Below are 72,089 nucleotides of genomic sequence, written 5' to 3' on the forward strand. Positions count from 1 at the left end.
GTGAAAGAAGCAGTGGAGTCAGATAAAGACACTGAAGATCTCTCTAAGAGAGAAGCTCTTTATTATTTCCCTAAGAAGAAAGCCAAATATTTGCCCAGCCATCCAGATTTGAAGAATCTGATGGAGGCTGCTTGGAAAAAACCTGATAGAAACCCCAACCCTGGGGTTAGATTTAAGTCTGTGTACAGATTGGATCCTGCTTTATCCGCTGAATGGGAGTCTCTCCCTAAAGTGAATATGTCTCTGGCTAAGTTAGCACTTAACTCCATCTTTCCAGCTGAGGAGGCGACCCTCCTGAAAGATCCTATTGATAGGAAGATGGACGCCTTCATAAGGCGGGCTTATACCCATTCTGCAAATATATGTAAAACCTCTCTGGCTTCTGTTCCAGTGGCGAGGGCATTGAGGATCTGGCTAAGCCAGCTTACCAATGATGTCAGGGATGGTGCATCAAGGAAGGATATTGTAGAGGATATTTCTCTTCTCAAATCAGCGGCAGAGTTTCTTTGCGACTCTCATGTGGATACAATCAAGCTAACATCAGCCAGCCTGGCCTCCATAAATTCTATAAGGCGTGCGCTCTGGATAAAGCTCTGGCCAGGGGATGTCCCCGCTAAAACCCATTTTTGTAATCTACCATTTCAGCCGTCAAGTCTGTTTGGTCCACAGCTGGAAGAGATCCTGAAGGTCATCAATGATGACAAGGGCACTTCTTTTCCCAAGCCTAAGAAAAGAACAGCTTTTAAGTCCTTTCGTTCTAGGCAAAGATCTCCACAAGTCAGAAGACAGTTTAGAAGAGATGACAAAAGGGGTTTCAGGAATCGGTTTGTCCAGAATAAAAAACCTCATTCGGAGCCCTCCAAGAAGTCTGAATTATGACGCCAGGCCTGTCAAAGTCGGAGCAAGGCTTTCCCAGTTTTCCCACATATGGGTCAAAACTTCTTCAGACGCATGGGTCAATTCTCTTGTGAAAAGAGGTTATTCTCTGGAGCTAACCAGCTTTCCTCCAGACAGGTTCTTCATCAACCAACCTGGCGATCCGATTGTTCCTCATCTTCTTCAAGAATTCATACAAAAGGGTGCCTTGGAGCCTGTCCCCTATCCCCAGAGAGGTTCAGGCGTGTATTCCAGAGTATTTCCTGTCCCAAAGCAAGGAGGATCTTGGAGGCTGGTGATAGATCTTACTTACCTCAACCAGTTTATTCTGAAGAAGAGATTCAGGATGGAATCAATCAGGACAACCATACCCTTAATCTCCAGGAACTGCTTCATGACGACAGTGGATCTGAAAGATGCGTATCTGCATATTCCAGTACTTCAGAGTCACAGGAAGTTTCTCCGGGTCGCTATACTACAGGACAAAACAGTACTGCATTACCAGTTCACGTGTCTACCCTTCGGTCTGAGTTCAGCGCCCAGAGTTTTTACGAAGGTCGCAGTGGTGTTATCGGCAGCCCTCAGGTTACAAGGCATCCAGGTGATACCCTATCTAGACGACTGGCTTCTGATAGCTCAAACGGAGCACTTGATGTACCACGATCTAGCAGTAGTCCTGAAGACTCTGGAGGTTCATGGGTTTGTGGTCAACAAAAAGAAGTCGTCTCTGGTTCCTGCAACCTCTCAGAAATTTCTAGGTTTTATAATAAACTCTTCCAACATGACGCTCTCTTTGTCATCAGCCAGAATTACCGCTCTGAAGAAAGCGATCAAGCATCTGATTCTGCACCCCAGGACAACAATCAGGAAAGCCATGGCAGTCCTAGGTCGAATAACCTCGGCTATAGAAGCAGTCCCATGGGCAAAAACCCATATGAGGGGTCTCCAGGCGTCCATTCTCTCCCAATGGTCAAGGAGTCTGCGGTCCTTGGACAAACCAATGACGGTCTCAGTCCAAGCTATCAAGGACTTAATCTGGTGGTTCCGAAACCCACTATTAGGCAGATCCATCCAATTCCTTCAGCCAGTGATCCTTACGTCAGACGCATCCAATTGGGGCTGGGGCGCCCTTCTGGAAGGCCAGTGGGTTCAAAAGAGGTGGACACGGTCCGAGTCCAAATTGCCTTCGAACCTCAAAGAAATGAGAGCTGTACGTCTGGCACTTCTTCACTTCTCCAGTCTCCTACTCGGGCAAGAAGTTTTGGTCCGATCAGACAACCTGGCAGTTGTCTTCTATATCAACAAGCAGGGGGGCACGAAGAGCCGGTCCCTTGCCAGAGAGTGTTCCCTCCTGATGACCTGGGCCGAGCAGACGGTTCACAACATCTCAGCGATTCATATCAGGGGAGTTTTGAATGTGCAGGCGGATTGGCTGAGCCGCAATCCAGTCAGACCTTCGGAGTGGTCTCTGAACAAACAAGTGTTCCAACAAATTGTCCAGAAAATGGGTCTTCCTCAGATAGACCTGATGGCGTCGAGGTCAAACTCTCAGCTTCCCCAGTTTTGCTCCCTGTACAAGCAGGAAAACCCAGTAGTGGTGGATGCACTCTCATTCGACTGGACAGACCAATTTCTTTACATATTCCCACCGTTCCCTCTCATTCCGAGAGTGTTACAGAAGATCAGGAGAGAGAAAACGACAATTATAGCCGTGATTCCGTTTTGGCCGAGAAGGGCCTGGTTCCCTCTTCTCCTGTCATTGTCAAAAGGGGAATTCTGGTTTCTCCCTCCCCGGAAGGACTTGCTACTCCAGAACGGGTTCCTTCACCCCAACCCAGCACCTCTCCATCTGGTGGCCTGGAAGCTGAAAGGGGGAATCTAAGAAGGTCGGGGTTTTCAGATGAGGTTATTGACACATTGGCGGCCTCTAGGAAACCGAAGACGTTAAAAGTCTACCAACGTGTCTGGGGAATCTATAAGCAATGGTGCTTATCAAGAAGAGCTTCTTCTACTCATGTTCCTTCCCTCCTTCAATTTCTGCAGGATGGCTTAAAGAAGGGCCTGAAGTTTAATACACTGAAAGTCCATTTTACCGCCATTAATTCTTCCTTAGGCGGAATCTTCTCTGAGAACCTGTTGGTCAGGAGATTCTTCAGGGGTCTGAAGAAGTTAAAGCCTACAGTTATGTCACCTCTACCGTCATGGGATCTTTCCATTGTTTTAAAACATTTATGTCAAGAACCATTCGAACCAATCTCAGATATCCCTCTGCATCTTCTCTCCTGGAAGACTGTTTTCCTGGTGGCCATTTGTTCTGCAAGGAGGATTAGTGAAATCCAAGCCTTCTCCTGTAAGGAACCGTATCTGAGAGTCATGGAAGACTGCATAATTCTTCGTACAATGCCGGGTTTTCTGCCGAAAATACCTTCTCAATCGGCTTTAAATCAAGAGATCTTCCTTCCTGTCCTGGGTACAGATGCCCCGGAAGAAGAGCAAGGGAAGCTTCAAGCCCTGGATGTGAAAAGATCAGTTCTCGCTTATCTCCAGAGGGCAGAAGCTTTTAGGGAATCTGAAGCCCTGTTCTTACAGTTCAGAGGTCCTAATAAAGGAAAACGGGCTAGTAAGTCTACCCTAGCCAGATGGATTAAAGATACAATTTCCAGGTGTTATGATCTAGAAGGCCTTCCATCTCCTCTTAATTTGAAAGCACATTCAACGAGGTCAACGGCTGCTTCATGGGCGGAAATATCCCATATATCCTTGGATCAAATATGCAAGGCGGCAGTATGGTCGGGTCCTTCAACCTTCGTCAGGCACTATAGGCTCAATGTGGGCCCCGGGGTAGGCTCGGCCTTCGGCAAGAGTGTAATTTGTTCGGCTGCCTCGAAGTAACCCGCCCCTTATGTTCTACTGCTTTTCAAGTCCCATTCAGTGCTGCCGTAGGACGACCAGGAATATCGAAATTTGCTCACCGAAATTTTGGTTTCCTGTAGTCCGTAGGCAGCACAAAGATCCCCCCCAATAAAAAATACTTATTGCTGCATAAAAAAACACGTGTGTTCATTGGCTCAGGGGTATTTTATAGGGAGTCAGCCTGCCAATCTCTATTGCTAATCAATTGTTATCTTCTGTCCAATAGGAGGACGTGAGACTTAACCCATTCAGTGCTGCCTACGGACTACAGGAAACCAAAATTTCGGTGAGCAAATTTCGATAATCTCATGTATATTATATGTATAGTGTCTCCCTTTATGTTAGAAGTCTAGTATCTCCCTATATATTATATGTATAGTATCTCCCTCTATACTATATGTATACTATCTCCTGTAAATTATATGGATATTGTCTCCTTGTATATTATGTGTATAGTATCTCCCTGGAAATTATATGTGTACTATCTCCTGTATATAATATGTATAGTGTCTCCCTGAATAATATATGTATCTCCTGTATATTATATGTATAGTGTCTCCCTGAATAATATATGTATCTCCTGTATATTATATGTATCTCCTGTATATTATATGTATAGTGTCTCCCTGAATAATATATGTATCTCCTGTATATTATATGTATCTCCTGTATATTATATGTATCTCCTGTATATTATATGTATAGTGTCTCCCTGTATATTATATGTATGGTGTCTCCCTGTATAATATATGTAACTCCTGTATATTATATGTATAGTGTCTCCCTGGATATTATATGTATCTTCTGTGTTATATATGTATCTCCTGTATATTATATGTATAGTGTCCCCCTGTATTTTATATGTTTACTATCTCCTGTATATTATGTGTATAGCATCTCCCTGGATATTATATGTACAGTATCTCTCTGTATACTATATGTAAAGTATCTCCCTGTATATTATATGTATATTTTCTCCCTGTATATTATGTGTACAGATTCTCCCTTTATATTATGTGTATAGTATCTCCCTGTATACTGTATGTATAGTGTCTCCTTGTATATTATATGTATAGTGTCTCCCTGTATATTATATGTATAGTGTCTCCTTGTATATTATATGTATAGTGTCTCCCTGTATAATATATGTATAGTGTCTCCCCGCATAATATATGTATAGTGTCTCCCTGTATATTATATGTATAGTGTCTCCCTGTATAATATATGTATCTCCTGTATATTATATGCATAGTGTCTCCCTGTATAATATATGTATCTCCTGTATACTATGTGTATAGTGCCTCCCTGGATATTATATGTATCTCATGTATATTATATGTACAATATCTCCCTGCATACTATATGTGTACTATCTCCTGTACAGTATATGTATAGTGTCTCCCTGGATATTATATGTATCTCATGTATATTATATGTACAGTATCTCCCTGCATACTATATGTGTACTATCTCCTGTACAGTATATGTATAGTGTCTCCCTGGATATTATATGTATCTCATGTATATTATATGTACAATATCTCCCTGCATACTATATGTGTACTATCTCCTGTACAGTATATGTATAGTGTCTCCCTGGATATTATATGTATCTCATGTATATTATATGTACAGTATCTCCCTGCATACTATATGTGTACTATCTCTTGTACAGTATATGTATAGTGTCTCCCTGGATATTATATATGTGTATATATGTTATATATGTGGATATTATATAGTCCTGGATGCTACTTGTTGTTGCCGCAGTGGCGCCCCCTGTGGTCTCTATGTGTGGGTGTCATGTCGGACCCCTGGTTGCACTTGTAGGGGTGGAGGTGTCTTCCAGCATGGGAAGGTTTTGGAGTGAGCTCCATCTTGTGATCCCTAATGAGGCCGTGACGTGCGGCCGCTCCATCTCATTAAGGAAATGGCTCTTCAATGCTGATTATTTTATTTGCGGCCATAATTATAATTCCTGTGACTCCATCACGGATTAATGGCGCCCACATGGAGGGCAGCGGCGGCGGCGGCGATAATGAGAGCAGGAGATGCGGGCACAGGCAGAGCCGGGGAGGCGCCAGCTGCACGGGGACAAGATGGCGGAGGAGGAGCCGCAGCATTCCCGGGCTCTCACCTCACACAGCGCTCCTCACATACACACAGCCCAAACCCGCAGCCCGGAACCGCACCGAGACATAGAGATAGCAGCCATACAGCCATAGCTACACAGGAGGCATCTATCTGACATCTATTACACATAGTACAAATACAACTCATACTATTATTATTATTATTATTACTACATTTTTTTATTGAGTGTTTTTATATTCAATATTTTCATCCCAAACAACAACCGGCATCATTATTGTGACTGTATTGAGCATATTTACCCAAATAATAATCATAAATATTCCTATTGTTAATAATACTAATACAGTGCTAGCAGTTATATGGTAATATGCTATTAATAAGATGATTTATTTATGATTTAGATTATAAATCAATTGCATCTTATGCTTTAAATGGTAACCCGTAACTAGATTTGGGGCAACAACACCATCAGTATTTCCTCACCCTGCTGAGGTGAAGGGCAGATGCAAATGACACTGAAAAGCGCCTTATTGCTAATTGCGATATCTTTTAATGGGTGATGTACATGTGTGTGATGTTAATAGGCCGGGCACCCATTCCATTAAAGGAAATCTAGCACTAAAGTTAAGCTAAATTAAAGGAAAACTACCACTCCGGATAACAAGAAACAAACTACTCACCTGCGCTCCTCTTTATTCCGATCCTGGCTCTGGTCTACTTTACATGCCGGGATCGCCTAGAAAAAAGGCTTATAATTAGCAGCAGGGAGCCCGAGGACAAGATGTCCGGCTCTCCGAGCTGCTAATTGTTCACGCCTCCTGCATGACATCACCTGGGAGAGGGAGTTGCAGGGGCGTGCATAATTAGCAGCTCGGAGAGCCAGACATCTTGTCCCCATACTGCTAATAATAAGCCTTTTTTCTAGGCTATCCCAAAGACCATAGCTGGGATCGGAATAAAGAGGAGCGCAGGTGAGTAGTTTGTTTCTTGTTATCCGGAGTGGTAGTTTTCCTTTAATTTAGCTGAACTTTAGTGCTAGATTTCCTTTAATGGAATGGCTGCCCGGCCGATTAAAGAAGACCAGAGCCGGGATGAAGAGGTGTCCAGGTAAGTATCTGTAGTTATTGTTATGTTATTCGGAGTGAACTTTTCCTTTAAGCTACACATACTCACCTATACTCCTCTTCACCTCGATCCCCGCACTGGTCTTCTCTAATCTTGACACACCGGTATCGCCTGAAAAAAAAAACAGCCCGGAGCGTGGGGCTGTTAATTATTCACACTTCTCGCATGACTTCACCTCCCTCTAGCCTGCTGGGACAAGGAGGCGCATTGAAGAGGGAGGTAGGAAGAGAGGTAGGCCTGAATACTTAATAGTCCATATCACCGAGACATTGCGTCCTGGGGCTGTGGGCTGTGATAATTTTTTGTGACTTTTTCCCTTGCCCAGCAAAGTTCGCCATGACTTTTTTTTTCAGGGTTGCACCTAATATATCCAGATTTGGATGTATATAAAAAAAAGTTTTTCCACATTTGCAGTAACAGGTCTCCATTTTTGCACAAAGGAAAAAAAACTCCAATCCGGAGCAGACGAAGAAATAAAATAATTTGTGTAGCTCACGGGACTTTTATGTGACTATTTAAAAAGAAGTTGCTAAAAAATCATCAAACTCAAATGCCAAATACACTCACCGGCCACTTTATTAGGTACACCATGCTAGTAACGGGTTGGCCCCCCTTTTGCCTTTAGAACTGCCTCAATTCTTCGTGGCATAGATACAACAAGGTGCTGGAAGCTCCTCAGAGATTTTGGTCCATATTGACATGATGGCATCACACAGTTGCCGCAGATTTGTCGGCTGCACATCCATGATGCGAATCTCCCGTTCCACCACATCCCAAAGATGCTCTATTGGATTGAGATCTGGTGACTGTGGAGGCCATTTGAGTACAGTGACCTCATTGTCATGTTCAAGAAACCAGTCTGAGATGATTAAAGCTTTATGACATGGTGCATTATCCTGCTGAAAGTAGCCATCAGATGTTGGGTACATTGTGGTCATAAAGGGATGGACATGGTCAGCAACAATACTCAGGTAGGCTGTGGCGTTGTAACGATGCTCAATTGGTACCAAGGGGCCCAAAGAGTGCCAAGAAAATATTCCCCACACCATGACACCACCACCACCAGCCTGAACCGTTGATACAAGGCAGGATGGATCCATGCTTTCATGTTGTTGACGCCAAATTCTGACCCTACCATCCGAATGTCGCAGCAGAAATCGAGAATCATCAGACCAGGCAACGTTTTTCCAATCTTCTACTGTCCAATTTCCATGAGTTTGTGCAAATTGTAGCCTCAGTTTCCTGTTCTTAGCTGAAAGGAGTGGCACCCGGTGTCGTCTTCTGCTGCTATAGCCCATCTGCCTCAAAGTTCGACGTACTGTGCGTTCAGAGATGCTCTTCTGCCTAATTAGAAATTAAGTGTTAACGAGCAGTTGGACAGGTGTACCTAATAAAGTGGCCGGTGAGTGTATATCACCCTCTAAGATATGTCAATCAAGTCCAAAACCTGGAAAACAAAAAATATGTACAAATGTCCTGACTAAAGCTGAATGACCCTCATAGACTAGTTCATAAGGATCCGTGATAAGGAACCAGGCAAATTGGTCACTTTTCAAGGCTGAGATTTGAGCATGTTCTTCCGCAAGAAGCCTTAGATAAGTTTAGGACTTCTTTACAGCAGCTATAGGTACATGTTTGTTGGGCTGTAGAAGCTAATGTCAATGGAGGGGATGTATCAGACAATCCAAACCCCAAAACCTGACGGGTCTGTCAGGAAGCTGTTTGTCAATAATAACTGCCCCCCATCATGTGCCTGGCCCACTAATAAAGGGACACACTCTTATGATCCCTCGGCATGAACACAGAATTTGTCCATTGACAGACACCAGCGATCTATTCGTTGATAGCTATCCATGTGCTATCCATTGGTTTCCAGAGCCATATCCGTGATACGACAGCCTGAGTCACAAATTGTGGAGCTGATTCTTTTCCTGCCTGTGCTTATGGCTCGGGGGGTCTTTACTACTGCTGATGGAAAACAGTGGATGACAGGTCCATTGTTTCCAGCCTGATCGTGATAGTACAGGTAGGCTTAGGCCCCTTACACACTATTGAGTGTGATTCTACGAACTCACAGCACTAGCAGCGTGTGCTGGCTGCAGCATCTAACCCGAACACTGACAAACAGAAATGAACTGCCATGCTGAGTTCAGTTCCAGTTGCTGAGAATTCTGGCCAGACGTTCCAGCCATCACAACCGCTAGTGCATCAGAAAAAAATTCTACAAGACTACTTTCCTAGTGTTAATATCCTGTGGAATAGCAGACCTCAGGAGCTGGTCACAGCAGAAACAGGGAAAGGCTTTAATTTGGGCACAGATGGCTTCTTACAGTAAAGTGACATGAACTCTTTAAATATATATATATATATTCATCCAGTCCCATCACCATTTGGGATCAGGAGAGCAATTTAGCAATTTTTCATTTTGTGTGCTGTGTGGTGGATCTTTTATTACTTTATCTCTCTGACTTGACTTATTTTTTTTCTTCTCTAGAAAAATCCATTTATTCCTTATGGAATAATAATTCTGTATTTAGGGTCAGACTGGCCCACCGGACAATGCTTGGTTGGACTCATAGATGTCCATTGGAATACAACCTAACTTTCAAGCTTATAGGGACTTTTTTTCTTATGGATTAAAGCCCCCCTCCCAAATTGTATCTGTTTGCCACAAAACTGACGCTGGCAGGAAACCTGATATGTTTTCTTTAGAGGGGTTGTGTGGGATCATATTTACCGAGTGCACTGCCATTCAGTACAGTATCTGCACTCGCAGGCACACAATTACATAATAAGAAGCTATGATATCCAGGTGATTTCTAGAATTCTGCTATAGCCTGCACCAGGCTCCTGGCACAAGTTATAGCAAATACATCAGGCCTGGGCTTCCCTAACCCGGCTCAATCCATGCCCCCAAATAAGTCAGGCCTGGGCTTCCCTGACCCGGCTCACTCCATGACCCCTTTCTCACCAATGGGCTTGAGGGTGGCTTAGGAGTGAGCTGTGCATAGGGCACATGATGTGACTGGTATGTGAAGCTGATGAGTGAAAGTGTGCCAGGTATCGGACCCCAATCACTCTGAAATTGTTCAGCTGTCCTAAGAAACAGTGATCATTTTGTAAAACACTTGGTATATCCCAGACTGGTAAATTGATTAGCCTTGTGCCATAGATCAGTTAAAGGGATAGATCAGTTATCAGTGCCTCCCCTGTCCATTGGTTGTGCTTGGTATTGCACATTGAAGTGAACAGGATTGAGCTGCAAAACACAACTGTGTGCATCTGTGATACGTATAATACAAAGAAAGCAGCCATCTGATCCTGGACGCCTTCTGGGTTACCAGCTCGTAGATTTGATGGCTTTGCAGGTTCCTTGCCGGAGCTGGGTGACATACACTGGCCCAGGGCTTCTCTGTCAGGATGGCTGCCTCTCTGGTGGAAAGGGGAAGGCTGATTTCTGAAATTGCTTACAGAATTACATTTGTTTTTCAAGTGATTGTATTAAAAGTCACTCCTCATCTCCAGAACGCGTGAAAAGATCTACTTTCCACTCAGATGCACCACATTAACTTGTTGGAGGAGAATTTGTTTGTTTGTCTATTGTATTTATTTGCTGGCTAAGATTGATGCAGTCTTATTAGTGCTATGTGTGGCTCTGGAGAGTGATAAGGTTGAGATGTTCCCTCTTTATTCCAATTACCAGACTTGTCACCAAACTGAATAACTGATATATGATTATGTATCTTGTGTAAATAGAACTCACAAAAGCGACCAACTTCAGAGGCTGCGGGGAGGAAGCGCTGGCGCTGTAATTACTGACAGGAGGCTGCCTGCCGAGAGATCACCATACAGGCCGCCATACTGGGCCTCCTCCATCTACATCACAGGCTCCGCTAATTATTAGACTGTATAGGACCTACTGTAGGTACACAAGGAAAATCGAATTAAGATGCCAAATACAAAAACAATGCAAAATGTATCTCAATCATATGACACTCCCTGAAATATTAAAAATAGCCAAATTCTTTTCAGGGGTGGGGCTTTCTGGATCCTGTAAAATCCTCTTAGAGCTGGGACAAGAGCTAGCACACACTGCGAGTGATGCGAGTTGGACTCATCACACTCACTAGTGTGTAAGAAACAAATTCTACAAGACTACTGTACTAGAGTCGAGATCCTGTGGAATAGCCGATCTCAGGAGCTGGTCACAGCAGGAACAGTGGAAGGCTTTCATTTGGGCTCAGATGTCTTCTTACAGAAAATAACACTGGGTCAGGAGAGAAATGTATCTACCTTGACTTTTCTTCTCTAGCAAAATCTGAAATTGTGAAATAATAATGCTGTATTTAGGTTCAGACTGGCCCACCAAGGAAACCTTGATTGGACTCAGGCTCTAAGGCTGTAACGCCCATATATGTCCATTATAATACAACCTAATCTTGAAGCTCATAGGGCCTTATTTTCTTATGGATTAAAGGCCCCCCAAATAGTTCAACTCGAAAAAGTTATTCTGTAGGTACATAAGGAAAATCGTATTAAGATGCCAAATACAAAACCAATGCAAAATGTATCTCATTAATATGAGATTCCCTAAAATATATTGCCAAATTTTAGATTTTCCCCCACACATGGCCTTTCTTTTCAGGGGTGGAAAACCTTCTTAGAGATGGAGCAAGGATATGCTGCAGTTCCTGATTCCTGCATTGGAAAGAATAGCCAGGTCATGGGATTTGCATGAGCCAGTCAGTTACCTCCACGAATGAGGGGACATCACTTTCACATCACAAGTGACAACCCATGGCAGACGCTGAATGGACAATGCTGGTCCCATGACTCCAAAATACTAGAGTATGAATAGATGCTAGATGAATTCAGAAATAAATGAATTCCAAAATAAATATATAAAGTGCTTCAATCCAAGGACCCAGCCTGAGAAGGTGCAGAGGGTGCACCTGGGCTCAGGAACCTTGGGGAAGACATCAGGTGTTGACACAGTAACCAATTTGCATTGGGCCCGGCCAATAAACTTCAAGTTATGTCTTTGCCCAGACAATACCACTAAATTAATCAAAATCCAAGTGTAAACCCAAAAATAAATTTTTCATGACTAGTCCTAACTTATTTCAACCAGACCATAAAATAAATTCGGTGCTCAGACCTGGAAACTACTTTTACTTATCTTTCTTACTCCTGAGTTTGGGTAACTCTTACTCTGGACAAGCAGCACTGGGTTCTGATGCCATTCACCATGAGGAGACTTTCCAACTTTGGAATGAGGCACATCTGGATATGCTAGAATTACTGTAGCAACACTTGTCTGTGTAGTTTGACCCAAAGAATACTACACAGATCCCAGTTACTATAATAACTTTTTTGACACCCATGGTGCGAAGGCCATAAGTTGAAAGGGTGGTATTGTAAAAAAGAAGGGGTTAAACCAAATCTGTCCTAAAATACTATGCAATAGTATGTACTAGTATGACCTAAAGTACTATGTATTAGTATGTACTAGTATGACCTAAAGTACTATGTATTAGTATGTACTAGTATGACCTAAAGTACTATGTATTAGTATGTACTAGTATGACCTAAAGTACTATGTATTAGTATGTACTAGTATGACCTAAAGCAGTGATGGCTAACCTATGGCACTGGTGCCAGAGGTGGCACTCGGAGTCCTTTCTGTGGGCACTCAGGCCATCACCAGAGATGACTCCAGGTAACTTCTTGCAGTCCCAGACAGCCCAGGACTTGCTGTGCACAGAGCTATTTTAAAGTGACAGCTGTACCTGGGACTATTTTCTACTTTATTTGTGTCCTCAGGTGCCGGTATCAATGAAAACTGTGACAGAGAAGGGAGTATACATCACAAATTACATTTCTGTGTTGGCACTTTGCGATAAATAAGCGGGTCTTTGTTGTAGTTTGGGCACTCGGTCTCCAAAAGGTTTGCCATCACTGACCTAAAGTACTATGTATTAGTATGTACTAGTATGACCTAAAGTACTATGCATTAGTATGTACTAGTATGACATAAAGTACTATGTATTAGTATGTACTAGTATGACCTAAAGTACTATGTATTAGTATGTACTAGTACTACTTTAGGCAGATTCCATTCAACTTACTCAATGATACATCCAGTTTCTATGTCTCCATGATGGCATTGAGTTGTAACCATATACCATGAGTTCTTCTTCATAGTTACGACACGGAATATAAAGACACACAGATACGTAAATGTGGAAAATACTACAGAAACACAGGAAAACGTTGGAAAAAGTGAATTCATTAAAAAAAGTTATTTTGCAAACCTTATTGCTGGACTCTCACTTCATCACTCCCTGAACTAGAGACCCAAATAGCGCATTGGAGTGGTTGATGAGCGGACAATTTTTTAATTGTCCTTTGTGGATGTTTTTTTTTATTACCCATTGTTTACATAAATTTAGCAATACAATATTTCTGTAAATGAATTAGTTTGGGTATTATTATTTATAAGTCATTTGTAGGTATAGTAACTCAGCAAAGCGGACCTGTCACCAGGAATGTGATATTTAGCTGGTGACAAGTTCCAATAGCCTATGCTATGCTGATATTAAAAATGCCTTTGTCAGCATTCTGAACCATATCAGTACTTTATAAAACTTTATTTCACATTACCTGGCTCACTGTCATTGGGGTGTGGTAAGTAATGGGGGGAAGGGGGGACTGTGTGTCTGTGTGCCTGTATCTCAGTCTCCTCTCCTCCACACTCATCCAGCTCCCTCACCACTTCCTGCTATGTGCATTGAGCAGACAGGGGTGGAAAGGGAATGGTGAGGAGGAGAGCAAGAATGCATCAGGAGACTGCGACACAGGCTCACAGACTGTAGTTAACCAACACATGCTGCTGGCATGGAGCCAGGTAATGTGAGTTGTGTTTTATAAAGTACTGAAATCATTCAGAATGCTGACAAAACCATTCTTAAAATCAGCATAGCATAGGCTATTGGTAACCTTCACCAGCTAAAGATGACATTTATAGTGGCAGGTGTATTTAAAGTAAAGTTGAGCTCTTTTTCTACTGTATCTACTAGTGTATATATCTATAAATTTATACTGATTTATGTACATTCGTTTGTTTGGGTAATGGAGAAATCCACCATAAATCCTACAATAAAGGGATAAGTTTTGACTCCAGTATGGAAAACTGGATGTTTGGAAACAGGCACTTATATATACTGTGGAATATAGAACACATACATATACCATAGATATACAGTATAGTATTCTTAGTAGAATGGTATGTAGCTTTGGTCCTGCTAAATGATTGAATGATCATACCCTTTGTTTTGGCTGGAATGGCAGAAATATGTTATAGCAGTAGTCGGGTCAGAAATCTCCTGTATATTCATAGGGTCTACTGTGATCACTATACTAGTGTGACACCAGTGTACAGCAGTATTGCTCTTCTCTATACATGACATCTACAAATGCTGCTGTCTTGTCCTAAGGTTATCTGAACAGTCCCTTTTTATACAGTACACATATTCCTTCTTTTCCACAAGCAAATCGCTCACACACAAGCTCCTGAGTGTCATTTACAACGAATTAAAATTGATTATTGTCATCAAGCTAGAAATAGGAAAATGTTAGATCTTTAATTATAACAGGGGGGCTGGAGGGTCTGCTTAAAATGAACAATCCAGCACTAGAGACCAGCAATGGGAATAATCACAGCCTGCCTGCATGCAGGAGGAGGATCTCTGCTCTCTTACCCCATTGTTTGAGGTTGGAATAGTATTTCTTATAAAGTGGGATTCGAAACATTCACATAAAAGATGATTTATGCACATACATAAACAATTACACATACCTACCCACATATAAACATATATATATATTTACATATATACACATACTGAACATACATATACACACACACATAAATATACAGATATTTACACACGTATAATAATACATACATACATGTGTATATATATATATATATATATATATATATATATATATATATATATATATACACACACGTAGATACTACACACCTAGATGCACATAAAGTATATACATATATTTTTATATAGTTGTGAGAAGACAGAGATAAATCATTGACAGATGAAAGATAATTCAAATATATTTATGACTAATAGAGAGATGGTGTATAAATGGAAAATTGATACAAATTATAGAAATAGATAGATCCATGGTTACATATAGCCACACAAATATATACATACATATGTAAAGTATGTAGAATTATATAGTTATATTATAAATAATTTGATAGATACATACGTACATACATACAGAGGTACATATGTAATAGATAGATAGATAGATAGATAGATAGATAGATAGATGCATATGTAGGTATTAGATAGATAGTTAGATGCATCGTTATGTATTAGATAAATAGGTTACATATAGGTCACATATACCTAAATTCAAAGCATACGGATATAACTTAGATAAAAGTACAGATACACTTTTAAAGTAGGTTGATTTTATAAAAGTGAAATTGATTTTTGGATAGATAGTCAGACAGACAGATATATGATATATTCTTAAAGATATATTTCTATATATCTATTATGGTATGGATCAAACATGGGTTAAAACGAGGGAGCTGAATATACCTTCTTCTATAAATACACCTATAACTTTTGGTATTGGTTAATAAACAAAACTATACACAGGCAATTATTTTATATGCAATTATGAAAATTATGATAGATATGTGTGTAAGTTACTGTATGTGTATTTTATATAAAAATATATAAAGAGAAAGATAGATATTATGATATACATAATATAGATGCATCTATTGATGTTGGGCAGCAGGCAGTCATGGGTTAACAAGAGGCAGCCTATACCCTCTTGTTGTGCAGTCACTGTCAGCAGACCCTCAGCCCTGTACATGGTCAGATCCGGGGTTGGGGATGAATTTATATCTATTTTAGAACATTTTTTGTACTTAGTTAAAATGGAACAAAAATAGAAAGGAAAAGGGCAAGAAGAAAGCGCTGGTTTCCTGGAGCCGGGCCCTGGCAGATCCTCTTGTACAAAATTCAATCTCTATTTTTATGAGTGGTAAACTGTCTAAATAAATTGTATTAGGGGCCGACCAATATATTCCCTGGTAGTTCCCATTGTTCCAGTTCTACATGTGTGTTACAATCTAAAACCTATTTATGGAGCAAAAATCACTGCATCCGTCATAGAAAATCCTGTTAAGTTTACTTTAAAGTGATTTTTCAAGACACTTCTTACATTCTGATCAGTGGTGATAACACTTGAAACTTGCTATACAACACACAAAGCTACTATCATATAGATAGATAGATAGATAGATAGATAGATAGATAGATAGATAGATAGATAGATAGATAATATATTGAAATATGACAATGAAGATGCAAAAAAGATAACCCAATGAGTTTATGATAAATAGAATTAAATGAGATGATGCATAATAGATAGATAAAATGATACAGCGTCAAATAGTAAGAACATATATTGAAATTTATGAAAAGGACCTGTAAACATGGGAAACTATAGGAAGTGATGGTGATAATAATAATAAAGATGGATACTGTAGATGGAATGATGGAAATATGACAGATAAAGGAACTTCCATGGAGGTGCAGATGATTGCAAATTATGCAGCTTGAATTGAGATGGCAAGTCTATAAATAAATAAATATATATAATATATAATAAATATATATACATCTTTTTATCCACGGTATAATCATTCTATCTATTTACAGTATAATCGATCTGTAAATGTATCTACCTCTCCATTTTTCTATCCACAGTATTATCTATCTATCTATCTATCTGTCTATCTATCTACAGTATCATCTATCTCTCCCATATCTATAATATATCTATCTCTACAGTATATCTATCCATATATGTATATATATATATATATATATATATATATATATATATATATATATATATGTATGACATATGTATATATCTACAATATCATCTATCTCTCCCATATCTACAGTCTTATCTATCCACTTTAATTGAGATGACAATATATTATCTACATATCCATCTTTCTATCTACAGTACCAATTATCTATAAATCTATCTATCTCTCCATTTTGTATCTACAGTATATAAATATTTATCTAAAGTATTTACAGTATTATCTATTTATCTACAGTATTATCTATTTATCTGCAGTATTATCTGTCTATCCATCCATCCATCCATCTATTATCTATCTCTTATTATCGTTATATCTACATGATCATCTATCTCCCTCATATCTATAGTTTTATATATCCATGTAAAGTAGTCCTGGCCTGTGCCCTGTGTATGAGGGGTTGTCTCCCCTCTGGCCAGGCCCCCCACCTCTCCTCTCTCTGTGCTGCTACTGGTGAGGGGAGGGGGCGCTTTTCCCCCTGAAAAGAAATGATTTAGTTTGTTTATAGTAGCAGAAAAATCAAGAGCAATAGAAAAGTGATAAAATGAAGCGCTCTATCAATCACTGGACGGAGGGTAACACAGATTGATCCTCCTCTAATAACACCTTATTGTTATTACTGCTGTCATGTGGCCACATGTAACTATTACTGCACGATTTATGGCCGGAGCCTGCATACATTCACATTATCCGGGGCTACTACTCTATTACTACTACCAGGACTAGCCCCTACACCAGTATTATCATTTCTGCTATTATAGTATTATATATTATTATTTTATGATATATTATTATTACTACCAATGTAGCAATATTTATTATTAGCAATTATTGTTGTTAGTATCAGTAATACATTATTATTATGATTTTATTATATTTATTTTTTATAATAGTTGTAGGATTTTATTATATTCTTAATATTTTATTGTTATTAGTATATTTTATATTATTATTATTATTACAGATCCAATAACATCTATCACATTATTTTATTAGCTGTATTTTTTTTCTATTGCAATAGCAATAGTGTTATCAGTGCTCTGATTATTAGCCATAGTAATATTTCCCTATTATAATTTCTTAGAGTAACATTAGTTTACTGAGAAAGACAATAATTATTTTAACCATGTCTAGTCATCCATAGTAGACTTCATTAGCTTCATGCAAATATAGATGTTTAATAAAGATCGACTTAGAAAGTAGATAGAAACTGTTACAATAAAAAAAATAAAGAGAAAAATAAAAATAAAAAGGGGGGAACTAAGGAAGGATGAAGATACCAGGATAATAACCAGGGGACAATCGAACGTGGAGCGGGATGATAGAAGGGCTATGGAGATGGTAGAGAGCTGTCTAGGGTGCTGAAGCTTTAACATGAAAGATGCTTCCACAAAGATCTCCTGTTCTAATCTATTCATAATCTTATCTATTCATCTATCTATCTATCTATCTATCTATCTATCTATCTATCTATCTATCTGTTCTCTCTCTCCAGTCATATTGACAACCATGCTCTGATATGTCCTATCTATAAGCAATTATCCCTTGTCTTAAAACTACCTTTACTTGCAGTTCTATATCCGACTGCATACGACACATATATACAGTATATATCAATTCTATCTTTGTATCTTTCTCATCTCCAGTAACATTCAGACACTTGCTCTGATATGTCCTGTCCATAAGCAATTATCCATCGCCTTAAAACTACCTTTACTTGCAGTTCTGTGTCCGACTACAGACCACATATCTTCCTACCACCAGTTATCCCAAATCACTAGCAGTCGTGTTACAGTCAGACCAAAACTACCTACACACATCTTTTCACACCACAACACCCTGTCCCTTCTGTCTGTCTCCTGACCTCTCCCCTGATCCCCCTTTCTCTCATTTTGGTTACTTCCCCCCTACCCTCTGCTGACCCTTAGTTCCTCTATAGGTGCCAGGGGGTGATCCATAGCCCAGTCTCTGCAAAATGTAACCATGTGGAGAAGCCCTAAGGAGCTGAATAGGGGAAGAAAGTGGCCAGATCTGCTCTGTCGCCTCCTTTGTTCATCTCTTGTCCAAAAAGACAAGGGGAAGAGCCCCCCGCATCTGCTACTGCCATCCCAGTGTCAGATCATGGAGTAACCATAAACTCTGTGGGCTTCTTCTCTTTATACTTCTGGGCTAAATGAATCTTCTTAATTGCATCAATGTTGGATTAGAAATCAATGTTAATCAGGGGGAGGCTGGGAAGACAGTGCCTAGAGGGTGCACAGGGCTCAGTGCTGTGCAAATAAGAGGAAGAGACAAGAAAAATCAACAGAGATGACATGGAAAGGGCTTTGTGCTCCTGCCTCAAACACAATTGAAACGGATTGTTTGCAGGAGCATCAGAACTGGTACAGAATTTTGCACTTAATTTCCTCACTTATCATTTACAATAAGAAGCTCTGGCTTTGACAGCCAAGTCTAAACAGTAGTAAATTAGTACAAATTTAGACTGATTTTACTCTAATAATCGTAATAAAAGCTTATAGATTTGGCACTAATTACATAAATGCCTAATGATCTTGAAAATGACTCTGGTTAGAAATATATTGCTAATCTAAACTTTGTTGTTGGCTGGGATTGAAGAATCAGAGCATTAGGGATGCTTGGCTTCCCCTGCTCACAGCCCTGCACATTGCTCCTGCACTTTTCACACATTCAGATGCAAAGAAAGAACATTTAACTCTATTTACTGCATGAAATTGACTTTGTCTATGGAGGATGTTCATGCACAATCTGCAGCAATGTACAATGATTCACATCTTTCTCTACTATACCCCAGCACACTCCATGAGGAGGGTCTGCAGCCCAATGCTCATGGCATCAAGTGTGGAAGAGATGGATTTGTTTATCTAAATCAGAATCATCATAGATAATATCTGCTAACACAGAAGGATGGAAGGACATCAGACAGGGGGTATAGGGAGGGCTGTGTGAAGGTTACACAAAATATACAAACCGAAAATCTAGTTAATGTGAGGAGGATGATGATGATGATGGCCCATGTACATTGCACAATGACGCTTCAGTAGATATGTTTATGACATAGTATTTACTAAATACAACAAAATTGTATCTAGAAAGTATAGACCTAGCTCTAAAAATAATGTGAAGTAAATTCAGTTACCATGTACAAAAATATATCTATTTATTAATATATATTCTATATTATCTATGTATTAATCTATTTCCTATCAGATATTTATTAATTTTAAGTCCATCTATCCATTGTCATCAAGTGGTTGCCCATGATCTATTTGATCTATTTTCTCTATATTCCCATATTTTCAGTTTTATCCATCCATTTTCAACCTATTAATCACACATTTATATAACTATTTATCTTATGCTTATATTTTAGTATCTATCTATCTATCTATCTATCTATCTCATATCTATCTATCTATCTATCTATCTATCTATCTATCTATCTATCTATCTATCTCCTATATCTATCCTAAATCTAATATATCTCCCTATAGCTATCAATCTCATATCTATCTATCTATCTATCTATCTATCTATCTATCTATCTGTCTATCTATCCATCTCATCCCATGTAGATCTATCGAATCCAAACGTCTGTATCAATAATGATCGCGCATCCGACATTTAGTTGCTGTCTAAAGCATTGGGTGAAATGATCCGCTAAATTTTTATCTATCTGACTTCATTTAACCCTTAAAGTCCAATCACTGTGAACAATAACTCGCCAGCTTTTTTTTTTAATTAATATTAATGGAATTTAGTCCCAAATAAATCCTGGTAGTGATAATTGCAAATGATAGAGTAAATAAACAGAAATGCGATAAATGGGGAGAAAAAAACACAGCTTCTAATAGATCTGGACCTTTTATCATTTATAATAATATCTTTTTTTTTCTTTTTTTTAGGTCGGATTCACTTTGATGTGGAGCAGATTTAGTCTATTATATGCCTGGTCCAGTGAGTGTTGGCATGGGTGCCAGGGTGTTGCAGGGGTCTGGCAGCTGGGGGTCTCCATTGAGGTGCACAGAGAGGGGGGGGGGGGGGGAGGCTGTGCACTTGCTCTGAGTCGGTGACATTTGCAGATCGCTCAGTGATTGGTCGCTGGTGGCAGCCCTCACCCAGGCACTAAGCGCCTCCCCGCCTCTGTAAAGGACATTATAATGCAGGGGACCCCCCTTTTTAAGCACAAACCGAATTTTCTTTCATTTAGCTTATCTATATCTATCTATCTATTTTTATTTGGCGATCGTTAAGCAGCCGGCAGGATTTGGGGGGGACAAGCTTTCGCCCTGGAGCGGTGCGCGATGCTGTCTCACGCCGACCTCCTGGACGCCCGACTCGGTGAGTGTGTGCCCCCGACTCCCCTCCCAAAGATAAGGCGTCAATTTGTGCCTTAATGCTCCCTAAATGGGCTAATTCCTTCCAAAGTAATTGTGTAGTATTAAAGTGTAATTTGATTTAACTGCAGTCTTATAATACAGGGATGTGGCATCCAACTCTATTTACACTCAAACATCTTTTTTACTTGCTTCTCCTTCTTATCTTCTTGGATTTCTAGAGAAAGTCACAGCTAAGGATTTGCTTCAATGTAAGGGCTGCTGTAGGGGGAGAAACTTAGTTGATGGAGTTTTTTCTCTAGCCTTTTAGTGTAGATCAGTATGTGATCAGTATTTGACAAAGCCAAAATCTGGAAATTTGAAAAGATCGGAATCTCTTCTGTGTTTTTAAGCCTTATTTAGAAGCACTGACACAAAATACTGAACAAATACTGAAAGTGGTCTAAAGAGTCTTGTCCTGCAACTTTCACATTAGTTGCAGATAGCAGACTTGCCTGTGCTGCAGATGTGTCTATAATTATGTAGTTCAGTTCTAGATTGTAATATATTGACTATGTAGGAGAAGGTAGATGGCAATGCCACTGTCCAGATTATAAAACCTGATGCCAATGGGGTAACAGTGGTGAAAAGGTTGCAACTTACAAGTCCATAATAATATATTTCTATAGGATAACTTGCATTGATATACCTGATGTTCTTTTATTGTATATTGGGGTAAATAGTAATATATTAGAATTCATAATATTATGTTTCTATGAATTAAACCATTATGGAGTTGACCATGGGGGATATATGTATACAGAGAGAGAGAGAGAGAGAGTATTGCCCTATATTGAAATCTGTGATGAGTTCTGTTACAGCATGTGATGCCTGGCAGTTATATGTAGTATAATAATGATTCCCCAGCATAACCCTGGTTGTATACTGTCCAGGTTATAATACCTGATATTTTTGCATTGGGTAGTGTGGTAAATAATAATATATTTCTATTGAATTATTTGCATTCATATACTTCGTGTTGTTGCATTGGATGATGGGGTTCATATTGCTAACAAGTTACAAGTCCATGGTAACATATTTCTATAAAATAACTTCCATTGATACATTCTGGAGTTATTAGGTATAAATATATATAAAGAGAGATGAGTTGAGAGATAATGAGTTATGTTACAGAATGTGATGCTTGGCACAGTTGTATGGACACTAGAACATGGGTGCAATGACTGTTGGTATAATAGTGATGCCCAGTATAGATCTGGTTGGGTAGATAGATAAAGTCTATTAAGTTATGATACAGTATGCAATGCCCGGTACAGTTGTATGGACACCAGTAAATGGGTGCACTAAATGGTAGTATGATAGTGATGCCCCACGGTAGCCCTGGTTGGGGGTAGTTAGGAAGATAGGTAGATGGATAGATATACAGTAGTGATTTATATTACAGTCTATGATGAGTGATGTTATAGCCTGGCACAGTTGTGTGGACTACTGTAAATGGGTGAACTAAATAGTAGTATAATAGTGATGCCCCAGGATTGTCCTGGATGAGGGTAGGTAGATAGATAGATAGATATAGAGTAGTGTCTTATGTTACAGTGTATGATGAGTGATGTTATAGCATGGTGTACCCCCTGCTTACATGCCCTCTCCTCCTGTACAGGAATGAAGGATGCCGCAGAGCTTCTGGGGCATCGGGAGGCGGTGAAGTGCCGCCTGGGAGTGGGTGCCTCCGAGCAGGTGCACCCGGGAGACATGGGTGGCAATGGTGACCAGGTGGAGGGCACCACCCTGCTGCCCGGGGACGACATCACCACCGTGGGATCCAACCAGTCCTCACTGGCGGTCAGCTCCAAAGACCCCGACAAACAACAGCAGCAGCAGAACCCCAACCAGTCGGGTCAGCAGCAGGGACAGAACCAGGGACAGCAGAAGCAGAAGCGGCACCGAACCCGATTCACCCCGGCACAGCTCAATGAGCTGGAGAGGAGCTTCGCCAAGACCCACTACCCAGATATCTTCATGAGGGAAGAGCTGGCTCTGAGGATCGGCCTGACTGAGTCCAGAGTCCAGGTAAGAACCCATTTACATGTCAGATGTATGACCATAGAAATTACATAGATATCATGTAAAACTAGATTGCACATAAAAACAAGTAAAATGCATTAACCGCGTCCTTGGTCGGGACGTGGTTATTTTTTTGCTGTACCATCCCCATATCAATGTCCTCTCCTAAATCCATACTGTAAATGAACCTAGCAGAGCCAATAGGTTCTTCATCTGCTTAAATATAGCAGAGCCAAATTTAAGTATAGTATATATGTATATTATATACTATAAACGAAATAAATAGTTACATTTACATCTGTATCATCTAAAACATATGTAATGAATTAAATCCTAATTTTAATGCTGAACTCTAAAATAATGTATCTCCTACAATAATAGATAAATGTAAACTTAACCTAATACTACCACTACTAGTACTATGAAAATATAACCAATTCTTGCCGAAAATCATCACACAATCAACACAAAATAGTCAATCCTCGTTTTATTACAACAAAATCGACCATAACTTACATACCCGCTTATTTTATTCTCTTCTTTCCAAATATTTGTTGCTACAAAGTATCAGCTCATGAAGAATATTCCATTTAATAAGAGAGCCCATTACACCTAAAATTCATTGGCCATTATAGGAGACATAGATTGTAATAAGACGAGATGACACCCAGCCCTATTAACACTGCACAATATCTGCTATTAGAATCTAATGCTTTAATTTGCATGAATTTGCATAGAATGCTGATTGCCGGGAATCTTTCTGTGCTGCACAGTCTCTTCCTGGGGACAGATTGTCTTGTAGTGAATAAGACATTGAGTATGATCAGCCCAATTTCTTCCATGTCCTATAAATGGAGGAGGAAAATAAAAGTTGTAATAATAAGAAAATGATGCAGTGTTATTAGCAGCAGATAATATAGAGAGGGGACATTAAAAATAATAATCCAGAGATTTATCCTGCAGCAGCAATGCTGTGCCAGCTATAAAAGCCATTCACTTTATGGCTCACCATTATTAGGAACCAATCCCACTATTATTTATAACCCGGGATGGCTTATTAAGCAGCAATGGGAAAATCATGCAAATGATGTGATCAGATGCAATATAATAAGCAGAATCATTAGTCTCTCCAAAGATTCATTCACTTTCAATATTATATTTACATAAAAAACAAATCAATGGGGAAAAGAATATTAGAAGTTCTCTATAAATCCTGTGTGATAAGACTTAGTGGGGTCAGGAGTGTAAAGGGGCTTGTATAAGTATACACACCCCGACATGTAGAAGACTGGGTTTGAAAGCTTATATTATGCAGGTGGATCACATACAAAATTTACAATATATAATATTAACATAGTTATATATATTACACTAGGCCTTGTATAAGTATACACACCTTAACATATACAAGACTGTGTCTGGGAATTGACATTATGCAGCTGGGTCATATACAATAATTACAATATGTAATAATAATATAATAATATATATTACAGTAGGGCCTTGTATAAGTATACATCCCCTGATATATAGAAGACTGTGTCTGGGAGTTTATATTATTCACGTATATCATATTAAATAAGTACAATATGAAATATAACATATCTTACAGCAGGGCATTCTCTAAATACTTACATACCTTTATCTATCTATTTATTCTTATTATATCTATCACATTATAAATATTTTAATAGTCCACCGTTTTATTATCAACGTATCTATCTTTATCACCTTGTACTTGTTATCTACCAATCTTACAGCTTTCCATTTCTTCATCAAGTACATTACAGAACAATTGTAAAATTGAACCCTGAGTAAATACACACATCCCCCTCCTGTATTTACAAACTGGGTATTTATAAGATATATAGACATACCTAGTTATTGATAGATAGAAAGATACATCCATCCATATATGTATTAAATTTAGCTATATTTAGCTGTTATTTTATATGCGATTAAAACATAGATATTGATATTTGTCCTTTATGGAAATTGACACACACAAATACCTGTACACAGAGAAATATGTGTGTGTGTACTCACACTAGGCCCGATTTTACAAAGTTTATGTAAAGTAATATATAGATGTATAGAAAAAAGATAACTACCTGGATAATAGTTACCTAAATATAGCTTATAGATACAAGATACATAATAAGAAAATAAATAAATATATTATAAACGCGGAATACAGATTTTGGAATGAGATATCTTTATATAAATAATAGAAGGTAAATTGATAAATATAGATAGGTACATATATAGACAGATAAATTATTGGTAGAAAATATATATACAAATAAATAGCAGAAGAAAGATTTCAGATACATACTATATAAATAATAGATATACAGTAGATAGATAAATATAAATACAAATGCAAAAAAGGATACAGTTTTGAAATAGATCTTATATTGATAAAAGAGAAAGATATGATATAGATGGATAAATTATAGGAGACAGATATATAGATGATATGAGATATATAGAAATAATATAGGAGATAGAAACATATAAATATGATCTATCTATCTATATTTATATAGTATACAGTACATAGATGTGAGGTAATATATAGAATCTCTCTCTCTCTCTCTCTCTCTCTCTATATATATATATCAAGATAGATGTATACCTAGATTAATGTATAAATATATAGATATATACAGTACAGATATGTATACATGTATAGATAGATATGACATGGATAGAAATAGATAGGTATGTAGATATATACATAGGTGCATATATGGAAAGATACATAGATACGATATATATAGTATATATATATATGATACATAGCTAGATAGATGTATATATATATATACACACATAGATGTATACATGTATATATAGATATGAGATGAATGGACAGCTAGATATTGGGTTTTCCATTAATCCAGTGCTATGGATTTTCCCGGTGCCTGCAGCCTCCATCCCTGTCCCATGTAATGCTGCTGTCAGCTGCCACATCTTAATAGGGCCCGGCCTGGGCTTCTATGTGACTTTCTAATGGAATGGAGAAATTGCATGTTCCCCTCTCCCTGCACTATTATCGTGTAATGAATTGGGCCCTGGGTTCACGGATGGCTGATCGAAATGAACCTGAGATCCCGGCAGCTTTAATACAACTCTCCAGATTTCCTACCAAATCCTCACATTAATCATCTCCAAGAGTAAGATTGCAATGAGGTCTTCATAAAGGTTGTGTCTAGGAGTATAATGCAGCCCCCCTGCCCCTTCCCCTATCTCCCTTGTGCTATCACCATTCCATTTACAGTGCAACAATTAAACGGGCAATATATTGTGAAATACCTGTACAGTATGTCTATATTATAGCAGTGTGATCCCGCTCCCTCCCCAATCACTCTCTACAAGTCCCTCCACTACCAGGTAATGAGAGGGTCTCTGTTACAGATAAGGAGCCCAATCTTTCTCTATCCCCTTCCATAAACACTGGGATGTCTTTCCCCCCTGTATTTCTCATCCTTCTCCCCATTTCCAGCACTTCACATAACACTCAGGCTGCAGCCATTTGCACTGATGGTTAATGCCTGTGCTATCAGCCCTGATGGATGTGCTGCTCAGCTCTACTAAACCATGACACATAAAATGATATTTTGTGTCTGCAATTCTACTAATCCTCCCAACATAATGGAGCTCTCTATTCTCTATTATTCATGGAATGTTTACATCCCTAATAGCTGCTGCATTCCTCTAATGCTTCCCAATAACTCCTTGTGTCTTGTCTTCACTCATTAAATACAAAACAATAGCAACACAAAGAAGAAAATTGGACTGGATATTGGGTTGCAAGCAGATGCTATAACATAGGCAAGTGCAATGGTTGTAAGATATTCAGCATCATGTGATGTTCAGGCTGGGGAATAGCTGTGTTTCTAGATATAGATTAGGATGGATCAAATAATCTTCATCATCTTTTAACTTTAAAATTATGTAGTTATATTGTTCTGAAATCTCATAAAAATTACCAATATATAATATCAGTTAATTATTAATAGTTTCACAATAGCATACAAATAATAACATAACTATAATTGAACAGTAAACAATGACTACTTATTATAGGAATGAAGAACTTCACAGTAATGCAATATTATATAATATTATATATAATTATCCAACGAATACACTTCATAATAATCATAATTTCTTTATATAGTCTATTCATCAAACGATACAATAATTGTATACAATACATTAAGTCATATGATGTATTGTAATATATATAATTCATAATGTAATTGGCAACATATCACTATCAGGAAACATATTGCTGACTATTATACATGTAAACATTTATAACTTATATCCATATCACCTTTGCTACTTACTGTATATGATAAACTAGATATTAGAAATAATACAGAAAATCATTTCTGTTTAAACCACAAAAATTTTTTTTATAAATAAAATCATTATTTTGTATATATAAAAAACACAATTTAAAACACTGAAAAAGAAAAACATAAGCGTCTTAACGGAACTATATATAAGCAAATTATTGGGAAAATAGAAACATCAAAACCGAGACCATTATGTATACCTGTATTTTATTTTAATCTATTTTTTTTGTTATTGTTATTACTATTTGTATCAATTGTGTTTTTTGGTATTTGATGGTCTTATCACCGAGTAAATGTGGGGCGACTACATTGCAATCAATCAAGTCGGGAGTTAATATTTATTGTCTTTAATTTTTTATAGCATTTTAGATTATTATAAAAAAGAAATAAATGACACAGTCCCCTATTGAATTGATAAATAACAATGATCAAATAAACAAAATGATGATCTTAAAATAAGTAAACAGGAAGAGAAGTTCTGCAAGAGAAAAATGTGCCGAATATGTAGATGTACAGAGCAGAATATTCATTCCATGCTTGATGTATCATTATTATCACTGCTATTATGCTTCATTATATTATTATTTTAATTAATTATATATCAATATTATTATGTAGAATTATAAGCAAGATTTCATCTTCTTCTTATTAATATTATTAATTTATTATTTATTGTAGCGATAGACCATTTTATTCATTATTCATATGAATAAAAAGCACAAATTGCAGCATATAAAATCAATGTTTCATACAAAATCATAAAACAAATTTACAGTTATGCATTAAACAGATACATATACATTAATATATAGATATTCCTAAGGAATTAATACAAATAATTGTAATATTAATATCATATCAGACCCCAATGTCCAGACCAAAAGTATTCATGAGCCCAAAGAGAGAAAAAAAAAACTCTTTATGTGCCCCTTCAATATATTCCTGACCCCCAGGTGCCCAGTGCCAACCTCCTACCGCCCTGCTGGACTGCTTGGTGCTTATACAGGGTGAGGAGAGGGAAATTGTGTTGGGACACAGGTTATATCTAGAAAGATGAAGACAAAGCACGGGATAGATACAAACAAAATATAACATACCATAGACCCTACACCACAAGCAGCATACATATAATACATTATTATATCACACAGAAGGGAATAATTGTGCACAATAGTCATGTGATTACCATTACACAATAGATAGATAGATTCATATATTATAGATTGAAATATAAGAGTGATGATACAAATACAGATGGATAGAATGATGATAGTTGGATAGATAGGTAGATAAATGGATAAAACAATCAATAAATAAATACATAGCTAGAACAAAGAGTAACATAGATATACATAATACAGTAAATAGATAGATAGAAAGAGATGATAGATAGAACATAGAGAGATTATATATATATATATATATATATATATATATATATATATATATATATATATATATATGAATGATAGAATATCCATCTATCTATCTATCTATCTATCTATCTATCTATCTATCTTTATTATACATTTTATTATGTTTTTACAGTGAACATATTTTATATATAATAATTAAAATGCATAAATGAAATAATTAAAAAGCATCATAGCTATAGCATCATCAATATACACACATATAGATATATTTTTGGAAATATATACAGACATATTAGCTAAATATCTCAGCATGTCTCTGGTTTGCTTTCTTGCATCCCTGCACACTGTGTAGTATAGGGTTCAGCACCAGGCACTGTCCACCCACCTGCCTCTGCTGAGGGTCATACAGTCAGCACTGCCTAGCAATAGTTCTGGTACTGGTTCTTGTACTGGGCTGAATGGACTGGATCCCCACTATTATATTTGATTGTATTATTTTATTTTAATTTTTATTATTTATGTCACCTCATGTTGAAACACTGACCAACCATGCCAACTTACCACACTCCCTCTGCCCTATCTCCCTATATTTACTATATATGGAGCATTGTATATATGCATCATCTTATTAATGCTATTATTATTTCTGATACCACATTTTATCATTGTATTATATCTATAAGATTTCTCAATGTCTATTATATACTGGATAATTTATTCTGAAGAGATTGTATTATAGGTATTATGTGGGCACCAGGTCTTGAAGCAGCTGCAGATACTCTTCTGTGACATGTGATAATAATAGGGCTCTGCCTCTTGTATCTTCTAGGTCTGGTTCCAGAACAGACGCGCCAAGTGGAAGAAGCGCAAGAAGACCACCAATGTGTTCCGTGCCCCTGGCACACTGCTGCCCACCCCAGGATTGCCCCAGTTCCCATCAGCTGCAGCGGCAGCAGCGGCAGCCATGGGCGACAGCCTGTGCTCATTTCATGCCAATGATACCCGCTGGGCGACGGCCGGTATGGGGGTCTCTCAGCTCCCACTGCCCCCATCTCTTGGAAGGCAACAAGCAATGGCACAGTCTCTGTCTCAGTGCAGCCTGTCAGCAGGCCCCCCACCCGGCTCCATGGGGTTGTCCAACATGGGCTCCAATGGCACAGGGCTGCAGTCACACCTCTACCAGTCAGCCTTCCCTGGCATGGTGCCCACCTCACTTCAGGGTCCCAACAACGTGACAGGATCCCCCCAACTCTGCAGTTCCCCGGACAGCAGTGATGTGTGGAGGGGAACCAGCATTGCCTCCCTGCGCCGCAAAGCACTTGAGCACACAGTCTCCATGAGCTTTACTTAATACCCCATGCCACCATCCTGCCCTCTGCCCATCCATCCCTCCATCCATAGCAGTGGCTCAGTGACCACCACCCCAGATAGGTGTTAGGTTGATCAGGGTTCCTCCGTACTTATACACAGTTGGGAGCTTACCAAAAAAAAAAAAAACCCAAACCCTTTATATAATTTATTTATTGGTAATTTAAAATGAGCCCTCCAGGACCTGATGGCACTTTGTAGACCAAGCAGAAGCTGACATACGTAGGTGGTGGTCCTAGTCTCCATGGCGAATCATTGCTGCTTATACTGGGTTAACATAAGTCAGGATTAGAGATGAGTAAATCATTCAAATTTAAATTATTTGAAGCTTTGCCGAACTTTTCCAAAAAAATTTTTCGGGTCCAAATCGATTTGGTCTGAAACAACTGTCCGAGAAATCATAACCACTCTACGTCCTCAGAAACAAAGCTCCTTTCTTATTTCATTCATTTTTTTACAATGTTTTTCAGTAGGGTTAACCCTTATCCCAACACTAACCCTACTGAAACCCAAAATAAAAGAAAAATGTATAAAAGGAATTAAATAGAATCTTTTAATTAAAAAAATAGAGGACTAGAAGGGGTAATTTACCAATTTCCAGGACCATTGGAGTAACATTGGTTCATCCGAAGAGAATCAGAAAAAAATTGGAGTTGATTCGGTGCCGTAAGACCGGCAGATTATTACCGAATCTATGAAGCAACGAATCGATTTACTCATCACTAGTCAGGATGGATCTAGGGGTAGCTTTTTTTTTCTCGGTGAAATGGTTTAACCCTTTAACCCCTCTCTATCCATGTATTTTCATACCCCCCCTCTCCACTGGAATGGGCTTACAGAAGAAATCCACTGAAAGCACAATGGTCCTTTCTACCTTTACCTGGATTTCTTTTGTGAGAAGGTCATTGACACCTACTTCTCTCATAGAAGAAAACGAGCCCGTTTTGTAAAATAAAAAAAAAACTTTTTATTTCCTACAGATAATAAAAAAAAATTCGCTCTTATTTCCTTTTTCTAGAGGCAAAAAGCACTTTTCTGACGATTAGCTGGCAGATTGCCTTTTTAGTCCTTTAAAGCATTGCTGGTGTCACTGGTGCCTGCAGACTCAGCAGGTGAGTGAGTGGCATCCTCCTGGCACATGTAATTTCTCAAACCCTGGACTTTGTACAGAAAACTAATCAGCTTTTCTGCATGTGCTGGTCAAATACACTGACAGAGAGTGGAGGCGATTTCTAATGAATGAACAAAGAAGATGGGAGATAGGATGTTTTGTGTAGATAAAGCATTCTTGTTCTATACTGGTCACATTGTGATATGTTTTAACTTATTGTCTGTGCTAATTTATTGATTTTTTTTTTCAGTTATTTTTTTTTTTCTTAAATGTTCAAGCGAAGATGAAACCTATGATTTGACATTTTTCTTGACAAGTTTATATCAATTTAATGTAAATGACAAAATAAAATCATTTTCAGTATGTGAGCTGGACAATGTGTCATTATGTCACCCTAGGTGTAATTGCTCTGAATGTGACTGTGTGTGGAGACAGAATGATGAGATAAATACATAAGGCGAGAGATGGGGGGGATTGAGACTGCCATGGGCCCTGGGCTGTATGAATATTATAGCCCCTACAAGTCCGGAATCACTTCCTACATATGGTGCTAGAATCAGCTTCTTGGGGAATGGAGGATGAGTCCCTTCTACCCGCTTTCAATCTGTGATTTCAGGACCTTAGGAGGACCTTCAAAGATTCTGGAATGGCTCTTGTGTACATGTGTATTGAGAACAGGAACATGGGGGAAGGTCCGGCTTAATATAAGACAGGGCAATGGTTTTTTGACCTTTTTCGCACAAAAATTTGTAACTTCTTAAAAAAGAAATCTCAGACAACACAACAGGTAAACATGTTAGGTAAACAGCACAAGCATAACAAAGGAAATAAAATGCCGTTACAAGCAAAAATGTAGCACACGTTGATTGAACGCAATTAGGGAATTTTATTCAGGCTCCTATATTCTAGTGACATCTCGGTTTCTAGTTGGCCTTTGTCATACTATAGAGCCAGGAGGGTGCAAGTGGCGGATAGCTGGTAAGGCACTTCTGTACTTCAGGAGCGTTGATGTCACTTACCGCTGTTAAAAAAAAAAAGTAAAAAACTAAAGTTTACCGTATCAATTAAAAATCCCATTGACATCAATGTTAATTTTCTGTTATCCGTTATGTTCCGTTTAGGCAGGCATCCATTATCCATGTATTTTTTGGATGGAAAAAATCACAGAGGCTGCAGTAATTTTTCCTCCGTTTGAAAAAAAATAGATAATGGACCCAGGACAAACTGACCATAACGGATGACATTTATACATTGATATCAATGGGATATTTTAAAAAATGTTTTTTTTTAAATGGAGGTAAGGAACGGAGATTTGAACTTAGCCTTAGACTAAGAAACAAAAACAAGGAACTAAAAACATCTCTCACTTTCAATAAAGTACAGTGAATATATAATATTTCACTTGGGTTTTTAACTATTTTTTCCAAAAATATGTAGCTCAAAATGCTCACCTGTTATTACATATGTTGTGTTATGCATATTCCCTATATTTTCCCTTAGGTTAAAAAAAAATACAAAATGTAAAAGGTAAAATATGTATACATATATTTTTAGGGTTTTATATTTGTTGACATTCCAATGGGCAGCTGCAATAGTTTTCCCGATTTGAGGTCATGGATCACTGGATTGCATCATCCAAATTGTCACCCATTGTGTCCTACTCAGGTAAAAGACTGGACCCGCACTGCTAATTTACATGAACTCAGCTCTATGAATAGGAATTGGACTTTCCAATGTTATTATACTTATTGCATGTTGCATATAGGTCCTCTAGTAAAAAAAAAACCCAGAACATAATAATTTGCAAAGCTGATATTATAAACATCTTGTACAGGCAGTCCCCGGGTTACATACAAGATAGGGTCTGTAGGTTTGTTCTTAAGTTGAATTTGTATGTAAGTTGGAACTGTATATTTTATTATTGTAATCCCAGACAGAACTTTTTTGGTCTCTGTGACAATCGGATTTAAAAAAATGTTGGATTGTCATAAGAACCAGGAGTAACACTAAAGCTTCATTACAGAGACCTGTGATATCTGTTATAGCTGATTATTGTAGCCTAGGACTAAAGTACAATACATTACCAATATCCAGAGGTCCGTTTGTAACTAGGGGTCGTATGTAAGTCGAGTGTTCTTAAGTAGGGGACCGCCTGTATTATTCATATAAATATGTGAACTTTATTAACATGTATTCCATGTCATAGAAAAGAAAATAATATGGAGATCACCAAAATATTGAAAAATTATTTCATTTTAGACAAATAAAAATAAATGTGGAAAATATATAGATACAGAACATTATTATAGACAAATTGATTTTTGCAGAAATGACTGAAATGAAATGTAAAGATAATACTACATTGTATAGGTCACAATTCTTTTCTATTTAGATAAGACTTTAAAATGATAAAATAATTGTTTTTACTTTATTTATAGACAATTTCTTAAAAACAAATAGTAACACAGTAGTATAGTATTAGTATATAATCTATAGTACTACAAGGCTGTAGCAGAACCTTGTTCAGTCCCACATGTTGCTATGAAAATGAAGCTGAAATGAGAATTTTTTAAATATGTCCTGTAACATTAAATAATAAGGTCATCTGGATACCAGGGTTAGTGACGCACACAGAACCATATACATGTCTGGAGGTAGAGGTTAAGGGTCAACCATGCATCCAAAAGTCAATAGGCTGACTAGCTAAAATTATTCTTAACTCCTTAAACTTCCATCAAAATCCATCATGATTAACCAGAGACACGTACTTATAGATCCAGGCACCGGGACTGTGGGAATCTTCTTATATTTTATGTAGGTTCACAGGCTGGTACACTGTCTCCTCCTTAGTCCTGCTCTCCCTCCACTTCCTCCTCCACTTGCCTGATGTAATCTCACTGCTGTACAGGAAGTTTTAGCACACACAGGGAAGGGTGAAGCTACAGCATGGAAGGGCTCTGTTAACATCCCCAGAGCCCTTCAGGTCTATTAGCATAATTTTAAAAGTTGATTTCAGAAGGAAGGGGGCCATGGATAACAAATATAGGAAGATTACCACAGATACTGTGCCTGGATCTATGAGTAAGTGTCCCTGGTTTATCATGATGGATTTTGATGGTAGATTTTCTTTAATTATTTATTCTTTTAATATTTTTTTATCTATGGCATTCAGGTACATGACAAACACTAGAAACATCAAAATTCTAACTTTTATAAATTAAGAGGCTGGAGTCTTTTGATCCAGCATGGCCCGAGGGATCACCAGCGCCAGATAAATCTGCCCCTTGGTGTTTACGTATCTGTCACACACAATAGAAAGAATAGGCTATAGCATGAAACACGAATATGCAGGGGCACCATCCTTTGTTGAAAGGTACCTACAATATTGTCTTCTTGACTACCCTAACACATATTTAAGGACTGTGGACTATGAAGGAAGCTCTTAATTAAGTCAGGCCTGCTGGACCCCTCAGGCCCCATTGCCACCGCTATAGCTGCTACAGTTGTAGCTATGACCATGGGTATGACCAATTGGATAGCACCTACATGCCACCAAAAAGAAAGAATTTTAGTATTTAATAATGTGGTCAGTCAACCAACTAGTTTGATTGGAAAGATCTTTGCATTGGCAAACCCCATTATACTACTAGTCCCCTCATGTAGGGTATGTAATGTCCTTTCCAGAATTGTGAAATCTTGCTTGTTTACCTATTAAAAATAATCACCATTTTAATGTGGTGTAATGAGACGGGGCATTATGAATGTGGGCATAATGAAGGGGGACATAATAAGAGAGGGCATTAGGTATTGGGTAGAAGCTTCCCCCGGCTCCCCTCGTTTAGCTCCCCAAAACCTGTCCCACCACACAGCCCTACATCCTACCCACTTCCTCAAGTCACTATCTGCCTGCTTGCCTGTAATGTGTGCCCACGTTCACATTGATTGCACTGGTGCCGCACAGTGAGCACATAATATAGGCACAGCTGCAGTATACCTGAGGAAGAAGCCGGGGACAAGGAGGCAGAATCCAAATTTACAGGCACATTGTGCATGTGCCGCCATTACCAGGGTCGGATTTAGACTGTCATGCACCCTGCACTGTATGAATATTAAAGCCCATACATGTCCAGAATTAATTTCCTGTATATGGTACTAAAATCAAGCTTCCATAAGGCTTCTTGGGGAATGGAGGATGTGACCCTTCTGCCAGCTTTCAATCTGTTGATTCAGGACCTTAGGAGGACCTTCAAAGGTTCTGGAATGGCTCTTTGAAGGAACAGGAACAAATATACAGGGATTTCATGGGTGAAAGCCCTTCTGAATATAAAATTCGGTTGTTAGCATGGGTGGTCATGGTCCCCCTAGAAAGCTTGGGTCCTGGGCTACCACCCACACCACCAATATTACAATCCCCCACTCCCATTAAGAATGGGCGGGTAGTCACGTGGGGAAGAGGGCAGGGTGAAGGGGCAGTTCCGCGGTGCGGGTTTAGGGAGTTAAATGGCAAAGAGGAGGCAGGGGAGCTTGACTGGATCTGAGGGCTCTCTGACTGACTGGATTGAAACGGGGAGGAATACAAATTTTATTGTACTGTGGAATTGTACAGAAACCTCAATAGAACCATCGGAGTGTCTGCTCATCTGTCTATAAGGTATTGGGGCACATTTACTTACCCGGCCGCTGAAGTTCACAGTGCATTGTCCGACGATCATGCACTGTGCCGCGATTCACTAAGATTGTGCGCCCGATATCCTGCATGTGTCGCTTCCCCGCTCAGGTCCTTCTTCTTCCTGGTGCATGTAAGTGCTTGGCTTATGACACAATTTGAAAGTTAAATCCTGCGCTCAGTCCAAATCAGTCAGATTGTCCAATGGCACGCCCCCTAAATTGTGTCACATGGGAGCCAGCACTGATGCGCCTAAAACAGATCGTGTGTGCCAAAATCCCAGCGCAAACACTTGTTAAACCCGTGTAATCTCCGAAAAAGGGGCACAGTCCAACGAAAATGAGCAGCACGACCCTTAGTAAATGAGCCCCAGTGTGTGACATTTAGAATGGAGGTTTGAGGTAACAAGTTCCCTTTAAGAAACATTTTAGATCTTTTTGTTAATAGAAAAGTATCTAGAAAAAGAAAAGGATCCATAACATCTCATCCAGGACGTCTGCTTATTTTCCCATGTCCTGGGAACATCATACAATCATTTTCGGATTATTCCCAAGTCTCTACACCACACCAAGCAAAAGTTTTCATGCTCAGCAATCACGTAAGCTGAAGCTACTCCTCCCGGCTCTTCCACAACACTTACCATATACTATACTATAATTTGTTGCCTGGACCTCCTGTGGGACAAACGACATGATCTCTATAACCGGTACAAGAAAACAGAGCTCTGCTACCAAGACTCCTATATTCAGTACAAACACCTCAAGCACCCAATCCAATTGGCTCAGTTAAATGGAACAAGTGGGATAAATGTTGTTCCAAAACCATATTACCACAAGGATTCTGGGTAACTAAGTACACAGCATGTTCTCTTACATACTGTGCAAAGGAGTCAATGGAGCCATAAAAGAGGATTCTGTGATACGCATGAAACTGATGACTTTCACAAACATCTATATTCCGGACCATCATTTGTATCTTTAAGAAAAAACTGATAGAAATAAAGATGAATGAAAAACGGTGAAACAACATCAAACCTACAAAAGGAAATGATGACTCCTTACTATAAAGGTATATTCACATGTGGCAGGCTGAAAAGTGGCAGGTCTGAGCACTGTATCATGTGCATGAGAAGACAGAATATAGATTTGGCTAGGCACTATGGGGCCAATGTATTAAGACTGGTGCGCTGTGCCCGGCATGGGACATGCCAGAATTACTGAAAGATTCCAACCTCTTAGTAATTCCTGCACAGTCCCTTTGTGTTGCATTCTATGCAGATTAACATAGATTTCAGCTGTAACCCCCCTCACTTGGAATTCTAGAATTCCCTCATTTAAATGAATTCTAATCCATTTACATACAAAAAGATTTCTTACAAAGCCATGTGAAAATGAGCAGAGAAGAGTCATATTTAAATGAGGTGAGTTGAGACATTGCAGGTAAGTGTCACTTCAGATGCCCTAATCATCAGATTTATAGCACCTAGAATCATGCTCTTGGTGTGAAATTAAAGATACATCTATCAGGTTGCAGGTTAGTGGTTCTGTGACTTTGAAACCTGAGTAAGGGATAGAGTTTGAAAGGTGAGCTGCAGACTCAAATCCAGTTTCCTTTTTTTAGCTGCCTGGTTCCATAGCTCACTAGCCTGGTGTGATCTTAAAGACGAGATTCTTAACTTTAAAACAACATCAAAAGCATGGTTCTAAGTACTATACTATACTATACTATAACAGAAGATAGGGGGTCTGATAAATAGGACTGAAGTCACCCTCCCCCTCAACATGACTCATTTAAGTCAACTATGACTCTTCTCTGCTCATTTTCACATTATTTTCAGTGAGATTGCTAAAAGTAAATGTGCAATATTTCACAAACAAGAGGGAATTCTAGAAAAGACATTTCAAAACCCACCTGTGGGGGCTGGTATTGGAGTAAAACAGGGTTGAGGAACTTGGACCTCCCCTTTGATTGATGAGTTCTCAGTAATTGGACCCTGTAAATATTTGATATATATATTTATGTGTATTTTGTTTTATATTATTTCCAGCCTGTATATACTTAAGCCATGAGTTTTCAGCACCGTTTCATAAGCATTGAGCTGAAAAACAGAGGATTTGCCAATAGGCAGCTGTAAAGCATAAGCAAAGTATTGGTTAGTGTCCCGAGCTGTTCCGTGGGGAGACAACCAGCTCATTTATCCTAAACTGGATGAAGAAAAATGCAGATGGACCTGATGACCAAGCAGGGAATCAGCAGCACCATTGACTAGACGCTACACATTGATTTTCTTACTGCAAATACAATCTATGGATTACTTAATCTACATGAAATATGACGGTGGAGCCTCAGGTAGAGCACAGATTAACAATGTGGTGTAGAAAACAGACGCATCTACATCTATTCTCATCTTTCTACATTCATGCATATGCATCATCTCTAGAACGCATGCGGGCTGTGGTTTTGCATGTTTTTCCTCATGTCTGATTATTAAGTAATCAGTATTATGTTTTACACAAATGTACATCACTTTTATTAAAGGAAAGACTTAAGCTTAAATTCACACTACCGTACCTTCCCATTTGTTAAAAAGTGAAAAATGGAGGTTTTTCAGAGTTGTTACATATCAGTTAATAATCCCATTGACATCGTTGCAATTTTGTCATCCGTTCTGGTCACTTTTTCAGAGATGTGAAAAAGTTCCTATTTGACATAAGTTGCCCTTTATCTATACTTTACTGTGCTATGTACTGTAGTTGTGAGAATAGGACACTAGATATAATGTACTCAACTCCTCCTTCTCTATAACCCATTCCTTTCGGATTGGACACTATGTAAAATCTGCTCAGCTCCCCCTGCTCTATAATGTGCTGCCTGCAGATAGGATACTGTCTTCAATCTGTTCAGCTCCTCCGGCTCTATAACATACTGCCTGCTAATAAGAAATTCTGTACAATTTGCTCAGTTCCTACTGCTCAATAACATGCTGCCTGCAGATAGGACACTATTTGCAGTCTTCTCATCTCCTCCTGCTGTATAACATGCTGAATGCAGATAGGACACTATGGGGCTCATTTACTAAGGGTCCGTGGATCGCATTTCCGTCGCACTTCCCGACGTTTTCGGGGATTGCACGGCTGGAACAGGTATTTAGAAGGGGATTGTGTCGTACGCGATCAGATTTTGGTGCCGGCTTTCATTGGGGGGCGTGCCGTCAGACGATTGGACTGATTGCACTTACATGCAGTTACCAATGCACTTACATACACCGGGAAGAAGATGATGAACTCCGTCGGACCTGAGCGCGGAAGTGACAGATGCAGGATATCCGGCGCATGATCTTAGTGAATCTATATATGTTCCAAATGTTTTATTTTTCTGAGTCATAATGTACAAGTATAAATGGACATGGAATACAATTAGACAATTTTACATCCATATAGTAATGTTCCTTTTATATCAGACGTAATGATGTATAACATTCTTCCACGGTCGGCTTCTGTGCCTCAAAAAGGGGAAAGGGAAAAGGGAAGTGGGGTGGGGGTGGGTTGACACTTCCAGACAGTTGGAAAGAGGCCTTTATAGCACTCAATCCTTTAAATTGTAAAAATTCATTTCAGCTTTTTTTGTAACCACAACTAAATCAGTAGAATTGGAATGTCTGCTTATATAGAGCAAATAAACATATGGATAAGTCATGGAACAATTAACATTCTCATTCTGCGTACAGGAGGAAAATAAACAGCATCTCAGCATTGGGTCACCAATAAAAGGTGATCAATTTCTTGAAACATCAACCCAACACCCGTCAGAACCGTTACTGCTGTTCTATATTTCTATTTCTGATTGTAGAGTTGTATTTATTTTATAATTTATTTACTAAAATGTTGCCTAATTATTGCCTCTCAACACCAAGTGCAATCAACTTCACAGGCGTTATACTATTAAGTGTCCTGGTTTAACCTGACTCAGCACTTAAAGGAAATCTACCATCAAAATCCATCATGATAAACCAGGGACACTTACTCATAGATCCAGGCACCGTGACGGTAATCTTATATTTCTTATCCATGGCCTACTTCCTTCTAAAATCAACATTTATAATTATCATAATGGGCCATAAGGGCTCTGGGGGTGTTAATATAGCCCCTGCTGCAGCTTCACAGGCTGTTACATTCAGCACAAGCACTTTCCCCTCCCACTCTTATTAAGACAGGCAGGGGGAAGGGGGAAGTGCCCATGGAGCAGGGTGGCAGGGTGAGACATTGTAACAGCCTGTGGAGCTACAGTACTGAGGATCTTTGATAATGCTCCTCAAGACCTTTTGGCTTATTGGCATACTTGCAAACACTTACCGTATATACTAATGTATAAACCGACCTGAGTAAAAGCCGAGGCACCTAATTTTACCACAAAAAAATGGGAAAACAAATTGACTCGTGTTTAAGCCGAGGGTTGTAAATACAGTCGCCACTCTCTAATAAAATGTCCAGTAGTCTCCCCTCATCAATAAAATGTCATGAATGAAAAGTCCACATTAGCCACTACAATTAATAAAATGTCCAGCAGAGTTCCCCCATTAATATAATGCCCATAGCAGAGTGCCCCCTTAAAAAAAATAAAGTTAGTACTCACCCTCTGGCATAGATCCTCTGCATCCTCTTCTCCCCACAGCACATCTTCAGGTTTCTGGCCGAGCCAACAACTGCGCCATTGTTTCTGTGCCAGCAGATCGCATAGACGTGCATCTGCTGGTCTGGCCGGAAACCCAAATATGGGCTGCGGGGAGAAGAGGACGCCGAGGGTCGGCGCCAGAGGGTGAGTACTAATATTATGTTTTTTTATATACTCCAGTATAATCTGAGTGGGTCTTTTTCAGCACAAAAGTTGTGCTGAAAAACTAGACTTAGTCTCGGGTATATACAGTATTTTTAGAAGTGAGGAGGCCTTGGATAACAAACCACAGTCACGGTGCCTAGATCTATGAGTAAATTCCCTTGTTTATCATGATTGATTTCGATGGTAGATTTTCTTTAAATTGCAGTGGCACATGGGTGCCACCATCTTGGTCCTAGTATATGCCATTTTTCATAAATGCTGTGTTTAGCATTTCTTAATGTCATTTTTAGTTTTCGTTTTTGCCTTGACTAAGAATTACAGTGCAGAAAAGTAAACCTGTCACCAGGAATGTCATTTTTAGCTGGTGACAAGTTCCAATAGCCTGTGCTATGCTGATTGTAAAAATGCCTTTGTCAGAATTCTGAATCATTTCAGGAGTTTATATAAAGTTAATTCATGTTACCTGGCTCCCTGTCAGCAGCAGAGTTCCAGGAAGAGGGAGTGATGGCTGCAGCCTGTGTGTGCCTGTGTTCAGTCTCCTCATGCATTCTTCCTCTCCTGCACACCATCCCCCTCCCTCCCCTGCCTGCTCAATGCACATGACAGGAAGTGGGGAGGGAACTGGATAAGTGTGGTAGAAAGTAGACTGACACAGGCACACAGGCTGCAGCTGCCCCCACCCAGGGACTCACCATATGATCCTGGCAGGGAGCTCAGTTTAAAGAGACACTTTGACTGCCAATTACATTGGACTATTAAAGATGCAGATACAATTGAGCTTACTGAGTTTTCTGGGGATCAAGTAATCCATGGCCGTGTCACTGAGTGCCAGCACCAGCACCCCAACTCTGCTGTGCTGAGGTAAGAAGAAGCGTGAGTGCCAGCTCTGGGCCCCAGCATTTGCCTTAGTACGCCGGGTGCAGGCGCCAGCCCTGAATCAGGCATGGAAGACTTTGACAGGTCACCAGGACAAATGAACAGCACCCAATCAGTAAGAAAACTTTCCATGTTCTGCTTCAACCAAGTACAGGTGCACACTGACCAATAGTAATAATTCACATACATTTACCTCCATAAGTGCTCATTGCGTATGGGCAACCTAAAATGGAACCTACAATATTGTCTTATTGACTACTATAAGCATTTGTTTTTGACTGTGAAAGAAAAAGTACATAACATAATGGTATCTGGGATGTCCAGGATGCAGGGCCCCTTAACAACATTGGGCCCCATAGTTGCTGGTATGACTGCATCAGTGGTAGTTACACCACAGAGTGAATAATAGATTGGATTTCTTGAATAAACTTCATCCTCTCATCATTGCATCATTGTTTGGCAGATCTAATAGTTTTTAAATGGGTTAATGGAGCCCCTTTTACAGCCAAGCCCCATTTAATGAAAACATCTCTTGTGCCGGGGATCTGTGCTCAGCATGTTTTCATCAAGGTTTAGTTAATGATTAATAAAGTAATTTTTCATAAAGTTAATTAAAGCAATCATTTACTAGTGCTCACAAACATCAATATAGATGGCATTTTCTAAAGGATTGTACAATGTTGCATGTAATTATTGTCTTGACAAATTAGAAGAATGTTAATTGTGTAGAGAAACATATATTTACATAGTGTATCCAGGAGGATGGATGAGGACGAGATGGTGGGAGAAATTCTCATCGCATAATACTCGGGGGATGAAGGAATCTCATGAAGATTTGAGTAGGTTGCAGTCCTACCTTATGAGTAGAGAAGAACAAATCTATTTCTTGGTTCGTAATCTTAGAAAATACGGCTGTCATTCATCCTAGCTTAGGGAGGGGAGGGTGAGGGAATCTGAAAAAAAAAGGTAAAAAAATGACGAAATAAGATCAGAGCTTTTCATGAGCAATCTGTGTTTTTGTGGGCTACCAATTTCCAGGACAAATGGCGCCACATCAGTGCGAAATGAAGCTGAATGAATACCCAAAAATTTGGTGAAGCTTCTACAAATCGAATCTTTTACTGACGACAAAGAGATCAGAGAGTAGATGGCATGCACCAGATAATGGTATGTCCACATATATCTATTCTAGGTATCACTTTCCCTCTGGTGTTGGCTATAGTATCTGTAATAGAAACATAGGGGGAGATTCATTTGGGCCTGTCGGGGCTGAGAACGGAAAACTGGCAGAGACTATAGCAAAAAACTCTGCCATTTCAGACATGGTCTAGAGGTAGGAAGCGACACAGCCTCTCAATGGTTATGAGCTCCGGATCGTCAGTGGGGGGGGGACACTTTAAAGGGGTTGTACGACTTTATTAAAAACTCTGGAGGTAGACTGGGGAGGGCTTTTAAAAATACAAACCTGTACTCCCCTCTTCCGGCGCTACCAATCTCCTGTACTGCCTTTCGGCGTCACAGTGCCCCTGTTTGTTTACAGAGGCGGGCACGCTTGGCCTAGAAAACTTCCTTGTGCCTAGTACGCACACCCATCCTCTTTGCCAGCGTTGTATGGGTATGGGTGTGCGTACCAGACGGGCGAAAGTTGTCAGTGCTGAGGTGCTGTTCCCCTGTAAACAAAACACCAGTAAATAAATTCCCCTGATGTTGTAGTGGCACATTGACATTCATACAGTGGCAAAAGGTGGCATCAGGATAAAACTGCTGGTCATACCCAGCTCATAAATGTGAATGCACCCTGAGCACAGAACTGTGTACCACAATTTATGATCAAGATTCACCTCAATTAGGTTATCCATACTTCATACATGCATTAGGAGAAAAACTGAAAATCAACTACATGCCCTGTGTAGTAGCCATACTGCTTTACTGCAGCTTATCTCCAATTCATTCCAATGGGAGTTGCAGTTACATGCCCCGGCCACTAGGTCATTGATATCAATAAGATTCATAGGAAAGCCCTATAACAGTGATGGCAAACCTTTTGAAAACCGAGTACCCAAAATACAACCAAAACCCACATATTTTTTGCAAAGTGCCAATGCGACAATTAAAGCAGTGTAACTTATTACTCCCCGCTCTTTCACAGGTTTAAATTGTATAGGCACTAGAGGACACCAATACAGTAGAAAGAAGGAGAAGAAGTTTGACTTATCATTGTAGCTTCCTTCTAGGGGCCTGGGCTGCCTGGGACTGCAAGAGGCCTTGAGTCCTGTCTGCTGATCTCTGCACTGGGGTGATGGCAAGGGTGCCCATAAAGAGGGCTCTGAGTGCCACCTCTGGTACCCGTGCCATAGGTTCGCCACCACTGCCCTATAATATGAGTTAATCTGCACTATAGAAGCCAACTGAAATTCTTTGTGGGTTGGTTTATTTAACCTTTGCTGATAATATTTGGCAGACACCACCAATATATGCTGTCATAAGTCGGTGTGACTGCTAAATTACAATTACTTTCAATTGTTAATCCCCAAATAGGATGTTCAGAGATCCAGCTAAATATATACCATTAGTGATAATTCGCATGCATTTACCTCCATAAGGACTCATCGTTTGTATGGGCTTTAAAGCTTTAAAGGGAAACTACTTGACTGCCTTGAAAATATGTTTATGCAGGGGGTAGAAGACTTTGGAAAAAGAAATATATAACATTATGGTGTCTGGGATGTCTGGGATCCTAGGCCCCTTGACAACTTGGGCCCCATAGCCGCCAGTATGGCTGCCACCATGGTAGTCGCGTCCATTAAGGGAATACTATATGGGAAGTAGAATCAGTCTTGTTACGTGAAATCCCCAAAGACATGGTCGAGGTCCGCAGGAGTAGGTAAGAAATAAACTGGGGGAAACATTTTTTATTATTTTTGACCAACAATTTTCCTGCACTCTTAGTTTCTTGACACTTTTTGTTGAAATTCAAAACCAGGCACCCACATTCAGCGACAAAATAAAAAAAAAATTGAATAATTAGGTTTTTGGCACTATTTGCGGCATAGTAATCCATTTTACATGTTGGGGAAATTGGAAAATCTAAATGTGACACAAGATAGACTCACCACTAGTAAAAACTACTTAGATGTGTAGTTTGTCTCGTATAATATCCAATTTAAGGGAAGAACAATTTTTATTTAAAAAAAAAGCAATTATAGTAATTACTTCTGACCCTTTTATTGCATCTCACAGATGAAAGCAAACAATAGTAATAACAATATTGATAGGTTTGTGTATATGCACGCTCCCCCTCTATATTCTGCTGGGCCCAAGTCAATAACAGGATTCATATTCAGCACATGGTGATGTATAATAGGACATTAGATATAACATATGGTATTGAATTAGTGTAATAGGAAAATAGGACTTCAGCCCTGAGGTCAACTTCATTAATTACAGTTTTGCAGCCGCAGTAACTCATACAGAGGTGACTTTTTAGGTTAAAGAATTCAGTTTCTCCTTAGCGATTAGGAAGAGGAATAGTGAATAACACTTATGTTCTTGTTGTCTATAGCAGAGTGCGAACAGGAATAGCCCCATGGGAAGATATAATGCACATGTATTTCTGATATATGCATCCTTATTATAATTAGATGATTTACTAAAAGATTGTATGTACAGCTTTATTTCTCCGCTGCCTCTTAAAGGGACGGTGTCATCATATTTTACCCCATAAAATATCTACTCCTTCAGGTGTTGGTATGAAATGTCCTATTATTCCCCCTTTCATGTGAAATAAATATTTACCTATTTACTGATAAAAAAAAATCTCCTCTAAATTATGGAATTAAACAGAAAAGAGTCATATTTGCCCGTAATGAGTAAAGTTAAGAGACTGTAGGGGAAAGCAGACAATCCTATCTTTGGTTCTATAGGACCTAGAAACACGCTGTTGGTGTTATATTAAAGACACAAATCTCATCTTTCAGATCACATTAGGCATGTGGTTCTGTGAACATGTTTGACCTGCTATTATTAGAGATCTGCTCTCATAATAGCTACAATTTGGTGGCCTGAGTATGTTTTATATAGTCACTCTACAAAGATCTTATGTGTCTGCTTGCATTTAGACTGCTTATCTTAAAGTGAACCTGTGAAATTAGAAATCCAGTCTCATCTGCAGGCATCAATATCCAAAGAGTAATTACTTTAGATTCTAATACAAGGATTTACTCTGTGTTACTCTGTGGGGCATATTTATAAAGGGCACTTTTGTTGGACTTTGCAAGTTCTTGTAGGGGATAGCGGCTTGCACATGTATTTAAGAAGTGTCTGCACCACTATTGTGTTTTGTGGTGCAGCCGCTCTAGCCTCCATGCAACACAAATTAGGGGGTTTTCCAGCGCTCGATCCGACATGCAAATTGTGTTGCATGTCAGATGTTAAAGGTGCACCACAAAAAAGTTGGTGAACTCTGTCAGACCATTGCGGGGAAGCGAAAGATTAATGATTTTTGGCGCACGTTCTTAATGAATCAGTCGCACCCAGCATTATACACAAGCAGAGCACTTTTCGTGCAGTTTCCGTCTTTCTAAGTAAATGTGCCCCTGTGACTGAAAACAATACTGTATGACTGTGTAGAGAGATAGCTATCAATAATTGAGTAGAACAATGTAAAAAATGATCCTTATGATGGTGGAGGATACTACCCAGGAGCCAGACACTCAGCTGAGCGACTAGTACCTGAGTACACCCGCGTTATCTTTACGAGCACCATCATGCGCTTTCTGCAGTGACGGATGTGAGCGCTGAATGCTCAGAGACGTCCACGTTATCCACATTCACCCGACTGATGAAAAATTCATTATTATAAAATAAGCAAAAAGCAGGAGATATAAGCAGAGAAGACTCAGAAACATCGCCAGACAGACTGACAAATATGATCCATCTCCTCTAATACTATCAGGTTCTTCTAGGTATTTCATTACCATGTCCAGAATGTGATATCGCTGTAATGGAGACATCTTTACCTGTAAGGAGCCTCTACAGATACTGATGAATGTGTGTATTTATGATTCAACTCTTACGATGCGGAGATATCTCTCTCTGACTATAAGGACAGATTGTAATTAAGGCACCAAATAATCCTAAAATCACCTGGTGGGTGACACAAGGAATGCCCTATAATTAATCTCTTAGAATCAATAGAGATAAAATGTGAGACTTAGAGACCTGCTTCAAAATCTCAGGGCGAACGTGCGATATTTCAAGGCTGCGGCGTAGTGTAAATAGGCAATAACACCCAACAGAGTATGTATTCAGAAAGTCATAACGCACGAGAATGCACAGTGCAGCAAGAAAAGCCGCGAGCCCCAAGTGTCCTGTAAAATACGAAGCAAAGTGCCGAAGTGCCTTCAACCATCAAGGGGTTGCCGTATTTCATTATTATTGCGTTCCCTCAAAGTGCACTTGTGCTATTATAAAATATTTTAAAGCATAAATAACAAAAGGGATATTTTATTATCTCTAGGTACATCATCCGGTTATGGTACATTGAAAGAGCAGATCAAGTCTTTTACACAGTGCAAAGAACTGGCACATATTCGAAATATGGTCTTCCACCGCAGACAGATCGCAACAATTACATCCGAGTGGGGGATGATGGACGACGCATTGTGTGAGCAACGTATAAATATCTCTATTTCTTTTCCAAATACAAAGAATTAAAATAAAAAAATGGGTGTATTCGTGGTTCTTGAACAGGACCGGGCTAAGATTAAGAGCATTAGTTGCTCGAAATGCGGCTTTGTGCAGTTATAAAGACTTTTTATATGTAAGAATAAAGAATTGAAGTTTTATCACAGTGCTGGGATTTATCATTTCACTTGTATATTCATAGTAGACCGGGGAAAATATCAAGTCATCATTCATATGTAGAAGCTACTACAAGGTAAATGCATTAAAAGTTATACACACCAAAAATATTATATATAAAGGGTTACTTTCTCAGACAGCTGTTGGACCCTCAGTAATATATAGCTTATATCATATGCACAGGATAAGATAAAAGTAACAATGGAGGGACAACTACTTTAAGAAGCTAAATAAACTGATGTTCAGAATGGGTCGAAGACTGGACCTGGGTGATGTGGATGTGGTGTATCTAGACGTTTCAAAATGGTTAGACACTGTATTAAATAAGAGGTTGGTTGATAAAATAAGATTTCTACAGATACATATATGTAAGGCCCAGTTCACACCTGCACCCAGGGGTTCATCTGCCATGAGGCGAGTTGAGCCTCTTGCCTCAGGCAGCACCACCTAAAGCAAGAAGGGGGCTGCTACAAAGAAGGACCTGACACTTAAAAATAGTGTTTCTTCACACTTAATATAGGCATGCGTGAGAGACACTGCATGGAGAACCCTCTCAATAAGAAAAACTAAACGGAGAGTTCAGGTTTACCTTTGCCTGTATCAGGGTTTCCATTACACTCTCCGTTTTAGGAGTTGGGAAAGTGAATGGAAAGTCTACTGTTCCCCATAGACATCAAAGTACGGATGGTTGTGATTTTTCTTACTGCTGATTGATAATTGTAGGAGGAAACAGAACCCGCTGAACGCAGGTATGAAATACATTTAACTGGATTAACAAATGGTTCAGATATAGACAAAAGTTTTCTATTGGCATAACTATTGGATCACAGTCACCAGTGGGGTATCACAGCGGTCAGTATTAGACCCTTTTCCTTATTTTATTAATAACATCATATTTATAGATGATTCTTGACTCTGTAAAGACATTAACACAGATTAAAGGAAATTAAACACAACTTAAAGGGTTTCCACTGAAAGTAAACAATGACGTTTTATATAGAAGGACAGCAAGCAGACATCTAGAAAACAATGAAGAATTGATACAGAAAGTATATTGGAAATCTTTTCCTTCTACAAAAAATAACATTAGCCTCCGGAAATTGGAATACCTCTTTAACCCAGGCATTTTGAAAGAGGCTTTTTATCTGTTTGTAAATTAGGCTGAAGGGCTTTGGAGACATTATCAGAGGTCCTACGGGATTTGGCATCATGGTTCCTGCGGCCCTTCTATCCCGCCTGTTGCCTCCTCATCCACTGTCCACCAGATGACATCCCAGGAGGTGGGAGAAAGGGGCGGTGGTTGGGTTAGAAAGGCTACTGGGGGCATGACGCTGGATCCCTTGGGGCTATGGTAACGCCACCCGGCGCTCTTCAGCTTAATGTGGCAGATCTCCTTCAAGTTCATGTAAATAAAAGTAAGGCTATGAAGTTGGGACAAGGAAACAAAAAGTAAAATTATGAGTTAAATAGTAGAACACTGGGTAAAAAAATAGACATGGAGGTATTTGTGGACAGTAAATGTAACTTTAGCAATCAGTACCAGAAAGCTACCAAAAATCATAAGATGGGTGTCTCTTAATCTTTTTTTTTTTTATAATTGTATTTTTATTAAAAGTTTATTAAAAACAGTGTGATGACACATGTCAGCAAATAAACAGGCAGTAAAAGATTTTTTTTTTTTAAACAATATAGACAAATAAAGAAAGACAGGATTTGTCGGGTCTGAGAATACAAGCTTGCAACAATCTGCTTCTTTAACTAGGGATTAACCCTTCATCAAACATAGTAATTATACAGCGATTCTCCGGTCTATGACCGTACAATATAAAATGTAAACAGGGCTGAGACCTGAACATATGCAACCAAGAACCACATATGGTGTCTAAAGTTGTTGGCCACATAGCTAAGGTTTACAATCAGACATATCCGCTTATGTGCTAGCACCTTCCTAGCAAAAGTCCTAATACACTAGAAAGAAAAAAGAACCAGTAGAAGAGACACAGGGACCTCAGTCATACCCACAAGGACAAAAGACAACATATATATCTCGAGACAGAACCTCCCCAAACAGTTGGGCGCCCACTTCACTCCTCCCCGCGCCCCAGCTCCTCCGTCCAGAAGCGATCCCACTGTTCCCACACCTTGGTGTCTCTTAATCTTAACTGACAGTGTCCTGCTACATTTGAAAGAGAGGCAGCAGGACATTTTGTGAAGACAATTAATGTTGTACTGAAAGTCTTATTTGTGTATATATGAAAATTGTGATTTTTCTGTATTCAGGTCGCAAATATTCTTAGAAAAAGACATATGTTTCGTTTTAAGGGCACAGGCAGCTTCTCTTTTAAAGGACCTATTTCTTAATCAAAAATGTTTTCATCTTTATTTCTTAAAAAGTTCTATACCCATAAAAACTTTCTCTATGGCCACTAAGCGTAATGATAGACTGACACTTGCAAATTAGCAAAGTGTGAGCTTCCAGCTTATTACCAGCTATGTGCCCAAAGCATGTTTAGGGAATTCTCTCCTATGTGTGCAGTGTATGGGTGACCTCATACCAGCTAGTCTCCATCCCTGGCTCTGAGACAACGAAAAAAAAAAATAGAGCCTAAAGTAAAGTAATGGCTCTGTACTACGGGTTTATGCAAAATTTGTTGAAGGGGATTAAATCTAATCTAACCCCCTTGAGGAAGCGACGGCGAAACGTACGTCGGGGTGCTGCGGTGGTGGTCTAGAGAGTGTTGTATATGATCGGTAGGCACCTATACATGTAACGCCCTCTTTTCTATGTGGGCAAAATTTACCATTGGGTTCTGGTATATACACATATACATGCATTGTGCTCTCTATTTACACTTTTATACCTATTGAAGTGGACTTGTGATTTATTTGACCACCACCGCTTTTGTGTGTTTGTTGTTGTGTATTTTAGGTGATGATTTTAAATTGTTTTGTCCTTTTTGGTGGCCTTGTGGGAATAAAGATTGAGTTTTGTATTCTACTGTTTTATGTATTGTGATTTCGTTCATGTGGTCCTGTGTACTACTATTGGTATTCATTTCACGTTTCAGTATAGGGACGCGTTACTCTGTAGTGGTTATCTTTTTTTTTGGTATTCACTAAATCTAATCTAAGACCTGAAAATGAAAAGGGCCTCAGTAACCAGAGTCAGTGTTTTTGCAGATGGGGTATTCTAAAAGGTTAACTTTTCTATTTTAAAAACATTCTGGGACATTTATCAAGGAATGAAGATTCCACCATTCTGGTGGTGCCGGATACATCAGAAAGGTTCCGGCCTGCTGATGTATTGAATAGCTGGGCTGCACAATTTTAGAGCAGATCCGGTGACCTTTCAACTGGCTATATCGAGTGTGTAGGAGTAGGGGGGAACGCCCTACATTGGCCCATTCTGCCGCCGGTCCCTCCCATGTCATGCCCCTCCACACCCCCTTGACGTGAAGGTGGCGTAAAAGGGATAGTACAGGCATTCCCCGAGTTACATACAAGATAGGGTCTGTAGGTTTGTTCTTAAGTTGAATTTGTATGTAAGTCGGAACTGTATATTTTATCATTGTAATCCCAGCCAGAACTTTTTTGGTCTCTGCAACAATTGGATTTAAAAAATGTTAAAAAAGCTTCATTACAGACACCTGTGATAACTGTTACAGCTGATCATTGTAGCCTAGGACTAAACTACAATAAATTACCAATATCCAGGGGTCCGTTTGTAACTAGGGGTCGTATGCAAGTCGAGTGTTCTTAACTAGGGGACCACCTGTAATGGCAATGTCCGGAAATTCACAAGGTATTACGATTATTTCACGGCATAAAACTGGCCCGTAAGCCCTGATAAAGGCTCCAAATGTTTTTATAGATATATGTTTTTGAAAAATATTTTGCAGCAAAAAAAACCTCCTTTAATGACCCTTCCATCTGTGAGGCATACAACAATTGTGCCGCTCGGAGCAAGTAGCTTGTTTTTCTCGCACTGTACGGTCACTTTCATAAAAGTAAATAATGAAAACCTGAAAATGAAATGGACAGTCGCTAAGGTAAGTAAACACAATAATCCCGATGACTATACAGTGTAATTACATCCAGCACTCACATACAGACAGGGATACGGGCAGTGATGTGGAAAACAAATATTGTTAGTTAATATCTGTGAAGACACCTAATAGGAAAAACAATAGTATTGCCTTGGAGAAGGAAGATCAATATCCAAAGAGTAATTACTTTAGATTCTAATACAAGGATTTGATATCAACCTGCATGGCGGATCTTAAAAATATAAAATAAGAAGGATGGTTTGGGACGTGATGGAACACTGTAACAGATATTAGGCTCCATTCACACCTTGTTCAGGCTATAAATCAGGGTTACGTCATAGCGAATTTTTATTTATATACATCTAGGTTGAGATTTATCAGAAGTTTTTTTTAGATTAGAACTATTCTATTTTCACATGGCAACCAATCAGAGCTCAGTTTTAATTTTCCCTGCAACTGTTCACAAAAGATGAGCTCTGATTGGCTGCTATGGGCAACTAGAACAGTTCTGCTCTTAAAGACTTCTGATAAACCTCCCCCTACATGCTGAGGGGGTTCCTCCAGCCACACTAATGCCAAAAGACGGTCCGTTAGAAATATATTTTGCTGGTGTCCATTATTAATTTTAATCATCTACATTTTAAAGTATGTTTAACTACAACGGTACAATACACACTATGGGGAACATTATTGATCGAGGCCCTGTGACCCTGTGGTAATCTTTTATATTTGTTATCCATGGCCTCCTTCCTTCTAAAAGCAACATTTACAATTATGCTAATGAGTTTGAAGGGCTCTGGGGGTGTTAACAGAGCCCCTCCGTGCTTTAGTTACACTGAGCAGGAGTACTTCTACCATCCCACTGTGTAATTTATTCTGCTTCTGTGAGATTACATTAGGCAGAGAGAGGGGGAAATTCTGAGGGAGCAGAGGGGGGGACAGTGTAACAGCCTGTGAAACTGCAACATGGAAGGGCTCTGGTAACAGTCCCCAGAACCCCTCAGGCTCATTAGCTAATTTTTTAAACAGTGATTTTTAGGAGGAAGGAGGCCAGTGATAATATATATAATAAGGTTACTGCAGACATGGTGCCTGGATCTACGAGTAAGTGCCCCTGTGGTTTGATTTTGGTGGTAGATTTCCTTAAAAGGTAATAATCACAGACCAATCTGAAACACTTGACCCAGAAAAAAGCAACCCAAGAATAGAGTATATGTTGAAGACAGACATGAGTACATATCACAAGAACAATCACAAGCAAGATAACTAGATTATCCATGTTCTGTGGAGTTTTAGTTGTGGAGTACGGGACAAATCACAGTATTTGAAACAGAATCAGTTTTCGGAATTCAACTCGCAAGAACACACAGTCCAATGCTGCGGCTACAGGCCCAAGTTTTCGGAAAACAGAATGCAAACTCCATCTTTATGCAACTACACATTACTTATGCGATTACTTAGGGTTTCTCAAGTAGGACACCACTCCTCATCCCCCCGCCCATAAAAAAGCAATGTGGCACTACACATGCAAGAATTCTTTAGTAGTGCAATCCACAGTAAGTGTATTTAACATTTCGGGCATAAGACCTTCATCAGATACAGATTGTAGCAAAGGTAAAGAAGTGGTTAGCACTACAGACTTGCAGCGCTGGGGTCCTGGGTTCAAGTCCCATCCAGGTCAACATCTTCAAAAAGTTTGTATGTTCTCCTCCGGTTTCCTCCCACACTCCAAAACATACTGGTAGGTTGATTAGATTGTAAGCCCCATTGGGGATGGGGACTGATTTGGCAAGCTCTCTGCAGCACTGCATAATCTGTGTGCACTATATAAATAAAGAAATTAAAGAATCAGAAAATAGATCAGAATGGCGCCATGTTGCCGAACATGGTACCTAAATGAAAAAATCTTTCCTAACTTGAACTTTTGATGTCACATAAGTTTATAATAAATGTCATATGATACATCGAAACAGAACACAAGGATCGTTTTGACTTTATTACCAAGAATTGAGTAACTCATGTGCCTCTAACATCACAAGAAAACAAAAGGTAAGAATGCCGAAGGGATTCACTTGATCTTCAGTCAGGATTGTAGAGATATCTTACAGATTTATTTTTTAACCAACATAATGGTTAGTGGTATTCTACAGCTTTTAGTAATTTGAGTATAATTATGACATTTTGAGTATATTTTCTAGTTGTTCCAATTAGTAAGACCTACAAACAAGTGTCTCTGACTAAGTTTGTAGATGTTTCCAATTCAATTCACTTTTGATGATTTCCATTATTGTCCATTTGCACCTCGTTCATTAGCCTTCTGTTATTATCATTTTAAGGAAATAGAAAACTTTTAAATATGTAAAAATTTAATGAAACAAGCAAGGACCGTAGGGGGTCATATACCAATTTCCAGGATAATTAAATCTACAAATTGAATCTTAAGAAAAAGTTTGGCAAAGCTGCAGTAAACTGAATTTTGAATGATTTGCTCATGTTATGTTGCAATCAGAGTTTTCTACTGGTAAAAACCAAGATTTCTCTGCCATCTTGACCAAGGAAACCAAACTATGTCAAGCGTGGGCTTGTTTGATTTCTACAGAATACCAGAAGGAAAGAGGGAAAAGGTAGGTCAGGTTTGTGATGGATGAGTGCTCCTACATTTGTTGTGTGGCTTGTTTTAACATGCAGGTTGAATCCAGTAGCCAAAGGAAATCCGGCAAAGAGAGTCTCTAGAAAAAAATGATGATATTAGAATTCCAGCTCAAAATATTGTAGTTTATTCCAAATATTTAAAAACACCATGGATCCAAGGAGAAGTCTGAAACGAGTGCTACAACTAAGAAGCAGTATGTTTCGAAACGCATTAGACTTCTCCTTGGATCCATGAGGTTTTTAAATATTTGGAATAAACTACAATGTTTTGAGCTGGAATTCTAATATCATCATTTTTTTCCTGGAGACTCACTTTGTTGGATTTCTCTGGCCCCGGCTCAGCTTTCCACTATGCGTGCAAAGATTGCCTTCAGCTGGATCAGGCATGAAGGGTGAGCTGATTCAATCCATTTTTTCTTCTATCTATATAGGTTGAATGTTTACGTTGAAAAACGAGCAGCTTTGATAGTTGTGTTTTTTTCTCTTTTATTACAGGGTATGCTCTTTGGCTGTTTAGTACAATACAAAACTAATTCCAAGAGCATAATAAGATTGTGAAAATAAAACTCCCCACCTGCGGGTAGAAATACTATTAAAGTCATCATGTGGGGGGTTTAGAAGATTTTTTTTCCCTATTATGGGTCAATTGACATGAGCCTTGTAGGTTTTTTTGCCTTCCTCTAGATCAAAACATAGGAATATAGGTTGGACCAGCATCTATATTCAACTTCATCTACAATGATGCGATGATGCCACACCTCGTGTCTCCATCTACACTCCCATATAGATTGTAAGCCCTTATGGGCAGGGACCTCCTCCCATGTGTTCTGGATCTCTCTAGTTTTTCAATATGCATTTGTTCTTGTCTTGTAATTTATGTGAACCCTGTACTGATTGTACAGCACAATGGAAATAACGGTGCTCTATGAATCAATCAATCAATACAGAATAATAATCTGAATTACGGGTTCCTTGTCTCAATACTACAACTGATAAGTGAAAAGATACATCACCGAATGTTGAACAATACCCCTGACTCCAGAGGAAAATGTTATCGGTGAGATCATATAATACTATTTATGTCTCAATCTCCATTAGGAAGCGATGACAAAGGTGAAAACAATATCCTTATATCGTTTATGAAGGAAATATATGGTGGAGCAGTTTTTATAAAATTGTGCTTGGAGAACTCTATCTAGTGGCTTCAGAGGTGACTCTACCTACAATAAACTACTGAAAATTTTACATTGACTGTTATACCAGTGCCCGGCTATGCAGGACTGGGGACACCAGTAGAATATTCTTTCTGTCAACCCTCATCTAAATTTCAGTGATATAACTATTAGTGCACAGAAGAAGGATATCACTGTTACTTTTCCATATTTGCAAGTCATATCTATGCAGGGAAATTCGGAGATACACCCTTGTAATGCTGGATGGTGTTTACTGTTTAAGGCTCTTCACACGATGTGAGCCTGCCGTACCGTAGCAGGGCGGGCACATGTCGGCGGCGGGAAGAGGTATATGGCGCTTGGCGCTGTATTTCGGAGAAAGATAGAACATGCCGTCACCGGCGGCGTGAGCCCATTGCCGTCTATGGTGGACATATATATATGGCGTATATACGCCTGCCGTTTTTACATCCTCAATACGGCAGTGTGAATGTAGCCTAAGAGCGGCAGACAAAGCAGCCCATGGCACAAAGAACCTTCATGATTTGCTTTTCTACTTTGTTTCTACTATGTTTATCTGTGGGACAAATGGTACTTCTTATCCTCAATATCTAATACAACATAAGGGAGCTGCAAAAAATTTTAAATGCTGCACAATTGCCAAAAAAACGCAGTTGAGTCATTTTCTTATGGGCTTCATGTTTATGACTTTCACTATGCAGTCCAAATGACACCTGTCCTTTATTGTTTGGGTTAATACTCTCATGTAGATACCAAATTTATATAGTTTTGGTTATATATTAATGCCGAAAAACAATAAAAACCTTTCAAGATTTATTTTTTTTGAACATTTTTTTAAATCCTAGCAGGCCTGATGGCTGAGTTAGCATACAGAAAAAACAACTGTATTGCAGTATAATAGAAATTCACTGGATGCCATATATCTGTCATGCTGTTTCAAGGGATTAAATATTGGTGCTTTATTATTATAGTATAGTATTATAGTATAGTATAGTATAGTATTATTAGTATTAAAACAAAGCTTTATGATAAATGTGGTATCTCTATGATCAAACTGACCCAAAGAAAAAAGGGGACGTGCCATTTACGGTGCACAGTGAAACTAAAATTGTCACCAAGTTCTTTGTTGCACCAATTTAGTCATCTTAGTTCCTGAAGTATCCTTACACTGCGCATATCCAAAGTATCATTAGATTAACATATTCTCAGCGGAATGCTGAGGTGTCAAGGACGTATCCCACTGTATGCACATACGGTAGGATACATCGTCCTGTGCCTTCAAAGTATCTTCAGAGTGTTTCCACAGTAATGCCACTGTCCTCATATGTACAGTTATATCACTGTGTATGCCCAGCAGAGGCTGGGGATAGATGCAATATTTTGCATCCGTCGCCAATATACAATTTTGGCCTCTGTTAAGTGTATAAACCATTCAGCTTGCTTTGTCTTTCCATCCAGTGTATCCCACAGTATATGACATACATATTCTGTGCAGACGTGAGCAAAAAGGATCTCACCGCCTTCCAGTATATGCCTACAGAAACATTCAGTGTATACAAGCTTTCTTTGCTTGTACACTGGATGCCAGAGTTCCAAATATTTATACACTGTAGGGTATAATATAGTGATGACCTATTCATAGGATGAGTTATCAATATCAGATTTATTGGAGTCCGGATGCTTTATGATCAGTAAGTTCCTGCATGTAAAGCACAAAGCTGGAAGTACTTACCTATATAGGGGGGTCTGTTACCTAAGCATTTTATGATCTAAAACACTTTAAAGGAAATCTACCATCAAAGTCAAACATGATAAACCAGGGGCAGTTGCTCATAAATGCAGGCACAGTGACTGTGATAAACTGCTTATATTTGATTTCTCATTAGCATAATTTTAAAAGTTGATTTTAGAAGAAAGGAGGCCATGGATAACAAATATAAGAACATTACCACAGTCAGAGTGCCTGGATCTATGAGTAAGGGTCCCTGGTTTATCCTGCTGGATATTGATGGTGGATTTACTTTAAAGTACTATTTACATGCATTGGTGCCGGTATCCAGTCCCTTTATCCCTACTCTCTATAATACATACAACATAATAATTCTAAGGAGGCGTCAGAGAAGAAAAAAAATGAGTACCTTCAGTAACAGATGTGAAATTATATTAGATAAATATAATCATTAGTTTCAGTCTCACCCTGGTTAATTAGTTTGTGGAAACGTGCAACCATTATTCATTAGTTAATTCTTCACACACTGATTAGAGAGCCATGTCCAATCGCGGCCTACTGCATGTGGACCTGCCAGGCTTAGTGTGATCCGTGCACGGCGACAACGATGGAAATAGGGAACAAACTGTTCATCTCAAGATGATTTTGTTTCAATAAATAGAGTAAATCAATAGCCAGCGGAGTGTGAACGACATTTTGCTGAAGTATAATGCCAGTTTGGGGATGATTTGCCATGGTTTGTGGGGAAACAAGGATGCTGAATAGGAAAGTAATAAAAGAAAATCAGGCTGGTAACTCTCTTGTTATTACACCGCCATGTTTGCCTGTACCAGACAGCTTTATACGGCAGCAGGATATCGAATCAAATGAAGGGTAACTGCAATACCCCCAATTTAATTACTACATTTCGGCAGTGTTGTTGTAGCTGATTATGCCAATCACACATCAAATCTAGTGCTAAATCAGTTCTGTATCACACTGACCCCAACTTAAGATGGATTACAAAGCATGCCTTAAATATCCAGCAATACAAAGCCAGTCATCCCCAGGCTATCCAATGCATATAACACAAACCATAAACTGTGCTGTCCTCAGCTAAAAACAAATATATATATATATATATATATATATATATATATATAAATATACAAATTTAAAGGTGAGGTAACACTCAAATATATGAATAACAGCTCAGGTACACATCCCAGGACCAGGATCCATCCAAACGTAACACTATATATATATATATATATATATATATATATATATATATATATATATAGCTGTAGCCCCCAGTATTGCTTGGGATAGTAAATAGCTGCTGTTAGCAAGGATAAGACTTCCAGTTACATCATATCATTTTACATATTATCTCCCATATTGCCGCACATATTACCTCATATCATCTCACATATTACCTCATTCAGATTGATACTCCAGTCACAGCCAGAGATGCAGTCATCTGAGATGATATAATGGTAGATGATTGCAGCTCTGGATGTAACTGGAGTATATAATGGCAAGGACAAGACTGTGGGTCACATATTACTTCAGGGGTTAATCTGAAATAGGTGGATAAAGGGGTTATACCAAGCTTTACCACATCCTCAACTTTGTAATATGGGTTGGGAAGTGGGAGTGGTTTGCCTCTATACATCAAACTTATAAATGCAACTTAAAATTTTTCGCAGGTGTTCACCAGCAAGGGGGTGGTGTAGAAAGTCAAGTCACATTTCAGAACAGATTTATAGACATGTTTGGTCATTAGTCTGCTCCTGAGTGGACGATTCTATTACTGCCATACAGCAATAGTAGTAAGTTGCCTTTTTTCCCCTAACTCTTATATTATTAGAGTTTTACACTGGCATCAGTTTTCAATTTTTGAGAGATCATAACTATATTTGATTATCACAAATGCACTAAACAATCCAGAAATGGTAAAAGTGCCACTGGGCATTCATAACGTAACCATCAGTGATGTAAATGATCAACATCTAGTTTCCTGACTTTTCATCTTTGGGTAATTTGGGGTATTGCTTGTGGTATGCATATAGGCCCTTATACTCATGAATGAAAGGGAACATGTAGTAAAAATCACAGCAGTGTGGACTTTGTTTATTTGGGGACCTTTACGTTTTTCTGGTGCTACCATATGGAGTTTTTCTTCAGCACCATATTTTCTTATAAAAAGCCATCAAAATCCATCATGATAAACCAGGGACACTTACTCATAGATCCAGGCACCATGAATGTGGTAATACACATATATTTATTATTCATGGCCTCCTTTTAAAAAAAATAAAAATAAATAACTTCTAATAAGTTTGAAGGGCTCTGGTGGCTGTTACAATGAGCAGAGCAGGTCTCCCCTCCCTCTGCACTCCCTGCTGCTCCTAGATTACACAGGCAGAGGGAGGAAGGAGAGAGCAAGGGGTGGTTAGATATGTTCTGCTCATTGTAACAGACATTGAGAGGCTCTGGAAACAACCACCAGAGCCTTCTGGCTTATTAGCATAATGTTAAAAGTTGTTTTTTTAAGGAAGGAGACCATAGATAACAGATATAAGAAGATTACCACAGTCAAGGTGGAAGGATCTATGAGTAAGTGCCCCCAGTTTATCATGCTGGATTTTGACGGTAGATTTTCTTAAAGGGGTTTTCCCACTGAGCAGCAAGTTAGGCCCTATCCTTTGGGGTCAGATGTACCCCCATCTGACCCATCCGCGCACCCTGAGATGAGCAGAGGAGCCGGTCGTGCATGGTCGTCCATAAAGACGAACGGGGCAGCCCATCCATGAGTGACTGGCTGCTCCAATTATCTTTGGGAGCAAAGAGGGTTCTAACGGACCCCAAAGGATCCCCATTCTCGTTGGGGGTCTCATCACATTTGTGGATAGGGCCTAACTTGTTTCCTGGGAAAAGATTCCCTGAGATGAATTTGCATCTTTCCGGGGCTGCAAAGAACTGATCCCTAGTCCGCTGTCTGTGGCCTGTGTGCCATGAGTGTGTCACACACAAATGACAGTAGAAAAGACTGCAAACATGGGCAGGAATAGGACCGGCAGTTAGCTTGAAAACAGATCCAAGGAAACCTATGCTAGTTCATAGAAATTAGTTTGTCTGTGTGCCATAAGTTTACAGGTAGCACACTGACAAAACCAACTCTTGTATGCAGGGAGCCTAAGGTTGTTTATTTTGGCCATGAGCTTTTTTGCCTCATTGAACTCTATAGAGTTATGGCGCCTTCACCGAGCCGACTACCCAGGCTGCAAATTAAGGGCTGGTCCTAATTCTGCCCATATTTGCTGCACCAATAGTCTTTTTTATTGACATCAGAGCAGGGCTAGGGCCAGCACTGGGCATACCTGGGCAAGTGCCGAGGCCCAGAACTACTGGGGGGGAGGCCCACATAAGGCTGGACATAAGGAATCCATGGGGATGATGGGAGCTGTATCTAATGAATCCATAGGGTGTGAGGGAGGATTATATAAAATAACCATGAGGGCGCTGATTGCTATTATAGGGAACGGGAGACCACGTAAATTCACTGCAAAGTGGCCTACAGAGGCTCTGTCACCCAGAGGCCTACTGCAACCTTGAGCCGACCCTGTATCATTGATACAGGCGGGCTACAGGCAGTGGCGTAACTTGAACCTGATGGGCCCCAGTGTAAAGTCTGTGGCGGCCCCCTACTATAATGTACTGTTTATAGTAATAGTCTTCTCATATGGGAAAGTGACACCATAAGGGCCCCCTTAACCTCTTGGGCCCTGGTGCAACCGCAATCTCTGCACCCCCTCAAGTTACGCCCCTGGCTACAGACACACGTGAGCTTGACACCTAAATGTAGACACACAAAGGTATGATATGAGCCCAATGATATATCAGTACTGTAGAATATATATCCCTATATCCAGCTGTGTGTACAAGGTCAAAGTGTGTACAAACTCATCAATTCCTGTAACAAAAGCGAGAATAAAAATGTGGAATTTGTTTTCCATTAAGGAAAAAAAAAATCAGTTTCCAGTCTCGAAGACTCACATGTCAACCTTTACATTTAGATTAAAATAACTCTAGTTTTTCCACATAATTCAGAATGCATTAAACTAATTAAGAGCTAATTAAGAGCAGGTTTTGCTCGGCAGCTCAGATTCTGCAGGGTTTAGTGCTGTTGCCATAGAAAGCAGGAGGTTGGATCATTTCGTTTCCAGTGAAAGAGCAGCTGTGCCTTGGCGATAGCCGCTCCGAATTACACATGGACGAACCCTGCGCTCCAAAGAGAGAAAGGCTGTCAGTGTCGCAGAGACCATGTAACACTCCTGGAGAATGTCATTTTCTCTAGCTATTCATGCATGGGGTTTTTTTTAAAGTAATTGAATGCTGGGATCTAAAGTCTTCATGACACCTAGTAAATGAATTTAAGTATTTGGGTCTGTTGTTTTTTTTCCCCTTATTTTGCTGCCTTATTATGCCGAGTCGTTATTAGTGCCTGCCCACCCCCCCCCCCATGTTAATAGATGTGATTAGTGGAAAATACAAGAATATTGTAAATGAACTGCATGTTAGAATCTTCTCTTTTGGGCAAGATGGTTGTTGCTATGGTGATGCCATCGTATATGATAATGTGGAAGGTCTTTACTGAAAGGGTAGAGTCATATAGGAAGCTGGGCATGTGAGCTAGCAGGCAGCGGGTTCTCTAGCAGGCATAGCTGATTCTATAGGGCCAGACCCGGGAAGACAGACAGTGATGACTATAGAAGGGGTTGGGGGATACTAAATGGATATATTTATATATGTTTTTTTGTTTTTACCATAGATATCTGCATCTCCCTCATCTGCTGGATTACCTATTATTATCTACATGTTATGTGGTGTGTACATTCTACTTTTGTGTCAGAGGATTACACTTTCTATGTCATGAGGCCAGAAGTACAAGTATATTATGACATGATGTTGGTGTTTATTATCCCTGTACTAGGACCTGTACTAGGATACTGTATATGTTATCCCTGTACTGTGACATCACTGTGTGTATTATCCCTGTACTGTGACATCACTGTGTGTATTATCGCTGTACTGTGACATCATTGTGTGTATTATCCCTGTACTGTGACATCATTGTGTGTATTATCCCTGTACTGTGACATCATTGTGTGTATTATCCCTGTACTGGGACATCACTGTGTGTACTATCCCTGCACTGGGACATCACTGTGTATATTATTCCTGCACTGTGACATCACTGTGTGTACTCTCCCTGTACTGTGACATCATTGTGTGTATATATCTCTACTATGACATCACTGTGTGTATTATCCCTGTACTGTGACATCACTGTTTGTATTATCCCTGTACTGTGACATCACTGTGTGTATTATCCCTGTACTGTAACATCACTGTGTGTAGTATCTCTGTACTGTGACATCACTGTGTGTAGTATCTCTGTACTGTAACATCACTGTGTGTAGTATCTCTGTACTGTGACATCACTGTGTGTAGTATCTCTGTACTGTGACATAATTGTGTGTAACATCTCTGTACTGTGACATCACTGTATGTATATATCTCTACTGTGACATCACTGTGTGTATTATCCCTGTACTGTGACATCACTGTGTGTATTATCGCTGTACTGTGACATCACTGTGTGTATTATCCCTGTACTGTGACATCACTGTGTGTATTATCCCTGTACTGTGACATCACTGTGTGTATTATCCCTGTACTGTGACATCACTGTGTGTATTATCCCTGTACTGTGACATCACTGTTTGTATTATCCCTGTACTGTGACATCATTGTGTGTATTATCCCTGTACTGTGACATCATTGTGTGTATATATCTCTACTATGACATCACTGTGTGTATTATCCCTGTACTGTGACATCACTGTGTGTATTATCCCTGTACTGTGACATCACTGTGTATTATCCCTGTACTATGACATCACTGTGTGTAACATCCCTGTACTGTGACATCACTGTGTGTATTATTCCTGTACTGTGAGATCACTTTGTGTAGTATCCCTGTACTGTGACATCACTGTGTGTATTATCCCTGTACTGTGACATCATTGTGTGTATTATCCCTGTACTGTGACATCATTGTATGTATATATCTCTACTATGACATCACTGTGTGTATTATCCCTGTACTGTGACATCACTGTGTGTATTATCCCTGTACTGTGACATAACTGTGTGTACTATCCCTGTACTGTGACATCACTGTGTGTATTATCCCTGTACTGTGACATCACTGTGTGTAACATCCCTGTACTGAGACATCACTGTGTTTATTATTCCTGTACTGTGACATAACTGTGTGTACTATCCCTCTACTGTGACATCACTGTGTGTATTATCCCTGTACTGAGACATCACTGTGTGTATTATTCCTGTACTGTGACATCACTGTGGGTAGTATCTCTGTACTGTGACATCATTGTGTGTATTATACCTGTACTGTGACATCATTAAGTGTATATATCTCTACTATGACATCACTGGGTGTATTATCCCTGTACTGTGACATCACTGTGTGTATTATCCCTGTACTGTGACATCACTGTGTGTATTATCCCTGTACTGTGGCATCACTGGGTGTATTATTCCTGTACTGTGAGATCACTGTGTGTATTATCCCTGTACTGTGACATCACTGTGTGTATTATCTCTGTACTGTGACATCACTGTGTGTATTATCCCTGTACTATGGCATCACCGTGTGCATTATCCCTGTACTGTGACATCACTGTGTGTATTATCTCTGTACTGTGACATCAGTGTGTATATTATCCATGTACTGTGACATCATTGTGTGTATTATCCCTGTACTGTGACATCACTGTGTGTATTATCCCAGTACTGTGACATCACTGTGTGTATTATTCCTGTAAAGTGACATCACTGTGTGTATTATTCCTGTACTGCGACATCACTGTGTGTATTATCCCAGTACTGTGACATCATTGTGTGTATTATCCCTGTACTGTGACATCACTGTGTGTATTATCCCAGTACTGTGACATCACTGTGTGTATTATCCCTGTACTGTGACATCACTGTGTGCATTATCCCTGTACTGCGACATCACTGTGTGTATTATCCCTGTACTGTGACATCAATGTGTGTATTATCCCTGTACTGTGACATCACTGTGTGTATTATGCCTGTACTGTGACATCACTGTGTGTATTATCCCTGTACTGTGACATCGCTGTGTGTATTATCCCTGTACTGTGACATCACTGTGTGTATTATCCTGTACTGTGACATTGCTGTGTGTATTATTCCTGTACTGTGACATCACTGTGTGTATTATCCCTGTACTGTGACATTAATGTGTGTATTATCCCTGTACTGTGACATCGCTGTGTGTATTATCCCTGTTCTATGACATCATTGTGTGTATTATCCCTGTACAGTGACATCACTGTGTGTATTATCCCTGTGCTGTGACATCACATGTGTGTATTATTCCTGTACTGTGACATCACTATCTGAATTATCGCTGTACTGTGACATCACTGTTTGTACTATCCCTGTACTGTAACATCAATGTGTGTATTATCCCTATACTGTGACATCACTGTGTGTATTATCCCTGTACTGTTACAACCCTGTGTATACTACATCTGTACTATGACATCACTGTGTGTATTATCCCTATAATGTGACATCACTGTGTGTATTATCCCTATAATGTGACATCACTGTGTGTATTATCCCTATAATGTGACATCACTGTGTATATTATCCCTATAATGTGACATGAGTGTATTAGCCCTGTACTTTAGTATCAGTACATTGTGTGCATTCTGTAAAATCATTCTGTACACTGTTGCTGCACTTCATCACTGTGAGCATTGCCCTTTACTGAAACATCACTATAGTATAACCAGAACGATTGCAGAAAGCCTAGTGCAAGTCACATGACATTTACAAATATTCCGGATTTGGTGAATGTCATAGGGGAGGTCAGACACGCGATCTTTAATGTTTTTGAATAACATGTAATATAAGCATTGTGTATGTTCAGATTCATAGACTATATGATTACACCATGTGACCCCTGGACTGGACATCAGATGGTTGACCTTTACCTGTAGTCATGTTAATCACATACAGCCGTGGATTTTCTACGCTGCTTACAAAATTGGCAAAATGAATTCAGACATTATAGTGGTAAGTGTCTTCATTTTTCATTAGCTGCTCATTACTGCTCATTACAAGCTTGTTTTAACTCTTGGAAACCCTTCGAAATAGTCGAGTTTGACTAAAAGAATACTCAAATGTGTTGTAATATGAATAACTTATAGGGAACCATTAATAAATGTTAAATAATAGTAATAATAATAATAATACAACATTATTACGAACCAGTCATAAAATACTTCCATGGTAATAGTAATAAATTTTACAAATTTCTACTAAAATTACCAAGTATAATGGCCAATTACCCAATGACAACTATATACTAGTATTACGTTGCTTAAAGGGAACCTGTCAGTAGAAATTGACCACCACCAGTACATTGCTATGCAGATTAGCAGCTTCCAGATTATGTTTCTTTTATGAACCAGTTTGGTCGCATCATCCAGAAAACGGGAGATGTAAAATGTTTTTTTGAAGTCAAGGGGGCGGGAGTTTAGCACTGAAGTCAAACTCTCCCCACCTTAAAAAGACCAGATCAGACTTCTGTAGAGCCAGTTACTGATATTCCTGGATGCAGAGTTGTCAATCATAGCAGCGAAGATGAGGCAAGGAGAGCTTGACTTCTGTGCTAAACTCTCTTGCCTCCATGACTTTTTACAAGCATTTTCCATCACGCACTTGATCTGGAAGGTATGAAACTGCTTCACAACATACTTTAAGCAGTCTTTAAAGTCACTTTCTGCTGACATATTCCCTTTAAGAACTATCATAATTAATGTTATATGATGGTAGTATCCTCACATCCCCATAATGGCCTGGTGGACGCTCTGAGATTAAAAATGGATGATCTACACTTTAAAGGGACTTGTCTATCTTTTAAAAAATGAATGGGCAATCCACAGGTTAGGCCATGAATATCATAGATTTCTTAGGGTTTGACACTATCACTTATCAGCTGATTTTGGTGCAATTTGAGAATTGTGCACAAGTTATATTATGTTCATTCTCTGCAACACATGTCCCAATCACATTTACTAGGGCTGGTGGCTACACAGGTAACAGAGCTTTATTACCAATTCTGCTCCCTGAGTATTACAGTAGATCAGCTGATTGGTATGGGTCAGCAAATGTTAAATTCCCACCTGATACTGATGACATACCCTATGATGTTTGTATCCATACTGTATCAAGATGTAAACGAGAAAAATGCATAAAGTATATTAGAGGAGGATAGTAAAGTTGCTATTCTTGGTGCATGTGGCTGGGGAGGAGGTGTGGAGGGGTAGGAAGTTGGCCATGCCAATGCACTAGTTATAGCCTGCACCAGTTCCTGGACTCTTAGTATATCCAACATGACCTAACATCTAGATAAATAAATCCCCCCATAGATTTAAAGTGGTTGTCTGAGGGTGTAAAAAAAACCCTTGGATGGTCGGGATGGGGCGGGTTAATAAAATAAACATGTACTTACGTCCCGGCGTACAGCGCAGCAATCTCTCTGGTTCATGCTCCATGTAAACAAACAGGGTCACAGAATCCACGTCGAGTTGGCCGGCTTTGGAGCCCCTGTTTGCTTACATAGTGGCACAGACAGGAGAAATGGCAGCACTGGAGGCCAGAAGGGACCGCGGAGGTAAGTACATGTTTATTTATATATACATGAACAACCCCTTTTGGCCGCAGCCAAAAGGGCTTAAAAAGAAAAACTATATACTTACCTCCAACCCTTCTCTTCTCCAGGTTCTTCTTTGCCCTGCAGCTCCCTGGCAGACGGCTAGAAGCGCTTCCACGTGTGCTGGCCGTGCGCACACACTATGAAGTGGCCAGGGGGCAAAGAAGAACCTGGAGACGTGGAGAGAAGAGGAGGGTCGTGGTGAGTATACAGGGGGCTATGCAGGGGACATTACTATTGGGGGCTGCGCAGGGGACAATGCTTTTGGGGGCTGTACAAGGGACATTACTTTTGGGGGCTGCACGGGGGACATAAAAGGGGGGGCTATAAAAAAGAGGGCATTTTGATAGGGGGCTGTAGGAAATTACACTTTACATAGGTTGGGGTTAGATATGGGGTATTTGCTGGACATACTATTTTTATATAAAAATATATAAAAAATTTGGGTGCAGCCAGTCCCTGAATAAATAAAGGTTGGGGACCACTGCTTTAATGAAACCTTATTGATAAAGGCTAAATATGCATTTTTTTCTCATTTTCATGGTGCGGCTTGATGTTCTTTATTACATGTAATGGAAGTGAGGGTGGAAAATCCCTTTAAGCAATTGACTTAGTTCCCAATACAGTAAATAGACATTTTCCTCTTCAGGCACAACATGAAACTTTAACATTTTTGTTATTTTCAATTTAGCATTGCTGAACCCATTCATCAAAGTTTCAACGTCTTCGAGTTTCTACAACTTTACTCTAGTTGTATCTTAACCTTTATTTGCGAAATTACCCATGAAATGTGACTATTTTCTATCCTCTGCCGCGCGATCGGACATAGATCTCCTTAACATTTCAATAAGGACACAAAAAACCCAGCAAGGCATTACGGTATGAATGTGTGGAATATTATGTTTTAAGACCTAGATCTATGACCATGCCCGCGAAAGAGAGGATAATTAGTGTTCATACGCTCAGTCATATCAGACTAGAGGTAATGAAGTGTGAGGGAAGGTTCATTAGTTTCTCTCAAGTACTTATACTCTGTCCACAGTATTTATACCAGTCGAGAAAAAAAAAATGCAATCTCTCTAAAAATCAAACCAGGCTATTCACAGAACTGGAGATAAGAAATAAAACTGCATAATTACCTCAGCTTTCTCGGCGGCATTCATTTTTTTTTTCTCTCTCAATACAATTACAAGCATAGCTTGATGGTTGAACCAGGCGGCTACTGATACTGTGTCAGTTCGTACAAATATGTGGGGGAAATGACATTGCTCAGCGTGAGGCAGGATCGCGAGCCTTGCCAAGCTCCGTCGGACAATCCAATGGCTAAATGGATTGGCTATATTTCCATCTTTCACCTTTGGACATTGCCGCCCACCTGACAGCTGTTCAGCAAAGAACTTCCAGCCAACAATACCGGTGGAAAGAATACAGCAAGGTCGTGCGGAAGCGAAACTTTTAGCAGAGTACAAGTGCCATCTGTTAGACACTTGCAAAAAGACTAAGATTGATACGGTTCTTCTTAATTTTATATTATTTCACATATTACTTTACATTATGGTGGATAAATATATGAAATGGCACCCTATGTCCATAGATCACATTTTATGTTACTTCTTCAAATGTATCTATTCATTTTTAGCGATTGGAATCCTGTGTAACAATTGATATGGCAGCCGCTATTCCAGTCACCTATGTCTCTTATCCATAGATGACAAATTTCCACCTGAGCCGACACTGGCTTAGAGAAAAATATACATGTAAATGCCTATTCTAGTAAATTTACCATCAATATCAAACATGATAAACCACGGGCACATTAGCAACAGCATATGATGGTGCCCCAACCTCCAGCATGCGCCAGATCAGGAGGCTCCAGTGGGCAACTACTCCGCCCAACCAACATACAGGGTGGAGTGGTTGCAATTCCCAGATCTGCGACTAAATCACAGCTTGTACGCCTGTTTTCAAGCTCACTATCCATGAGAAATCCCCCCCCCATACAACAACTAAGTCAGTGTAACACTCCGTGAAGCTACAGAATGGATACTCTCTGGTAACACCCCCCCCCCAAGCCATTGTGGCTCATTAACATATTTAAAAAAAAGTTGATTTCAAAAGAAAGGAGGTCATGGATAACACAAATAACCACAGTCACGGTGTCTGGATCTATGAGTGTCACTGGTTTATTATGCTTATTTCTGATGGTAGATTTCCATTAAAGTCAAACAGGATGTTTTTAGTTGCATTTTGTAAACCAACAATCCCATTTTGATGCCATTTCCCTTCTTCAAAATAAGGTTTTGTATATCTTATTTTACTGTCATTGGCTAAAGTGTTTGGCAGCGGTTAACTTCATTCGCAGTTGAATCTAGTGTGGGGATTTTGGGGATCAGTAGCTATTATACTGACAGTATTTAATGTCTTGATGCCACAAATTGATTACAATTTCCCTAAAACCTGCAGTTAAACCTCTGTAGAAGATCACTTCTATCCTACATTTCTACCTTGTTTATTCACGGAAGGCAAAAAGCCCTAAAGATTATTCAATATTAGGGAAAAAAATTCTACCTAATGCCTCATGCACACAACCATTTGCTGCAAAAACGGCAGCTGATTCATGCCCCGCACTGTGGTCTATTTTGCACGGTCACGGTGCAAAATGTATGCACCGTGCCTTACCGCACTGTGAACAAGGTAGGCGGCCACACCACCAATTATGGAGCAGATCCTTGCGGTGCAGCCACTCAATTCCTTTGGAGACTGCCCGGTGAGCACTGCCAATCTCCACCTGATTGAAACGGAACGCAAATCCCCGGAACATTTTCTCCTGTGGCCCTATTGCACATATGGTCGTGAGCATGAAGCCTAACTCCAAACATTGCAGTCATGATAAGCCCCAGCTGTTCACTTCCAAAAGCCCAACTGCAATGACTTGTAGCATAAAATCCTAACAGTCCTGTCCTAACCAACATTAGTTTTTTGGAAATTCTTAAAGTGAATAGCACCAACCTTGGGAACGGAGGTCTACTGACTCACTTCCCTTCGCCGGGCTCGATGTGCCGGTCACGAGTGGCCGATAACTGTCCAACTCAATGAGAGCACAGACCGTATATTCTCAGTCCCATACAGTTGAATAGAGAGTGGTCGCACATGCGCAGTACATTTTCAGTCTTACAGCAGGATGGGGGTCAGCAATCAACATTCCAGAAACATAGGACCTGAATCTATCATCTCTTTGTGACACATCCCATGGATATTCCATAGTCTAAATGGAAAAATCCCTATACATGAGTATGAATTGAAGCCAAGTAAAGATCTATTTCTTTATAATTGGATTCATCTGCAGTCTTCCTATATGTATGTCTATGTATGGAGGAGTAATTAAACTGTAAGCTCCACTGAGCAGGGACGGCTGTAGATGAAGGAATTCTCTACGTCCCCATTGTATGAAATTAAAGGCTATATTGAGTGTAGAGCGAGGGTGACAATCCTTAATAAAAGTAAGGCTCATTGTCTAGAGTAGAGCATGGAGACTCATCACATGTACAATGCCGCAAGATTAATAATTCATCCAGATACAAAAATGATTTATCATCTGATGGAGCGCGTTCCGGTTTGCATTATAGCGGTAAATGTAGTATTTATTACAAACAAAGCCTTAATGCCTTGTGCTTTCTTAGATTTACTCGGATACAAATAAAAGCCACGCATATTCCTAAATGATTTACAGTTTTTCTATATTGCCGTATTGTTATTTGTGCCCGGACGTCAGAGGTGTATTTCATTTTGGATCACTGAACAAAATTCCCAGGTGAATCGGGGGGGGGATCGAGGCAATCTCTCTGATTGTGATGGATGACAATATGCAAAGAGAAACCTAATGTTTTTGCTAAGCCTCTTACTTACTTTATGTGGAAGGTAATTTTACTTGACCAATCTCGCCCACTATTTTGTTCCTCTCATTAGCAGAATTTATGTCGCCCTCACACAGCCATTTTGTAGAGAACTTTAAATGAAAACTTCCATGTTGCCTTACAACCTTCTCAGTTTGAGTATGTCTTGCTTTATAGTTTTGGTTTATGAATCTTCTTTTAGCCTTATGTTTATAATCTTCATTTATGATGATATAAAAGGAAAGCAGGGCCCCACATATCATGAAATGCATTATTATTCTGTGCTTCCACTCATACATTGTAAATATGATTTCCAAATCTTAAAGAAAAACTACCATTTGATTTTAATGCATTATGAACCAAACAGACCTTGAGATTGCTGTAGCTACACTGATGAAGAAACATATCTTGTTTAATTCCTGAATTGAGTGGTTTTGCTGAAAAAACAATTATAAAATTATGATAACGAGGCTTTATTGCTCCTGTGGCTGCTCCGGCGTTTCTCCTCTTATGATAATTATGCCCTGCTCCAGCCTTGTCCTGCCCAGCATATGCAAAGAATGCGTAATCACCGTTGTCTCTGACAGGCATGAGTAATCAATCACTGCAGCAACCCCCACCTGCTGTGTATCAGTCATCCAGCTCAGGTTGATTAGTCAGTTCAGGAAGCTCTGTGTAACGTGTTTATGAACGGCAGCCAGCATGCAACCCAGCTTTCTCAAGGTCCTGAATTTTATATTTGTTTTTTGAGCAAAACCACTCACAAGATATGTTTCTGCATCAGTGTAGCTACAGCATTCTCAAGGTATGTTTGGTTCACAGTACATAAAAGCAAATGGTAGATATCCTTTGAGTACATTATCTATCTATCTCATATCTATCTATAATCTATCTATATATCAT

At 39.3% G+C, this 72,089-nt stretch overlaps 1 protein-coding gene across 1 annotated transcript; it reads left to right on the forward strand.

Annotated features, from left to right (window-relative positions):
- Nucleotides 1–21,156: 21,156 nt before the first annotated feature.
- OTP (orthopedia homeobox) lies at nucleotides 21,157–31,970 on the forward strand. The gene is made up of 3 exons (XM_072137907.1): nucleotides 21,157–21,319; nucleotides 22,976–23,385; nucleotides 29,955–31,970. The coding sequence occupies exons 1-3, from the start codon at nucleotides 21,283–21,285 to the stop codon at nucleotides 30,474–30,476; spliced, it is 969 nt and encodes a 322-aa protein (XP_071994008.1). The 5' UTR covers nucleotides 21,157–21,282; the 3' UTR covers nucleotides 30,477–31,970.
- Nucleotides 31,971–72,089: the final 40,119 nt, after the last annotated feature.

Source organism: Engystomops pustulosus, chromosome 1 (assembly GCF_040894005.1).
Source record: "Engystomops pustulosus chromosome 1, aEngPut4.maternal, whole genome shotgun sequence".
Classification (NCBI taxonomy): domain Eukaryota; kingdom Metazoa; phylum Chordata; class Amphibia; order Anura; family Leptodactylidae; genus Engystomops; species Engystomops pustulosus.

Excerpts from the sequence above, each read along its gene's own strand:
- OTP (XM_072137907.1), top strand. The coding sequence starts at position 21,283 with ATGCTGTCTCACGCCGACCTCCTGGACGCCCGACTCG. Across the intron at positions 21,320-22,975 it reads CCTCCTGGACGCCCGACTCG|GAATGAAGGATGCCGCAGAG; the intron begins GTGAGTGTGTGC and ends CCTCCTGTACAG. Across the intron at positions 23,386-29,954 it reads TGACTGAGTCCAGAGTCCAG|GTCTGGTTCCAGAACAGACG; the intron begins GTAAGAACCCAT and ends TGTATCTTCTAG.